Source organism: Zingiber officinale, chromosome 2B, assembly GCF_018446385.1.
Source record: "Zingiber officinale cultivar Zhangliang chromosome 2B, Zo_v1.1, whole genome shotgun sequence".
NCBI lineage: Eukaryota > Viridiplantae > Streptophyta > Magnoliopsida > Zingiberales > Zingiberaceae > Zingiber > Zingiber officinale.
Genome location: NC_055989.1, coordinates 12934354 through 13006442, shown reverse-complemented (window position 1 = coordinate 13006442; position 72089 = coordinate 12934354).

The following is a 72089-nucleotide window of genomic DNA, read 5'->3' as shown; positions in this document are numbered from 1 at the left end:
GCCGCCAACCACCACGGTCGACACCGACCATCTTGAGCTCTGACCGCGAGACACTGGTGTCTGGTGTTGTTGGTTGTCGCCTGATGCCTCGATTCAGCCGGCCATTGTTGCCCCCTTCATCTCGATCCATCATCGCTGACGGTCGAGTGTTGCCCTCTGTACCCCTCGACACATTGCCGCTATCCTCTCTTCGTGGCTGATCGACCTACCTTCGCCGATCCATTCTCATAGCCACCACATCACGAGATGCCAGAGCTAGACCACCCCTTTTCTGATGTCATCGCTACTGATCTCCGATCGCAAAGCCTTGGTCTCTACTAGCATCACAAGGGTTGAGCCGTCGACATTCCTGTAGTACGCCACCAGTGCCACCTTCTTCAGATCCCCCGCTGAGCAACCACTAGTAAGCGTCGATTCTTAAAGCTATGGTAAACCCTAGCTAAACTCGATTGCCTTGTTTCAATGAAATGCATGTTTAACAGTTAATTTTGATTATGGATGATGGCTAAATCTAATCTAATAATTGAGATGGATTAGATTAGGGTTAATGGTGGATTGAGCAATTTGATCAAGGAATTGGGATCTTGTCGTAGATTATTAATTAAGGTTAATTAAATAATCATTTCGATTAGAGTATTTCCTAATTAGTTTGGCTTGAGTTTAGCTAGTTGATTGTCCATGTAATTAACTAAACTGTACACCTTATTACAAGACTCTGATTAGAGATGAGTGTCTCAATATGGGAGTTAGTTGATACGAGCTACGATAAAGGCGGGTATTTCTTTCTTGGCCTCTTTAGTTCTTTGAACTTAGTGTATGGTTGTTTTGATTGATGAATTAGGTTGCTTTACCTTAAATCTGTACGTTTGCTGCTATCTTGCTTGATACTTATGCTTGACCTTTGAGTTGATCTATTTATATCACATACAATCTTGACTTTTGAATATCTAGACTCTGTTGTGTGTACACATGTAGAGTGTGTATTGTAGGAGATATCTTATTAACTGAGTTAACATACTGATTATACATTTGATATTGAGTTACACATGATTGGTATGTATTGTAGGAGTTACCTGATTGATTGCCCACTTACAAGTTGTATGTGTACACATGTTCGGTGTTTGTTATTGGTGGAACTATGTTGATTATGTCTATGTTGTGTGTACACGTGTCTGATATGTATTATTAGAGGAATCATGTCGATAATATTTATGTTGATGATCTTATGTGTCTAGTGTGATATTGGAGGTTTGTGATGATGATACCTACGTTGTAGGGTGCGTACTTTTATGATGTGTACGTATTTAGTGTTGTTACTCATTGTATTTGTTGCTTGGTAGACACCAATTGGATCTACCCATACCTAAAGATATAGGTGAGATTGATCATTGTACTGGAGGTATTTATGATGGATTGAGGTATTACATTGATGATGACTGTTCGGTATTACGATTATTTACATCATGTTTATCATTCATTGCATACTAACGACCATTGTCTCCCTTGTAGTGTGAGAGAGTTGTCAGCCATTTATAGCTGGCCATTCGGCCACTGTATGAGAGTGACAGCTATGAGTGGAGCTAGTCTTGTCGTGCTTACTTGTCCGCTCAGTGTTATACTCTATCAGCCTCGGCCACTCATAAGTAGTGGTATCTGAAGGGTACAGTAGTCAGGGGCTAGAGATATGAGTAGTCAGGGACCTGATGCTATGTACTTAGATAACTACTTAGCAAATTGTCCGTCTCGCCCGCTCTATAGTGGTTGTATTGGAAGCTAGTACAGTTGTCACGGACCCAAGCCTCTCGGCCATACAGGGGTCGTGGTATTTGGAGGGGTGGCGAGGGTGACCATGTGGCATGCATGCACATTTTTGCATATGATGTGTGATGCATATGTTGAGATATATTTGCATATATGTCTAGTAGATACTAGCTACATGTGATTGTGATATGTTGTACTTGTTTGAGCTATGATTGTTGCATATGGTTGTCATGCTGCATATATGTCATTTATTATATATGTATATGTTGTTGGTTATATTGCTCAGGTGTTACGAGCAGATCTGTTGTTGATCCCCGGTGAGTTTACTGATCATTATACCATATGTGTCGATTTCAGATTGGGTATGCATATTTATTATGTCATTTACGATGTTGACCTTATATGTTAATACTCGAGTGGGTAGATTCATTTACTATGACATTATGATCATGATATTATGTGTTGGATCCAGATTGGGTATGTACATTCATTATGCTAGTTTATGATCATGTTCTTATTTCCTTGATGAGACTGTATACTTTAATCTTCATATTTTTATATAGATCATGCACTATCTTATCTATTATCCACTGAGTGACCCGCACTCACCACCACATTTTATGTATTGTCTTTTTCCTCAAGTAGCAGGTAGATGTTGTGGAGTCGCTTGAAGTATGTCTGTCTGCTAGTCCCACGTCATATCAGAAGATGATTTTTTACTTCGCACTTACTTTGTTTTATGCTTTTATAGTTTTTCTTAAATTTATATATTTGGAATTGTAATAATTTTGTCGTAGATTTAGTGTTTGGCCTTGTGACTACTTTGGATGTTTTTTTATGGTTATTGTGTAAAGCCTAGCCGGCTAGCAGTGTGTTGTTATGGTTTATGAGTTTTCTTTTTATTTTTTGCTATATTTTTAGTACATCCGTGTGGGATGAATGTTATATAACTGCGTGGTTGTGAGTATTTTGTTCCAGCCGAGTGGACTGTGTATATAACTGTGTGGTTGTGTATGTTTCAGCCGTGTGAGTTGATGATTATAGCCTGTGAGTAGTCTTGTGATTGTATTCATGATTCATATTGTCACAATTACAGGGGAGATGCTGTTTGTTTGCCGGACAGGGACTCCTCTGGACGTGACAGACACACCCACCACTTATGGCCTTCGACTGCCTGCTTCGACCCAAACTATAACCTAGGTGAGAAGGTTAACCCAAGGGAGATCACAACTAATTTTAACCAAATTTTGTCCATGACCCAAGGTGCAAATTGAGGAAGGCAGCAAGGATTGTGGACTAGAGGATCTGATCTCTATATAGTGTTACTTTTCCTCTCTATACGAATATCGATGCATTACTAAAAAATGACCGATCATTATAACACTTTAACATCTTTCTTGGAATAGATCCGCAATTCCTGTATTTTACAGGGTAGAAGCTTTTGGTATACAGCTTGCACGGGGAATATTCCCCTGATTATCTAGCAACGGTTACACATAACGTCAAAAAGGAATATTGAGCTGGTGAGCCATTAATATGCTGTGATGATAGATAGGCGAAGCCCCCTCCATTATCCGATCGGACCTTACTCTCGAAGGGGGTTACCTCGGCTAAAGGATGTAAACCACCTTGAAAACTCGACCTCTTTGAGAACTCAACTCAACTTCTTTGAGGACTCTGCTCAGCCTCTTTGGGGACTCGTAGTCCATTCAAGTTGGGAAGACTCGGGATCCAATCGGTCGAAAGGTCCGATCAGCTAGATCGCTTGGTTGAGCCATGTGATCGTGTGCTTCTGAATCAAATTAAAATGGTTTGGCTTGGATTTCCCCGAGTCATGAGGACTAGGGCTCGATTAGATAGACTACTTGGCCAAATCATGTAACCATGTCGGTCTCGAGTGTTGTCTCTTCCTTGACTTTGATCGTCACATCATCCAACTTTCTTAACTCCGACTCCAACTTCAGTAGCCCTACCTTATTCACTGCATTAATGGTATAAAAGAATGTTTTTAGAAATGATTAAATAATGGGATAATCAGATATGCGTATTCATGTATGGAGGCGAGTCCAGTATAATCATACTCATACCTGGCCACCAATGTTAAGCACTAGCGCTGTGTGCCCCTATGCGCGTCCAACGTAATAGATTTTTTTTTTGTTTATTTTTTTAATCTCTTGGTTATCCCAATCAGATTTTGCCATTAGAGATTGGATCATAGTATTAAGCGTAAAAAAACTCAAGATGAAATTAATTTTTAGATGCTTACGGGATGTGCGACATAAGAGATGCAGTATATCAAAACTCTCTATATAGAGAGAGATGATATGCTCCCCGATTTGTTTTCGTGCTTCATCTTCCCGAATGAGATGACTCGGGGCGCTTGGAATCACTCGGGGCGCTTGGAATCACCCGAAGCGCCCTAAGTGATTCTAGGCGCCCCAAGTCATCTCAATAGTGGAAATCAGGCGTGGAAACGAGTCAGACATCATATTACTTGCTTATTAGTGCAGATGGCCAAGACATAGGGAAAGACATGCTCGGACGTACTAAAGTAATTAATTAAGAATATGATTAACTTAGGAGTATGCTATGGATGTTTAATCTGTAAAATTATATATATATTTTTGATATAATGTTAATTCTAATATTTTTTTGTTAAATGATAATAGTTAAACAGAATGAAGAAAAATATTAGTATAGAGGATACCCGATTCTCTGATAGGTATGAGTATGAGATTGGATATCCAAACCTCCAATAGGTATAGGAATGAAGATGAGAATGAAAATTGAAAACCTGATTAGGATGTAGGCGGAGACGGAGGATATGTAATTCAATCTAAATCCAATCCATTATCATCCCTATCTCCATGCCTCATCCATGATCCATTTATAATTATTGCCACCCAACAACTCTAGGATTAGGTATTAGTCACCTAAGCCTTAGCTTGATGTGATGGTAAAAGGCAATGTATATTTTTCAATTAATTATGTAGAGCACACCTGCGAAACTACTGATATAGCTGTGGCATCATGTTAAGAGTTACTGTACTTTCTAAATTTAGTTGATGGATAGAATATGAGATAGTATCATCTATACTAGGATTAATTGGGTTGGAAAATATAAGTGATACATAAAAAAGTATTAGTTGCATAATCCTCCCACTGCCCCTAGTCAAAGGACAAAAGGTTTTTCTTTTCCTTTCTCGATATCGTTTAGATCATTTCAATGCCTCCATTTCGCATGCACCGACTTCCAACGCTCATGTATATTCGTTATCATAGTTTATATCTTATGTTATAGATTCGTAAGGTCACTGATCCTTTCCGACAGTGAAAAGGTGGAAAGCTAAGGATATGGTGGCTTCACTGACTGACTGTAGACTTCGCCCCGCTCTATAAAATAAGTAACGTAAGTGTCGAGCTAGGAAAAGGGTCCCCGTCGTTGATTCTCCAACACTCAAGTCAGTCACCGGAATAGTGGAAGAAAGTGGAGCAATAGTAACCTTAGCGCAAACAGTGAATAACGCGTACCTCTGCCGGTGATGGACCCCCCTTTATATAGAGTCTCGATAGGTGACGTACATGCTCCTCAAGGCGTGGACACGTTTTCCAATATGTCCTCTGAATAGACTTGTCAAGAAAGTACCTCTGACACCATACCTTAACAGGGTATGAATATCCTTGACAAGACAGTAGAAGCTTCAGCCGTACGATCCGTCTGTCAACCATGCCTCGTGTTAATGATACTATCTCCTAGAAGGATATCGAGAGATACGACAATGGTGCCGCTGCTTGGTCGAGCGAGGTAGCCACTCGACCGAGATTCCTTCACTCTATCGACCTCAACTGCTCTTTCCTGCGGTGACTGAGTGTAGTAGCGTGCCCTCCCGTTCGGACAAGCTCTCCGATCTCCTTAGCATCCTGCCGATACACACTGAACGTCTGACTATCTTATCATATTATTCGAGCTAGACGATTAGGCTGCTTGGACATGTCTCCCGCTAGTCGGGCACTGATTGTCCCGACCGGCCATTGCAATCGTCTTCTATTCGGCCCTTTGACACTTTGGCGTTGACAACATTGACTTTAACATTCATTTTAATAGTTAATCTCGTGCCAAATGGACCTCCTTATATCATCACATCAGTCACTAATGACCAATGTATAAGGCAGCTATTGGCCGATAGAAAGGCACACTTTTGAGGTAGCACCACTGCCAATCAAAATTGATGCAATACATGATAATGATAACAAAATTATATAGACATAAATTAGTTGTCAGCATCTATGTGATTATGTGCTTGAACATCTTACTAGATATTGACGTGAATAGATGATGCCCCTTGTTTGTATATCTCATACACAATAAAGAAAATTCAACCATTTAGCCGTATATATTTAACGCAGCAAAGTCATCAAATCCTACGAATGCAGAAATAATAAAAGCTATTTGAGCCACTGTTCATTGATCGATCAGCGGTCAAATCTCATGCTTGCTTGAGTTTGCTATCCCCAGAAAAACTGGCATAAAGCAAGCAGTGAAGAAGTGTCAAGTGGATGGTGGCCCATCTCTCATATCTTTTTAATTAAAGCTTCAACAGAACTTGACAACCGGCCAGGAAGAGTTATAAATGAGTATTTCTTCTTTTTTGTTCCTTTGTATGAGCAATTTACGGGATAGAAGTAGGTGAGAGACCTCTGCTCCATTCATCTCAGATATGGTGAAGAACTTAATCAATGTATAGCCTGAACCTTCTTCGCCTTAGATTTGCTGCATTGCATAAGAATATTATCATCCTTTCCTGTTAAGTTTAGCAAATAATTAACATGTCAGTTAATTATTATGCATTTTAGCATCTAAACCATCTGAAACAATGATATGTAATTGGGATGTAATGTATCCTGTAAAATAGGGGGAAAAAAAGAGAAGGAAGGTGGCGATCCAGTAGCTATATTGAATTTGGAGAAAGTAGAGCTTTTCATTTTTGAAAGTTGCAGAAGATATCGTTATTCTATGTTGTGAAAGAACTGGCGTGGTACACCATTCTTGGAGTTATGTAGGTGTTAAATTTCGAGCTTCACTGGGCACATGCTTGTTTGTTTCTGTCCCTTTTTTAATGATCAGGTATCAATGTTCTGCTAACTCCAGTCTGTACACTACAATCAATGAGTTCCCTTAGGTGGTAGTTGCTGGCTATGCAATGCGATTGTCTCACATACATTGACTAATATTCACTTGTTATTCCCTTGAAAACAAGCTAACACCACTGTTATTGCTCAATATTGTTTCCTCATAACAAAATTAAATAAAACAAACAAAAGCAGACGAGTATAACAGACGAGAACACATTTATTAACCCCAACAACAACAAAAATAATTAAAAACCCAGCTCTGCTGGAGTCTAAATTTATATGTAAATAAGATCCACGAGTGCAACATGAACACTGCAAATAAATTTATTATTAGTATTTTTTTTATGTTTTGATTTACTGTTCTTGTCTTCTTAAAAATCAACTCCTCCTGGTAGGATCAAACTCGGTGTCTTATTGGTTGTCTTTTCTCGATTCCATGCAAGAGAAGAGGACCAAATGGTGATGTGTGTGGTAAAAGAAGAATGTAAAAGCTAATTAAAGACAGTTTCACCTTTTGCCGGCCATCTGTCAATCATTGCTGCGATAACAACATGAATGCCATATTTTACTGAAAGGTTGATGAAAGAAAGATTTGAGGGGTTTAGCTCCATTAAAATTATGTGAGAAGAAATATTACTTTGTCGTGCATGAACTGTGACTAAAATGATTTGATCCTTATCTAAGTGTTCAGCTGTCTACATCCACTGTATTACATGGCTTTGAAGTCTTATTTGATCCACTGTAAAAACTTAGTGTGTCCTCTAAAATAATCTTCTTGTTTTTTTAGCAGACCACACAAATCTTTATTTCGATTATGATAGCGAGATGAGAAGAAAAGAAGAATGGAAAAGAAAAAGAAAAAAAGGAAATAGAAAGAGAAAGAAGATAAAGTTATAAGAAAACAAAGGTGATTAAGATATGGAATAGAAAAGTCAGTTGTAAGGAATAGAATATAAAATAAATAAATAAATTTGTTTTTTTTACTTTAATTGACATTAGGATAATTATTCATATTTTTAGTTATAATACATTTTATAAAAAATATATATAAGGAATAATTTTTATAATGAAAAAAATGTCTACTTCACAAATAAACAGTTTGTCTGATTCATTTTAGTTACATGATCTACCAATAGATCTACTTGGCTGGACTATCTAGATTTGCATGTGTAGCTCAACATATCCACTCAGCATAATTAGTATTGATAATATCTTATTAGGTTTGACAAACCTGCTCAACTTAACTAACTAAGTGGATCATGTGGCTCGCTTGACTTACCCTACTTGATCGACTAGCTGTCTAACTCATTTGGTCCTCTCAATCATTCAACCTAATTGGACCATTTTATTCAACATGCCAAACCAATCCAATTGGTCTATCAAACCACTTGACACAATCGATCCAATTGAACTAGCCTACTAGGTTCATCATCTACCCTACTTTGACCACTTGACCGATTTGCCACATCATAGAATAGAGTAAGAAATAACCAATCCAAAAGAAATGATTTCATATTTTGTCTTCACTATCTTCTTCCCTCAAAAGCAATCAGAAATACAAAATTTCAATTCTCTTCTACCCTAAAAAACAACATTTCTTCTCAGTATCTATTTTTTTACTATTTGGAACATAAGCTCCCTTGTGTGGACAAAGACCAATCACTAATGGATGTATAAAAGAGAAGATGAATTATTATTAAGTTATCCATAGTTTTGTTTACTTAAATGAATGGACAACATAATGGAAGAAGAAAAAGTTAACTACCTATGTTTGTTAACTGAACACATATTGGCTGTTTGGCCTCCACAAATTGAGGAACCTTCTTCAGTGCCTTTTGCTCTCTGAGTTGGAACCAGAGTTTTAAAACCTGACTATGCGTTGTATCAAGAGCCATTTGCTCTACAATGTTTTCCCAATAAGAGAAGATAGTTTGTAGTACAGTAGAACTAGCTATCAGTGACCTTATTCATATTTATCCTCTTTTCAACTAAAGTCATTTTAAACCAAACTTGGGTTCTATGTCATAAAATATGCTTGTCCAATTATTTGTCATTAAGCTACATATAAAAGAGAAACACTGGTAATAGATAAATTGATTAAATCATTTCTTAGTGCATTAAGAATTGATCTTCCCAAAAGTTAAGAGGCAAGTTTTATGAATAAAAAACACAGGAAAATGGCACACTTTCTTGTATTACAACAACAAATATTATCGTACAAGTCAAGAACTGACAAAGTGAAAAGAACAAATACCATTATTGTGCATCGTCTAGATGAAGGCGACATTGTGACTTTAGACTTTGGCAGCATGCATATTTTACAATCTGATTTGAGGACGCCTCCACGTCTTCTATCTTGTTAAACAATTGGTGTAGTCATCCGTGATTTACCTCCTCCGTATTGACCTTGGGATAGGTTGACGGGAGCGTTGGGGGCGAGCGTATTCGTCTTTTTTTGCCAACTGCCACCTTGTCAAAGATCTAAGGCTGATGCTCAGATAAAATGCTCACGTCTGCATAGACATCTTTGTACTTTTGGAGAATGTATGCGGCACAAGTCACTGGAGGGAACCTGATCGATAAGGTCATGCAACCGTTAAAACATTAGTGCAGTGAATAAATCTCGATCATTGAAAAAAAGAAAGATTATACATTGCTTCCACATTTCATCATCAAATTGTGGGATCCTAAGAGGACCAAGTTAGAACCTAAGCTCTTGAAAGTGTTTTTGTGGGATATGTTAAAAATTCAAAAGCATATAGATTGTGAGATTCTAATACTATTATAGAATCTAGAGACATTAAATTTTTAAAAACAAGCATTCTAAAAGATTCAAAAGTTAATCCACAATCAAACGAAAAAGTCCCTAAAAATGTAACACAAAGCACTTAAATGAATTTTAGTTCTTCAACTAAAAAATAAAAATCAATAGAACCTCCTACTGAACCAAAGAGGAGTAAACGAGCTAAAAAAAGGGAAAAAAATTGGTATTGATTTTATATATTCCTAGTCATTGATGTTTCTAGTTGAAGGAAGTAGAGATAAAGTGTTGAGTAAAATACAAATTGTTTTGCATTTAGAATATGATCCAAAATCATATAATGAAGTAATGATTTCAAGAGATTCTAGTTTATAGAAGGAAACAATAAATGATGAATCCTGGGTTAACCTCTGGCAAATGGACCATGCATGCTAGTTGATCCACCTTCTAAATCAAAATCTTTTGGTTATAAATGGATGTTTTGGAGAAAATATAACACTGATGGTTCTCTTCAAACCTTCAAAGAAAGGCTTACAACTAAGGGCTTTAGGTAAAAGGAAGGTATTGATTACTTTGACACATGCTCCTGTAGCAAGAGTTGCTTCAAAAAGAGTATTGTTTGCTTTATCATCAATCTATAATTTACATATTCATAAAATGGATGTAAATATACCATTTTAAATGGTGAACTTGATGAAGAAATTTATATGGAACAACTAAAAGATTTTGTGCTTCTTGGTCATAAAAAGAAAGTTTGCAAATAAGTTAAATTCTGGTATGGACTAAAGTAAGCCCCTAAAAGTGGCATGAAAAGTTCGATAGTGTGATCTTATCATATGACTTTTAGACATAATGGAGTAGACAAATGTATCTACTCTAAATTTACCAAAGTTGCTAGTGTCATTTGATGTCTTTATGTTGATGACATGTTGATTATAGGAACGAATATGCAAGGAGTAAATGAAACTAAATATTATTTATCTTATCAGTTTAAGATGAAAGATTTAGGAAAAGTTGATACTATTTTAAGAATAAAAGTGATGAAACATAGTGGGGGTTTTGGTTTGAGTCAATCTTACTATATAGATAAAGTTCTTTCCAAGTTTAGTCATCTAGGAATAAAAGAAGCTAATAACCCATTTAACGTTTTAAACAAATTGGTAGAAAATGTGGGTAGATCAATTAGTCAACTAGACTGTGTTATTGACAATTTAATGCATGATATGCATTGTATAAGACCCAACATTGTTTTTCCTATTTGTAAGCTTGCAATGTGATATAGGAGGGAATCAGAGGGGGCCATGTGGCACTGGATGTCAATAGTTATGTTTGTTGGAACCCCAAGGTTATTTTGGTGTGATCAACAAGTTAAGTTAGGTCCTGCGTTATTTCTAACCTTGTGTCTAAGTGTGCAGGAGCTTAGGAGCACAAGTACTCGAGCGGAAGACGCAGCTAGCGAGAAGGACGGCACGCGGTGCATCCGAGGGACGAGGCGCTGCGGAAGAGTACCCCGGTGGACGAGAAGGAAGAGTGCGGTGGTTCCGAGGGACGAAAGTCGGAGCGGAAGATTGCTTGGGGAGCAAGAGACACAGCAAGCGAGAAGGTCGGCACGAGGTGCGACCGAGGGACGAAGACTGCGGATGAGTACGCTGGTGGACAAGAAGGAAACACGCGGTGATTCCGAGGGACGAGAAGCCGGAGCGGAAGACTGCTCGAGAAGACCGGAAGTTGGGTTCGGGTGAACCCTATTCCGGATGGCAGAGATCACCCAAGTGAGCAGAATCGGAGTTGAAGACCCAGATCGAGGCGAAAGAAGTCAACCGGAGTTGACTTAGGGTCCGGGGCACCCGGAACTGTCCGAGGCGCCCGGAGCAGTCCGGGGTGCCCTGAGCAGCCTGGGGCGCTCGGAATCCTTCCGGGCGCCCGGAACTTGAATTTTGACCAGAATGCGTCTAATGCGTTCTGAACGTTGGGGGATAAAGTTTTATCCTCCCAGGGCGCTCGGAACCCTTCTAGGCGCCCCGACCAAGGCTATAAATATAGCCTTAGTCCAGAAGCTTTCAAATGAACTCATTACTTGTATTCCAACGCTTGTACGCTTTAGTTTAGAGTTAAGCTTCTGATTTCTACGCTTCATTGCTGTACGAGGCTTCTTCGCCTGAAGGAGATTTTTAGTGAGCTTGATCTTCCTTGGATTAACAACCACATTGGTTGTAACCAAGTAAATAGTTTACGCCTCATTTTTTTTATGCTTTTAATTTAACGGCTTACCTTATATATACAAGTGTTAGCTTAAAGAGTTCGAGGAGGGCTTGTTTTTATTTTGCAGGATATCCAACAACCCCCTCCTAGCCGGCCGCAACGGTCCTACAAGTGGTATCAGAGCCGAGACGCCTCAGAAGGACTAACCACCGTCTGAAGCAACAAAACGATGGCCGGAGCTAGCGACTACCCACCTGCATTCGAGGGGGAGTTTTCTGTCTGGAAACAAAAAATGGAGGTATACCTTAACTCATATTTGTTGATGCGGGAAGCATCCGACGATCGAACTCGTGTTTTGATAATGGCAAAGGATTCAAAGTTAAGGTGTTTTATGATCTAACAAGTCTGCTTGAGTATTTCAGGAAAGTCCTAGCTGCGGTTAAGCAAAGGGAAAACCCTAGGGGGTGGTAACCCTAGGTCATAGTGGGTGGTAACCCTATGCGGAAAGTCTTGGCAGGTCGATGACTTCAGGCAAAAGTCCTAGGGGGTGGTAACCCTAGGTGGAAAATCCTGGTGTCGCGAACCAGGTGAAAGACTGGACTAGCCGGGAAGCGGATGTCCAGCAGAAAGTCCGGAAGCGTCGAGTGCTGAGAAAAAGTCCAATCGATCTGGAGGATCGCACTGGCAGCAGGTAAATCTCCTGAGTGGAGTAGGTGAGGACGCGTTCCCCGTAGAGGGAACAGTAGGCGTCGGGTCGACCTAGGGTTTCCGGACGGAAATCCGAAGTCAGACCCGGACAGTTTGGAGACTGTCATAATATTCTTTATCATATTCATGCTATTGTTTATGCTAACTTTGTGTTGCAGGATATTGTTTGGGACTAACATGTCTTGCAGGTACAAAATAATGAAGTTTTTCCTCGGATGAACAGTGTCCGAGGCGCCTCCATGGTGCTTGGAGGCGCCTCGGGTGCAAAGCTGGAGTAGGCTGCGAAGCACCCATGGAGGCGCCTTGAAGGAGGTATAAGGCGCCTTGGAAGGCGCCTTGGATAGGGCATAAGGCGCCTTATGCAGATGAACTTCGACCAGTTCAAGCTTGATCCACGCGGAGGACTCGACAGCATGGAGGCGCCTTGAACAACCCTCAAGGCGCCTTGAACACCCTTTATAAGGGGGTTTCGAGCAGCACCTTAATCAATCAACTTCCAAGCGATTTCTTTGCATCTAGCTGCTAACGACACGATCCAGAAGTACTGCAACAACCTCCCGACGACCCGGAGCTCTGTTTTCCTCTTCTTTAGTTGTCAGTATAAAGTTGTTATAATACTTTTATTGTAATTAGTTTGTAATTCTTATCGAGCTTATAGTTGTTGCCCATGGAAAGCGATCAAGGATCGCGGGCCTTCGAGTAGGAGTCGCCTTAGGCTCCGAACGAAGTAATTCCTTGTGTCTCTGTGTTTCTTTATTTTATTTCCGCTTATTATTCCGCTGCACGTTTTAAACTCCGATAGTTTTCCGATAATTGAAAAACGAAATAGCCGCGAGCGCTATTCACCCCCCCTCTAGTGCGTCTCGATCCAACAATTGGTATCAGAGCGAGGTCATTTTGAATTGGTGCAACCACCATTCAAAACATTTTTTTCGCGATATTTTTTTTTGGTTTTTCGGAGTCAATTAGAAATTAGCTCAGTAGCTAAAATTCTAATTCTTTTCAAAATCGGTGTTGCTCAAAGTTGGTCAATACCACTTGAGCTCATTTTTTTTTATTCTTCCAGCACTACTAATCCAAGACTCAGTCTTGGAACAAATCTTCTTGATTTTGTTTTTTGCCAGATCTAAATGGCCCAACAAGAAGGATATAGCACCGTTCGTCCCCCACTATTCTCCGGAGAAGACTTCGGGTATTGGAAGGGGCGAATGGAGACATATCTAAAGATCCAGTTCGACACCTGGATGATAGTCAAGATGGGACTGCGACTATCAACTGATGCAGATGGCAAACCTACATCCTGCGAGAACTGGGAGCCAACCCTTATCAAAAAGGTGGAAGCCGACGCCAAAGCCACTTGCACCCTCCAGTGCGGTCTTACCAAGGAGGAGCTCAACAGAGTCGGTCCGTTCTCTTTCGCAAAGGAGCTGTGGGAGAAACTGATCGAACTCCACGAGGGCACTTCCGACACTAAGGTGAGTAAAAGGGATCTTTTACTTAATAAATTATATAATCTGAAAATGCAGGAAGGCGAGACGGCGAGTTCACTACATGCGCGAATTCAAGATATCCTTAACTCCCTCCACGGAATTGGGCAGAAGGTCGAGAATAGAGACATCATAAGGTATGCACTCAACTCCTTTCCTAGGAGCACATTGTGGGCATTAATGGTAGATGCCTACAAAGTCTCTAAGGATCTATCTTGTATTAAATTAGATGAACTATTTTCGAAATTCGAACTTCACAAGCAGACTAATGCACAGCCATCCGAGAGAGGTGTAGCTTTGCTTGCAGGTACCAGTAGAACGCGCGAACCGAGATTCCGATGAAAAATTGAACGAGAATCAGAAGACGAACCCGACTCAGAAGATGAAGAAGATGAACTGATCAGCGAACTCGTGAACCTCGTGAAGAAGCTCTACAAGAAAAAGAAGGGCTTCAACAAGAAAGACCTGAAGAAGGCAGTACAATCCAAGGAGACCCAACCGAGTTCGAAAGTAAAGTTTGAAGTTACCTGCTACGGGTGCAACCAGAAGGGGCACATCAAAGCCAACTGCCCCAACCAAAAAGAAGCCAAAAAGCAAAGAAGAAAGAAGGCCCTGAAGGCAACCTGGGACGAATCTTCTTCGGAAGACGACGACGACGAACTCGATCAGACGAGTTTACTCGCATTGATGGCCCGGGACCAGATCATCGAATCTGAGAGCGAGTCAGAGGTCGAGTCCGAGCAAAGTCACGGATCTGCATCCGTTTCAGAAGGGCCAGACTCCACTGTAAGTATTCCTAGACTTAATAATTTAGTCAATTATTTATTACGCAAGTTAGCTAAGTCAAATCTTAAGATTAAGTCACTTCTAAAGGAAGTAGCTGTCCTTAAAGAAGTGACTGACACTAAATCCTTACCTGATCAAGTTCAGACTGGAAATTCAACTCAAGTTCAAAAACTTGAGGAAGAAATTCTAGTTTGAAAAATCAAGTCAAAGATTTAAAAAATACCTTAAACGGTTTTCTTTGGGCTCCAAGAATCTTGACCTAATTCTTGGAACACAAAGAGCCGTTTACAATAGAACTGGGCTAGGATATAAATCGAAAAAGAAATATAAATCTTACCTATCTTTAATAAACAAACCAAATAGCAAATCAGTCTAAGCATGGGTCCCCAAGTCCAAATTGGTCAATCAAGTTGGACTTGGTCAATATTGGGTCTCGAAGGATCAAATACACTATCTCGATAGACCATATCGAGGCTATGATCCAGGGGGAGCAAAAAGAAAAACGATCTTAATAATTCAAAATCAAAAATCAAAATCAAATTAAAAATTAAATTATAAATTCAAAATTCAAAAATCAAAATCAAATTCAAAATTCAAAATTAAATTATAAATTCAAAATTCAAAAATCAAAATCAAATTAAAAATTCAAAATTAAATTATAAATTCAAAATTCAAAAATCAAATTAAATAAAATATAGATGGAGGATCCAGAATAGCTGGCACCCCCAACTAATCTGCCCGAAATGGTTAAAACAAGAGTAGATTACCCGACAGGGTAATTAAGGTTAGATTAAAATGGACTAGGTTTAACTTGACCAACAGTACTGGTGAAATTTTTAGATGATAGTACGTTAGGGAAACTTGGGCATCGCATGTCTAGGAAGATATGGTTTTGACCTGGTGCATTTGGCTAAGTGGAACTGATCGAAGCTACCCTTAAATGGATCCTAACTAGTTAGACCAAGGTTTAGTATTAAGTTCAATGGGTAGGACTATTTGGGAAACCTCGAAGGCATGGTTACTTTAATGAGTTCCTTGTGACTCACCATAAACCAGAAGTTTATCCAAAGAATGCTTACTTGTTGAACCCAAAGCTAAACTTGAATCTAACACAAAGTTAAACCTTACCTTAAAATTCAACCATAATTCATCTCACAACAATTGTAGGGTTCCCTGATTGAAAATTTAGATCGGGTGAGATAACTAAGAAATTAAAATTAAAATTGACTTGAACTTAAGTCAAAATTAATTAACTTGAATTATTTTCAAATTTAATTAACTTGAATTATTTTTAAAATTAATTAACTTGAATTATTTTCAAAATTTAATTAACTTTAAAATCTTTTCAAAATTAATTAACTTAAATTATTTTAAAAACTTAATTTCAAAATTATTTTAAAAACTTAATTTCAAAATTATTTTAAAAACTTAATTTCAAAATTATCTTAAAAAAAAAAACTTAATTTTAAAAGTATTTTAAAAATTTAATTTCAAAATTATTTTAAAAACTTAATTTTAAAATTATTTTAAAAACTTAATTTCAAAATTATTTTAAAAACTTAATTTCAAAATTATTTTAAAACTTAATTTCAAAATTATTTTAAAACTTAATTTCAAAATTATTTTAAAAACTGAATTTCAAAATTATTTTAAAACTGAATTTCAAAATTATTTTAAAACTGCATTTCAAAATTGAATTGCAAAATTATTTTAAAACTGAATTTCAAAATTGAATTTCAAAATTGTTTTAAAACTGAATTTCAAAATTATTTTAAAAACTTAATTTCAAAATAATTTCAAAATAATTTAAAACTCTTTTCAAAATTAATTAGCTTATTTTATAAAATAATTTAATTAAATTAACTTAAAAATATTTTTGTCAAAATTTAATTAACCTAAAATATGTGAAATATGTTGACTTAAAACTAATTCAACCTAATTTTTTTTAAAAAAAAAAGCTAGGAAGGGTCGTATTGTCAAAAGTACTTCTCTATGTATAATTTTACTGTCAAAAGGTTCCACCTTCTAGTAGTTTTATAATTTTAACTAAGTTTCCAAAGAGCTAAAAATAGGAAATGAAAATTATAAACTGTTAAGTATTTTCAAATTCTTGTTATCTATCTTTAAAAATCAAATGACTATTTTTGCTTATTTTTGATATATGGCAAAGGGGGAGAGTAGCAAATTCAAATACTCAATAGAATTCAAATTTAAAATAATGAACATTAAAGGGAGAGTAACAGGTAAGGGGGAGCATTTACTTGGTACTATACGTTAAATTTAGAGAGTTTACTTTATCAAATTTGCTAAGCTTGCTTTAAATGTTTTTCATTTATTCGTTATTTGATATCTGTTTACTTAACTTTGAATTTGAGTTGCCATAATAAAAAAGGGGGAGATTGTTGATGCGGGAGGCATCCGACGATCGAACTCGTATTTTGATAATGACAAAGGATTCAAAGTTAAGGTGTTTTGTGATCTAACAAGTCTGCTTGAGTATTTCAGGAAAGTCCTAGCTGCGGTTAGGCAAAGGAAAAACCCTAGGGGGTGGTAACCCTAGGTCATAGGGGGTGGTAACCCTATGCGGAAAGTCTTGGCAGGTCGATGGCTTCAGGCAAAAGTCCTAGGGGGTGGTAACCCTAGGTGGAAAGTCCTGGTGTCGCGAACCAGGTGAAAGACTGGACTAGCCGGGAAGCGGATGTCCAGCAGAAAGTCCGGAAGCGTCGAGTGCTGAGCAAAAGTCCAGTCGATCTGGAGGATCGCACTGGCAGCAGGTAAATCTCCTGAGTGGAGTAGGTGAGGACACGTTCCCTTAGAGGGAACAGTAGGCGTCGGGTCGACCTAGGGTTTCCGGACGGAAATCCGAAGTCAAACCCGGACAGTCCGGAGACTGTCATAATATTCTTTATCATATTCATGCTGTTGTTTATGCTAACTTTGTGTTGCAGGATATTGTTTGGGACTAACATGTCTTGCAGGTACAAAATAATGAAGTTTTTCCTCGGATGAACAGTGTCCGAGGCGCCTCCATGGAGCTTGGAGGCGCCTCGGGTGCAAAGCTGGAGCTGGCTGCGAAGCACCCATTAAGGCGCCTTGAAGGAGGTATAAGGCGCCTTGGAAGGCGCCTTAGATAGGGTATAAGGTGCCTTACGCAGATGAACTTCGACCAGTTCAAGCTTGATCCACGCGGAGGACTCGACAGCATGGAGGTGCCTTGAACAACCCTCAAGGCGCCTTGAACACCCTTTATAAGGGGGTTTCGAGCAGCACCTTAATCAATCAACTTCCAAGCGATTTCTTTGCATCTAGCTGCTAACGACATGATCCAGAAGTGCTGCAACAACCTCCCGACGACCCGGAGCTCTGTTTTCCTCTTCTTTAGTTGTCGGTATAAAGTTGTTATAATACTTTCATTGTAATTAGTTTGTAATTCTTATCGAGCTTATAGTTGTTGCCCACAGAAAGCGATCAAGGATCGCGGGCCTTCGAGTAGGAGTCGCCTTAGGCTCCGAACGAAGTAATTCCTTATGTCTCTGTGTTTCTTTATTTTATTTTCGCTTATTATTCCGCTGCACGTTTTAAACTCCGATAGTTTTCCGATAATTGAAAAATGAAATAGCCGCGAGCGCTATTCACCCTCCCTCTAGCGCGTCTCAATCCAACAATATTTTTGTATTTCTTTAATAATTAAATTTGGTTATGAAGAACCGAAGAACGCGTACGGAGAAGAAATCGAAAAACGTCTCTGGACACACAAGCAACGTGAGGAGTTTATGGCAAACGCGCGAGCTAAATTTCACATTCTAACCATAATACCAAAAGAAGATCTCGACAGAATCGGAGAATACAAGAATACAAAAGAACTTTGGGAAAAGTTCTTGAAGATCTACGAAGAACCAGCTGAAACCAAATCTGACTCCTTGATGGACACCTAGTCACTGACAGAACAGTCCGAGAATGAGGAAACTGCCGAGATAGTCGATCTCCATCCCGAGGACACAGAAAGCTCATCCCAGGTGAGCATCAATGAAGGGGGAGAGATATTGGAAGAAAGCAACTCAACAGGGGGAGAATCAACTGCTGACAAGGTAAGTCAGGTATGGTCTTCACCTTCTGAGAAATTGGATAAATTTATTGAAAAATTGCTTGAAAAATGAAAAGTTGATTGGAAATTTTTGCGAGTTAAAAATCGAATCATTGAAAGAGTTTTTTGGTTTACCAATAACGTTGAAAGAATTCTGCAAATTAAAAATATTATCAAAAGAATTCTTTGAACTGCAAAATGTTTCGATGAAAGATTCTTACAAATTACAAAATATTTTGATAAAAGAGTTTTGCAAGTTAGAAATTTTGTCGAAAGACTTTTGTAAATTGTAAAATATTTTTTCGAAAGAATTATGCAAATTAGAAATGTTGTCAAAAACTTTCTTCGAATATTTTTTCGAATTACAAATTACTTTCTCGAAAAAGTTTTGCGAATTAGAAATTGAGTCATCGAAAAAGTTTTTCGGATTAAGAAATCTGTTATTAATAAATTCCTGCAAATTAAAATTTTTGTTAAAAAAATTCTTGCAAATTACAAAATATTTCTTCAAATGAATTTTGCACAAAATATTTCTTCAAGTTAGAATTTAAGTTATTGAAATATTTTTGTGAAGTAGAAAATCAAAAAATAACAGAAAATGACATGTTAAAAGATCGAATAAAATTTTTAGCATGTTTAATGTTTGTTGCCTTAAATCTGAAAAATTGTGATTTAAGAAGTTATGATAAATTAAAATAGAAATTTAAAACTTTCTGATAAAATTATGAGAATTAAAAATTAAATAAATGCATAGAATTTTTTTTATTTTTCTAAATATTCTCAAAAATTGCTTTAAATTTTTCTTGCATAAAATTTTCAGCTTAGAAAGTTTTTTCTTGATAACGAATGCTTAGAAATTTTTCAAAAGTTAATTTTGAATTAGAAAATTTTCTTGACTTAGATATTTTTCAGAAAATTATTAAAATAGATTCTTATAAAATTTCTAAGTGTCAACCCTTAGATTTCTCTTACAACCCCATTTTTTTGTGATTAAAGGGGGAGAAGGAAAGTATAAGTGTTTAGGGGGATGTAGAAATTGAAAATTGAAAATTTTCGAAATTTAATTTTTTTTCTATCTTGTTGCACACTAGCAATAACTTGTTTTAATTTTATGTCTAGTTTTGACCCTAGCTTAACTTGGGTTGATCACACCAAAAAGAGGGAGATTGTTGGAACCCCAAGGTTATTTTGGTGTGATCAACAAGTTAAGTTAGGTCCTGCGTTGTTTCTAACCTTGTGTCTAAGTGTGCAGGAGCTTAGGAGCACAGGTATTCGAGCGGAAGACGCAGCTAGCGAGAAGGACGGCACGCGGTGCGTCCGAGGGATGAGGCGGTGCGGAAGAGTACCCCGGTGGACGAGAAGGAAGCGTGCGGTGGTTCCGAGGGACGAAAGTCGGAGCGAAAGATTGCTCGGGGAGCAAGAGACGCAGCTAGCGAGAAGGTCAGCACGAGGTGCGACCGAGGGACGAAGACTGCGGATGAGTACGCTGGTGGACGAGAAGGAAACACGCAGCGATTCCGAGGGACGAGAAGCCGGAGCGGAAGGCTGCTCGAGAAGACCGGAAGTTGGGTTCGGGTGAGCCCTATTCCGGATGGCAGAGATCACCCAAGCGAGCGGAACCGGAGTTGAAGACCCGGATCGAGGCGAAAGAAGTCAACCTGAGTTGACTTAGGGTCCGGGTCGCCCGGACCAGCCCAGGGCGACCGGAGCTGTCCGGGGCACCCTGAGCAGCCCGGGACGCCCGGAACTCTTCCGGGCGCCCGAAACTTGAATTTTGACAAGAACGCGTCTAATGCGTTCTGAACGTTGGGGGATAATGTAAAATACCGGAAATAGGCGAATATGATTAAGGGAATTTTTCGGAATTTTTGGAAATTTTTCGGGAATTTTTCGGAGCTCGTACGGATAAGTTCACGGGGATAAAAACGGGGCCCGGAAAAGCCTGTTTAGACTATCCTATTTAAATGAGGAAAAGTTTTATTTTTTCTTTTCCTTTTCTTTTTCTTTTTCCTTATTTTTATTCCTCCGTTTCTTTTCCTCTTCCGCGAGCCCGAGCCCTTCTCCCCGACGCCGCCGATTTTCCTCCTCTCTGCCCTAACCGCCGGCCGGCGGATTCCTCCTCTCCGAGAGCACAAAAACGCCGGCCACTTCTTCCCCCTTTCCTCCTCCCCTCTGCCGGAGCCCTAGCACCGCCGCGCCACCCGAGCCAAACTCCTCTCCCTGGTGCCCCTGCCGCCGGCGCCGCACAGAGCAGCGCCGGTCATCTTCCTCCTTTCTCCCAAGTCCGACTTCTCTGTGCCCTTCTTCCTCTCTGCCGTGTCTTGGCACAGCGCCGATCGCCTCTCCCTCCGCCCGGAGCAGCGCTGCCGCCGGCCTTCCTCAGCCCTAGAGCTTTCCCTCCGATCGTCGAGCAGAGCTGTGCCCTAGCCTCAGCCGCGACACCCATCTCCTCGGCGCTACCAATCTGATTTGTTGTTCATTGTGCCCTGGTTTTCATTGCTGATCCGAGATTGGGGTTTCCTCAATTCCAGTCATCTCATTACTGATTGGTTCTGTTGCCATTAGAGAACGGCTGAAGAAGAATTGAGGTAAGAAGTAGAGAGTTGGATTCATGTGTAGGTTTTAATGAAATCGAATAGTAGAATGGTTAGGGTTAATGGAACTAATCCTAATTGATTAGTTAGTTAAATTCAATTGGGGTTCCTGAAGAAAATAGTTTGGTTTAGCTATTTTAGTTATAATTAAACTTAGCCAAACTGTACGATTTATTACAGGATATTGATTCGAGACGGTGTCTTGACGGGGGATCTGTTTTGGATACGATCCTTTTCGATTGGAGGCGGGTACTTTTGACTATTTGTCTTTGATATGCTTAGTAATGAAGATAATATGTTGCATTAATTGTGTTTCATACTTGTTTCGGTTAATCACTGCCCAATACATGCTACTCGTTGATTGATTGTTTGTTTACATCTTGTATGGATATGTACCTGATTCCATATGCTCATGGGTAGTGATATAACCATATTTTACCATGTCAGGACCTAGGTTTGATACCTTATATGATCAGTATATCTTGATATGATTCATTCGCTTTTGTGCACATTATGATATGTCCAGAGGTTGGATTAGTATATTACCATGCTTAGTGACATGCACCATTTGCATGATCGCATGCTGTGTGATAGATTGCTCCATTATTGTCGAGCACATTGCCAGTTTCATCACTGTTCGGTGCTCCGTTGTGACGCTCATGGGTAGTGAGATACAGCGTGGTAGCACGTCAGTTTGACTCTTCCGGTGCTCCGTTGATCCGCTCAGGGGTAGTGTGACGCAGCGTGTAGCACGTTAGAGATTCCTCCCCGTCATAGCGTACCGGGAGTTGAGAGCATTGCGCTCCCCCATTTATGATTTGGGGTAGGAGTACGTATGTACTCCGACAGCATCCCGTCCACTCGATCACTCATCAGGAGTAGTGTTGCTGAGTGCACGGTTGTCACAGCCCTACCCACTTGGTCCCACTTTTGTTGTGAGTTGGCTGACTGGCGTCAGGGGTGACCATGACATTGGCATCATATGCATGATGCATTTATTGTTTGTGTTTGTGTTTGTTGCACTTATATGCTGCACATTGCTTGGATACCTTGATTGACATGCATACAGGTCTTCTATACCTTTCGGACTGTTTGTCCTTTTACCGGGTCCTGGTTAGTACAGATTCTCTCCTGTCTTCTTTGGTTTGTAGTTACCTTTATCTTTATCAGGAGACTGTACGCATGATTAGTGCTAGGTGTTATTTCTTTATTTTGCATATCAATTGTACCTGCTGAGTGTTGGACTCACCCCGCCTCCATTGTTGATATTTTCAGGTTGATGCTGTCAGGAGAGAGTTCCAGTTGCTGGTCCCTGCAGACCTCGAGGATGTGATTGGTTTTTCGTTTGGTTTCCTTTTCTGTTCTAGACTGTTTGCACTTGTTATGTTCTGGATTTATTTGCTTATGGACATGATATAGATTTTATTATATCGATGGATTTGGATTTGGTTTTTATTCTACTACATGCCTGCCTGGACGGCAGAAGAGGTGAGTTCGTCGGATTTGAGTTTTACGAGTGTAGTTGAGTAGGGTTGATTTCGAGTCAGAGTATTATTACTGCGTGGTTGTGTCAGCCAGAGGCTGAATATATATATATAAACTGCGTGGTGATTGATTTTCATTACTGTTATTATTCCAGCCGCCTGTGGCTGAGTATTTAGTGCTTGTAGAAAATTTTGATTGTCCGCCGTACAGGGGAGATGTTGCCGAAATTTTCTCGGACAGGGACTCTTCTGGGGGCGTGACAGATAAAGTTTTATCCCTCCTAGGGCACCCGGAACCCTTCCAGGCGCCCCGACCAAGGCTATAAATATAGCCTTGGTCCAGAAGCTTTCAAATGAACTCATTACTTGTATTCCAACGCTTGTACGCTTTAGTTTAGAGTTATGCTTCTGTTTTCTGTGCTTCATTGCTGTACGAGGCTTCTCCGCCTGAAGGAGATTTTTAGTGAGCTTGATCTTCCTTGGATTAACAACCACATCGGTTGTAACCAAGTAAATAGTTTGCGCCTCATTTTTTTATACTTTTAATTTATCGGCTTACCTTATATATACAAGTATTAGCTTAAAGAGTTCGAGGAGGGCTTGTTTTTATTTTGCAGGATATCCAACAACCCCCTCCTAGCCGGCCGCAACGGTCCTACAATGTTGACGTAGCGGTCAAAGACAATGGAGAGTCGTTTCTTGATTCAACAGTGCCCTGACTCCAGAAAGGCCCAACTCCATGTAGCCCAGACTCCCTGCAAGGTTCCTCAACTTCGAAGGGACCCCCCGACTCCGAATGGGTCTTAGACTCCTAGACTCCCTGAAAGGTTCTCGACTTTGAAGGGACCTCCTGACTCCAAATGGGTCCCTAAATCCTCAACTCCCTGAAAGATTACTTGACTCTAATGGGAACCCACTCGGAGGTGAATGTTAGCCATCATTCGTGAAAGATGCAAGTAACGCCGTTGTTGAGCCTTAAAGTCATGGGTAACACCTTCATTTATTTTAGGAGAAGTGGGTAACATTAGCAGGAATCTTAGAACACGTGGAGTATATGGGAACGCAGATGCCAATCTGTAAAAGGTAGTCCGATCCTACGGGCATAAATACACGTACATATGCATTAAAAACACTAAACTACTCTTCTTCATTCTCCTTCCTCTACCATAAACTAATTTGAGCGCTGGAGTGGCTGCGCAGGGGACCCTCTTGGTCATCATTCTAACCCTCTGTCTCATCGTTTTTTGTCCATGTTCTGGTAGATCTCTCCACTAATTCTCGCTGTTGCTAGGTGACCGATGACCCAATCAATATTCGTGCCTACTCACTAATGGCTCATTCGTCAATGTTCTTAGGCAGGATCAAATTTGTGTCATCTATGGAAACACTGAATTAAGACTTGAATCAGGATGTTAAGATGGATAACAATAGAAGACCTAATGCCAACGCCATGGCAGTGGACGATTTCAATAAATTTGTTACTACCACAGTGTAGGCAATGTTGCAAGGACAACTCCAACAGCCAGCATTATCCGTGCCCAATCCCCCAATGGAGATATTACCCTCATCAGTGGAAGTGCCACAAGACCTCACCAATGGTCGACTCGGAAAATCAGAATGCCTTAAGGGGCAACCCCCTCTCTAATTGGTACCTCAGCTGTACAAGAATCTTCCTTAGAATCCTCGAGAGAGGCCCCACATCAGGACCTTCTGAAAGGAAAAACTCCTATATCTTGTGGAGCGAATGTCTCCAAGGTCCTCCATTCTCCCGAAGCATCCTCCTAGATGAGCTGCCATGACATTTCTGAGCGTTGTAGATCATGGAATATAATGACATGATTAACCCTAAGGACCACATCTATAAGTTTGAAAATAGCTCCCTTTTACATCAATGCATAGATGACATCAAATGTCGAGTCTTCTTGATGACTCTATCATGCCTAGCGTAAAGGTAGTTCAATCGTCTCTCCTCTCCTCCATTTGGACCTTCGAGGACTTCAAGGTCATGTTCATTCGACACTTCGCCACCAGTCATAGGTACCAGAAGACTCCACATGACTTATTTTCTCTTAAGCAGAAGCCCAAAGAACCCTTAAAGGAAAATCTACAACACTTCAATCGGGTGGTCATGGATGCTCCCCTAGTCACCCCTAAAGTGTAAGTCAGTTCTTTCTCACAAACCTAATCGATGGAGACTTCTTTAGATCTCTGATGAAGAAGCATCCGGTCAATTTCAATGGGCTCAGGTTTGGGCACTAAAATACATTCAAGTGGAAGAAGCCCAGTCTATAAAAGAAAGGAAGTGTCGATCCCAATCTCCTCCCCTCCCTAGCTAGACTGCAAAGCTCCCCCTCCTCCATTTCAGAATTGAGAATTTGTGAACTGAAGATGAGAAAAGGTGGTGCAAACTGTGGAAGTGGCCCCAACTCCTATTCCAGAGTCCACTCAAGGGTTCCCCGAGGGGGTTCACTATTGTGCCTACCATTAATTGGACACTCACTCCACTCGGGATTGCCAGTAGTATGTGAGGGAGATACGGAGAGTGGAAAACCAACAGATAACTAGTCGGAGAAGATATCTCGAACCTTACTGACGCCCCTATCGGCCAACACCTAATGCCACCACAGACTGTCATTCAGGTCGACGATCTTGTTCCACCTCCAAGGAGTCAAGGGTGTCAGGGAGCATGATGGATGTGTGCATCGACACATTTCACAAACGCACAGTGGAAGACAAATAATAATTAAACTAATTATTACAATACACACATCATACGTATACAAGATACACCCATGCTAGACATAACTGCATAATAAAATTTTATGAAACATAAATATATTTGCTGGATGACGTGGAGTAGAAATGGCATTAACCAGCGACGCTATGAAGCCTCAACTCTATCCATATCCATGCTAAGCAATCGTCAAGATGGATTCATAAAGCCATAAGTCTTGATTCCATCTTCGGTGCTAGCCGACAAATGGGGACAACTTCTCCGAGAGAGATTCTTCTAATGGTTTGGTATCCGGCGACATAAGCAACTTGACAATACTAAATTCGGAGGAAAAACCAAAATGCTTAATACCTGGCAGTGAATGCAACTCAACAACACTAAGTGAGGGAGGAGAACCAATAGAGGAGGGATGGAGAAGTCACCTGAGGTTGGCTGCTCGCAGCTCATGAACAGCGGCCGGCGTGCGACGGCTCACAGATGGTGGGTGCCTTGTGGCTATTCAAGGATGATGACGGGTGTCGTGTGACTACTCATGGATGGCGGTGGCCCGCGAGACAACAACACCTTGCTGCTATTCGACGCTTGGTTGGTGGATGTCAGGGTGGCGACCTTAGCTAGTCGACAACAAAGGAAGAGCGCTGCCCCCTCTTTGATGGGCCGCAGTGGCACCCTTTGGTTGGTGGCCAAGAGAAGGAGAGGGAGGAGGCTAGGGTTTTTGAGAGAGAACAATTCTCTTCCAAATTATGGATTAATTAAAACCTAGCCCTTCTATCTCTTTATATAGAGATGCCCATCTGGATTTGGAAAATAAGTCCAGACCCACATCCAATAATCCAATCTAATAGCCTCAAGTTTGGTTCAATTCTAAATCAAACCAACTTTGGTTTAAATTAAACCAAGCCGACTCTGTTTTACACTAAACTAAAATGAATCGAATTGGACCAAACCAATATGTGAATATTGTCCTTCTATCTAGTTCTACTAGACTTAATCTCTCTCTCTGAGAATCCAATTTCCAAACTCATTTTATGTCTTTCTGATTTACTTATAGTGCGTGTGACTTAATAGGTTTCCGGTTAAGTTGGCCATTCATAATTAGCCATTAATTATAAATAGATTATGAATGTCATCTAATAATACATCATGATCTTCAATTGACTAAAAAATTAATGGATGATCTCAGAACCACTTCTGAACCTTTCAGAAGCTATAGTCAGTCATGCCTTATTTCTTTCACTCATCTTATACCCATTTGATTTAGGACATAAAGTAGCATCCAAAACTAGTTCATGTAAAACCCCAATGCATAATTAAAATAAGTTAAAAATATTTAATTAAAATCTTAATTAAATGTAAAATTATTTAATTTCTTAATTTAATTAATAACTTAAACTTAATTTTTAACGTAAATAAATAATATTAATTCAAACTAAATCTGAATTAATAATTTGATCTTAACTAATAATTTTAATCCAAATATAATTGATAATTTATAAACAAACTTGGTAATAAATTATTTAATTATTGGACCTATCTTTATTAATAGGTATTTAGTAACTCTTTATTAATTGCATGTATAGAATTTTATATATTTGATATTTAATCGTTAGACCTAGTTTGGAGCCATAAATAAATAAACTTGTGTAATAACTTTTTTTAATTATTGGACGAAGTCTTTGGGCAGTCAATAAATAAGACCTAGGGGTTCTCTTCGGGAGGAAGAAGTTGTGCCCGATCGGACCCCTTGTTTCCACCGTGCCCACGTTAATTTAACTTTGCCGAATATTGATGTATCAACCTCCCCATACGACTATTTAAACTACCCTACAAAACCTTGCGTATCATGATATAACTCCTTGAAGATTAATATGTCTATGATGAAAATATCATGCAAATTTAGAAGGGGATCAAATATGAACTATAACACATGAGGTTAAGCCATACATTAATTCCTTTCTATGCAGCATGTGATACCATCAACCCACCCATATGACTATTTAATTTACCCTACAGAACCTAGTGTATCATGACATAACTCCTTAAAATTAAATGCATCTACTATGATAATACCATGCAAATTGGGAATGTGATCAATGCTAAGTTATATCATGTTGATTCGAGCCATGTTTTGTGTTAGTAAATATGTAGGTTAGAGATTTATGAGAATTATGTATGCATGTACGTATGATGTTATTAAAAAACCATGTTTTTCTGATGAGGAATGTGATATTTTTTGACCAATCTATGTTTGTATATGTAGAGTTCTGAACTGAGGACCTATACCTAGGGATCCTATCTAATGATGAATGAGTTAAGTTATAAACCAGGGACCTATGCCCAGAGAGCTTATCCAATTATGTATGAGTTGAGTTACGATCCGGGAACCTACATCCGGGGAGCTTGTCAAATTATGCGTAGTGAATTTATTCCGAGGTTCAAATCCCTATCAACCTAGCGCTAGGGTAAATGTTTAATCAAACGGTTATGTTATAGGGCCGTTTTCATTGAATTGAACTCTATTAAAAATGTTTATATTTACGTCACGTACACATTTATGATAACCCGTTAATAATATGACCTACCTTATGTTTATGTCATACAAGCATTTAATTTAGATCTATTTTTAGTATGGTTTACTTTGACGCATGTGATTTTATCTCTACTTTTTTTACATCATAGTTTGAACATATTGAGTCTTTAGACTCATTAGATTTGATTAATATAAGAGGTGAGACAGATGAGATGGGAGGTCATGATAATTGAACAAACTCAGAACACTGACAGTGCAATCCAAAGGCCCTTCGGTTTATGTTTCCACATGTATTTAGTTGGTTCTTTTTTTCCTAAAAAATTAATTCTAGAATTTATGAAAAGTAATTGAGAACTACTAGCTGTTTTATGATTTGAGAATTAATTAGTTTACACAATCGAATACAAATTATAACATCGGCAAATTGGTATGAGAATCATGGTTGGTCTATTGCATTCAATTCTAAGTTATTATTTTCAAAATTAGTGTATTCACTTTTATGGGTTTCGAGTTATGCATTTTTATCATTTTTAGACTAATTATATATTTTTTTTGTTGGAGGTGTTATTTAATGAGATTTTGAAATTTATGATTGGATTTTCATAATTTTAAGGTTTTGAAATGTCCATTGTTGTATGGTAATTGATGGGAAATTAATAAATAAATTAATAATAATAAATAAAAAAAATGTTACTTTTATTTTTTAAGGGGTGATTCAGAGATGATTCAGTTGGTATTAAAGCTAAGTTCTTGAAAGGATTGTGCCTACTGCCAGTTTTGAGAAGCTTGAGAACTCAAGCCTCAAGTCTTTGAGTTTAATACTTTGTATTTTATATATTGGTAGTTAAATGCTCTTCTTATGAATGCTAAATTTGAAAACAAATATGGTATTTCTTAAGTAGGATGGATTTAAATGCAACATATTGGTTACGTGCTGTATTGGATTGTATACATATATGCCTCCTAGACGTTACACCAATAGGACCCAGAGAACCGAGAGGAGGAGAGGCGTGGGGAGATATTGTTAGAATTTGAGGGATGTCCTAAGACAATCACCTTATATTTTTTTCTCTATTTATTTGATAAGTATAGATTTACTATTTAAGTGTATATTATATGTTTGATTATCTTAAACTCATTTACTAAATGTCCATAATATAATTCATGGCATGAGAGAATTTGTGATTGGATCACAACTAGTGATTATCTTTACACGTGCAATTATGAATATATTGAAATTTCCCTAGTCGTTGAATTGATGTAGCGGCCACCATCAATTCTGTAAGACTAGCACGGGTTATACTCCTTGGTTTGGCCAAGTAGTTGTTTTCTCACTGGCTGGAGACATTGGAATGTCGAGAATTAAACGTGGATGCTAGTTATGGTAACTAGTTCATTAGAGTGACTCACTGTAAAACTTCATATGTTTCTATATATATATAAATATGTTTGTGAAGTTCTTACTACAGCATGAGTGCAAGTTTCCTTCGACTTGAGATATACAAGTTATCTTGTTCATGAAGACTTATACTTTGACATCTTAAACAAACATCTCATTGAGGTATGGACCTGGGATGATTGGGTATAAGTTGAAGTGCCCGAAAGTGTTTGGATAGCCCACAGAGGATTCATCACTCCTTGAGAGGAGACTTATATCCTATGACCACTCGTTAGGATTATTACTCAAAGTCTTTGGCCAAAGCATCGCATGTTAAGAGTGTGAGACTCTTGTACACATGTATGAGTAATTTGAATCCGTAGAACGAGGAAGTATTACTTGAGCTAGGTGTGACGTAGTCAGCCTAGTGGGGACAAAACACATAGACCATGTCTTGAACCAAGTAGGTATAAAACGAGTGAAAGGAACTAGACACCACTCACTGTAACTGCTGAAGGGTTTAGAATTAATTCTAAGATCAACTATGATTTTTCGACTAATTGGGGATCATGATGTACTACTAGGTGCCACTCATGATCGTTCTATAATTAAGTAGTTAATTATGGACGACCGATATAAACTAGGAACCTATTGGGTCACACACACTAACGAGTCTCTAAAAGACATAAAACAAGTTAAAGAATAGAATTCTTAGATCAAGAGATAATTGTTTGGTTAGACCATACATAAGATAAATATGGAAATATTTATCGCAATGGAAGCACGGATGGGCCGCATTTCTTATAGAAGAGTTGGACCATATTTGGTTTAATCATGAATTAGTCATGAACCAACTTGGTTTAGTTGTGAACCAAACCAAGGGGTTAATGGACTAATTTTTGGTTGGGATAATGGGTTGGATTTGGGCTTTCTAATTCAACTCATTAATGAGGGCTATATATTGATATGGTTGAGAGAAAATTATACACATGAGATCATTAATTGGCTTGTAAGGTTTTTGGAAAACCTTAATCCAATTTCTCTTCTCCTCTCCCTCTCCCCTCTCTCTTTGCCGCCGCTAACAAGGGGAAGCCTTTCCCCTTGTTGCCATGTTCACCACAAGGGAGAAAACTCTCCTTTGTGTGCTTCTCTTCCTCTTCTTCTTGATCCCTCTTCTTCGCTCGTGGCTAGTAACTTCTGAAGGAGAGACTTGTACTTAAGGAGCTCGGCATGGATATGAATAGAGGTAAGGTTTGACAACGTCGCGATGGTTGATACCCTTCTCGTTATAGGTCATCCGTAAGGTACACCTAGTGTAAATTTACTTTCCATAAAAATTTAATTATGCGATCATGTTCGATATATTGTATCCTTGTATGCGTGTTGTGCGTGTGATGTAATAATTTAGGAATTATTATTGTTTTATTTTCTGTTGCACATGTTTTCGAAACGTGTTTTAGCACACATTGCATCGGGCAATCCTAACAGTGGTATCAGAGCCTGATCGTGCTTCGATATGATCATAAAATTATTTTATGGTTCGTGATTTCTGTTGTAATTAATTTTAGATTTTTTTTGGAATTATTAAGTTTGTTATATTTTTAGAAAGTTTCCTAAATTGTTAGGAATTCCATTTTTGAAAAGTTTATGATATAATTTCAGAAAATTAAATTTAGAAATATTATGTTAATTTAGAAATTATCATTTTTAAAATTTTCTAAAATTTTTTAAAAAATTTTATTTTTGAAAAAATTCCTATTTTGTTGAGTAATACCAAATATGGAAAGATTTTGATTTTTTTTTAAAATAGATATTCTAAATTAAATTATAGAATTAATCTTTTCTAAAATTTTTTGATTTATTAAAATATTCTATTTTTGGAAAGTTTCCTAAATTGTAAGGAAATATCAAATTTGGAAAGATTTAAAAATCATTAAAAATTCAGATTTGAGATATTCTAAATTAAATTATAGAATTAATATTTTCTTGAATTTTTGGGTTTCTTAAAATATTCTTATTTTTGAAAAGTTTCCTAAATTACGAGGAAATACCAAATTTAGAAATATTTGAAAAATTACAAAACAAAATTTAGATTTGAATTATTCTATAATAAATTAAGAAATATTAATTATTTATTCCTTTAATGGTTAATAAATTAATTTATAAATTTGTTTCCAAAATAATTAAAGATTTTTTATTGATAGAAAAAATTGTAGATGAGATATGTTAATTAAATTTAGAAATTAGTTTCTTAATTTGATTAGATAAATCTTGATTTATTAAAATTAAATTTATAACATATTTTTATTTCCAAAAAAGAATTATAATATTTGTAAATTTATGCCATGAACATACTAGATTGTATGCCATGTAGATGCATTAATTATAACATGATTAGATTTTGCTATGCGTGTGATGTGATTAGATCTTACCATATGTATGATATGTCATGCTATGCCATGTGTGTGATGTGTCATGCCATCATTTATGTCATGCGTGTGACATGCCATATCATCATTTATGCCATGTGTGCAATGTCATGTAGATAGAATTTTGCATGATGTAGATGAGACCTAAATCCCTTACTCAATATTAAAACCTACACCTTCCCTTAATATGGTAAGAACTAGAGTTTAAATTCTTATTTGAGTTGTTGGCCAAAGCTCAACTTGAAATTAAACATGTTCAAACCATAGAGATGCAATCTCATGATCAATGGGTTGGTTTTAAACTTGAAACATTGATTTGTTGTGACAAAACCATAATCAATGTGGATAGAGGTGAAGTTGGGTGATGTGTATTTGATGTATACTTGTTAATGTGTTAACAACCCGATGTTTATGCGAAGATCAATTAGTTGCTAGTATAATGTGATAGTTGCATATAAGTGATATGCAATCGATAAATATGATATCTACCGCTATAGCTAAGAATGTCTTGTTGGCCAAAGTCAATGTTATTCGTATCTATGGTGGATATCAACCCACTTGGAGAAAACCTACCATCTCCTGAATTCAAAATAAGGGTATTTGAATTTGATAAATAAGCGAGCTTTTATGTAAATTGTTTGCATAAATAAAATTATATCTTTTATGTAGGGGATCAGTGGTCGGCTTGAAGTGGGGTTGGATAGACGACAACCCCAAATGATTGCTTCTTCCTACACTTGTTAGCTTGCGCCAGAATATAAACAAAACAAACAAGCTAAACACTAAAGGAAATACAAAGACTAAGAAAGAATAAGCAAACGCTAACACGTCGATATAACGTGGTTCAGAGATAGCTTGCTCCTACTCCACGGCTATTCGTAAGGTGGACGATCCCTCAATATGTTGGTGGATTAGTCCCCGGCAAACTCCTGCTAGCTCAAACCTCCTTGTGGGTGGAGAAACCTCACCACAAACTCACCAAGACCTCTTGGACACAAGGGAAACTCTTGAGCACTTGTAGACTACTAATTAGACTTTAACTAAGCCCAATTTCGTCAGAGATAACCAAGCTTCCAAGCCTTGGTTATATAGGACGCGAGTTGAAAACCTCGCCTACCAGTCGACTGCTAAAATCATCAGTCGACTGCCCTCTATGGTAATTCGACCGTTACATCCCAACGACTCGATACTAGTCGACTGCTAAAACTAGCAGTCGACTGCTCCACATTGGTTGAGCGAACAGAAGCATTCTGTTCGCTCCCATTTGATTGCTCCAGTTGACTGCACCAGTCGACTGGTGAAACTAGCAGTCGACTGGTACTTGAGTACAATTTCTCAGCACTCAAACCCTCACCCTTACGACTCATTTGACGCTTCCTTCGTAGCCTCGACCTCTTGCCTTCAAGCCTACTTCCTTTGGCTCTCGTCCCTCGGATGCATTCAAGCCCGTGGCTCATCCCCAATGCCATCCTTCACGTATACCTCGAAGTCATCTTCCTCGGCCCTTGCCCTTGCTATCTTGTCCACGACCCCTCGGATGCTCCATCCTTCACCGGACCCGAAGCCGTCAACCTGAGTTACATGTGTATCCTGCAAACCTGCACACTCACATACGCATATCAAATACAAGGGTGAACCTAACTTAAACCCTTTGCAAAAACACCAAAACATATGGTCGCACGGACCATTGGGATTGCTCCAACAATCTCCCTTTTTTTTATGTTTGGCAATACATTTAAGTTAGGGAAAACAAATAGCAAATAAACATGCTAAACAATAAATGGACTTACGTAGCCAAGGCTACACACTTGGACTTACACCACCGAATGGACTTATGTTGCCAAGGTTACACACTTGGACTTACACCGTCGAAATAAAATGCAACATGCATTGGAACCTATCCCAAAGCTCCCCCTACACCTAAGCTCCCCATTGAGCTAGAAATTTCCAACAGGGATATTTAAGAACCTATCACAAGGCTCCCCCTACACAAAGACACTAAGGTTTTTCCAACTAAACCTTACTTCTCCCCCTTTGCCTAACATCCAAAAACTTTCGAATAATATCCCAATTGTTGAAAACTTTTCATCCAACTGAGCCTAAACTCATGTATTTATCCCCTATGGATTCCATACATCTAAACGAGTTGACACGGTCAAGAATAACGCTGAAAAATAGTTTCAGGCTGGTATCAGTTGACTCCAAGAAGTACCAGTCGACTGCCCTTATCAAAATGAGCTTACAGAGACATTTTGTGCTAAAAAATACTGTTACCAGCCGACTGATAACTGTACCAATCGACTGGTACACTCTTTTGGCAAAAATTAACCTTTTCTGACTAACTTCAGAAATGCACCAGAAATTCCATAGACCTCCAAAAATTCTCAAATTTTGTGGAGAGGCCTATTTTGTCAGTGTCTACTTGGAAAAAATATATATAAAAATATATTTATCACAAATCCCAAGATTGACGCAAAATTCAAAACTAGCTAAATGGTTCAATTAAATCTTGACCTAAAGTCCTAGTTTCGGCTTCCTTTTGATGTATTTGCCCATACTAACCCATAATGTTGTAGGATCGAAAAGAATTTAGATATCTCCATAATGGTATGATATTGCCCACTTTGGGCCTAAGCCCTCATGGTTTTGCTCTTGGGCTCTCCCCAAAAGGCCTCATGCCAATGAAGATATCTTTTCTCTTACAAACCCATGATCTTTCCCATGTGTTTTCAACATGGGACTATGTTTGCAACCTTGCAATACCAACAATCCCCCCCCTCTCAAACAAAGGACCACAAGCTTCCCACGTCCGTGTTGGGGTTCAATCAAAGTCCCACATTGGAAAGATTTGGTAAAGATCATGGGGTTAAAAGGATGCAAGTTATCTTCATTGGAATGAGGCCTTTTAGGGAGAGCCCAAGAGCAAAGCCATGAGGGCCTTGACCCAAAGTGGACAATATCATGCCATTGTGGAGATATGTGGACATCCTTTAGCACAACAATTGGTATCAGAGCTAGGGTTTGCCTCTGTGTGTTTTAGAATTCAAATAGGTTATGCACATGTCATACATAATTTAGGCAGGATAATAGTAGGATGTGCTAACTCTTTGGTTGCAAGCTCCAACTATTATGACTTATAGATGTTGTGTGTGATTGGACCCTTGGACATGTCAAGGGTAATATTTTGTGTGTGCATAATTGTATGTAACTAATACGGCAGGAGCTGTATTAGCCCTAGGATTTTAGAATTTTATTTTCGATCTAGATTACATGTACATTCCCTCGTGGAATATAGGATCGATATATGTAAAATTCGATTTTTGTCGCGGATCTGATTCTTGCGAGGCGTGGTACTTTTGGAGCACCAGAGGCGCAGCGGAATAAGAAGCAAGATGGATGCGATGACTCGATCCGATGGCGGTGGCTAAAGATGGCAGCAGCTAGGGTTAGAGCACATGGAGGACAGTAACAGAAAAAGGCCATAATAGTTAGAAAATAATTTCCATATTTATTGCTTTTATTTACTGTGATCCGCGTATGCATGTGATGTATGCTAGGATAGTTTAAAATTCCTCATTTTAAATAACTAAGTGGGAGAAGGATTTATTTTAATAAATTCCACGGTCTCCATTACTGGTTTGTAAGTGATGCAAATAAACTTGCGCGTTGGCTCTGAGTGCCTTCCTCCATATCGGATGAGTTTGTTTGCGGATCACTAGATCAAACTTCTATTTTGGATGACTATAGGAAATTAATTAAGAGCGTGTGATCTTCCCCATTGGAAGGGGTACAATCTTATTAATGGACTTAGTGTCAAGTAATGGTATACACTTAGGCACGTCTAATAGTATCCTCCCCATCGGAGTCACTGCTATTATTTGTGTGACCGAAGAATACCAACTATTAATTTTATTTGTCAAAAAGTTAGGTTGACAAGATAATAAAATTAATGGGTTACACCCTCCTTTTACAAATGTTGAATTTGTATACGTCCACACTATTGTGACATACAAAATTCACGGTGTTTTGAGGTGTTGGTTAATTTAAAATAGTATTGTTTGAGGAATCAATATTATTCTAAATTTAGAGTCCTGACCAAAGTTATTTTTGTGATTCTTAGGATGACTTTCAACCCACTGGCCATTATACTGAAAGAGAACAAACTTACTGGACCTAACTACATAGATTGGAAAAGGAACCTGGACATTATTCTTACTGTTGAAAGCTATAAATTTGTACTGACTGAGGCTTGCCCTGATGCACCTGACGGTGACTCTACCCCAGAGGAGATTGAGTATCATAAGAAATGGGTAAAAGCTGATGAGATGGCGTGGTGTTACATTTTGGCATCAATGTCAAATGTATTGCAACATCAGCATCAAGATTTACCAACAGCTTATGATATAATGAACAATCTCAAAGAACTCTTTGGGCACTAGAGTCGGACTGCAAGGCAAGAGGCAATGAGAAAGTTAATGACGACCACCATATCTAAGGGAACACCCGTAAGGGATCATATCCTCAAAATGATGGCTTATCTAAACGAAATACAAGTTCTTGGAGGAGAAATCGATGGGGAAACCCAGGTCGATATAATTCTCCAAACGCTACCCAGAAGTTTTGAGCAGTTCCACCTGAACTATAACATGAACAAAAGAGAGTATACGTTGGCGGAACTTCTGACAGAACTATAGGCAGCAGAAGGTATATTTCGTCAAAGTTCTTAGATTCACTATGCTGAAAATGGTTTTACTTCTAAGTTGAAAGGCAAGAAGAAGAAGAAACAGGTCTTTTCAGCAAAGAGAGTGAATAAACCTCAAGGATAAAAAGCTGGAATGAAGAAGCCGAAAGGTAAGTGCTTCATCTGCAAGCAGACAGGACATTGGTCGGCGGACTGTCCTCGTAGGAATCAAAACAATAAAGGTATATCTCATGCTCTAGTTATTGAAATATGTTTAGCGGTGTTATCTACCAGCACCTGGTGTGTAGATACGGGAGCCACTGATCATGTCTGCAATTCCTTGTAGGGGTTCCAGGAAACCCGACGACTATCTGAAGGAGAGATTACCGTCTACATGGGCACTGCTATAAAAGTAGTAGCTGTTGCAGTGGGAGATGTTTATCCTCTGATAGGAATAAAATATGGATTTTTAGAAATTATCTTTACGTACTAAGTTTAGAAAGAACCTTATTTCAGTTTCTAAACTACTAAAGAATAGATATTGTGTCTATTTTGATAATAAAGTTGTTATCGAGAAAATAGAAAAGATATCTGTTCTGGTACGTTGATTGGCAATTTATAAATCCAATAACTCCCATGATGCAATAAATGGAAATTAATAATACATCTTCTAACTTTAATAAGAGAAAGTAACCTTCAGAAATGAACCAATCACATCTTTGGCAGTCTAAGGCTATGTTATATTAACTTGAGTAGGATTCAAAGGATAATAACCAATGAACTCTTGGGTTCATTGGTAGTGGAAATCTATCCAACCTGCGGGTCTTACTTGGAAGGAAAAATAACTAAGAAACTTTTAAATCTAAGGGGTATAGAGCCGAAGATATGTTGGAATTGGTTCATTCTGATTTGTATGATCCTTTGACTATCTAGACAAGAGGTAGTTTCAAATATTTCATCTATTTTATAGATAACTATTCGAGATACAGATACATTTACTTGATGCACCACAAGTCTAAGTGCTTTAATTAGTTCAAATAGTACGAGGCTGATACGGAGAAACGTCAAAGTAAAAGTATCAAGACACTACGGTGAGATCGTAGTGACGAGCACCTCTTAGGAGAGTTTAGGAGTCGCTTATCAGAAGTTGGGATTCAATCCTAACTGACTACACCTGGTACACCCAAACAGAATGGTGTAGTAGAATGAAGGAATATGACTCTTATGAAAATAGTTAGATCAATGATAAGTTATTCAAAATTAACAAAATTTGTTTTGAGGATATACATTGGAAACGGAAGTGAACATAGTACCTCCAAAGTCAGAACTCTCTATTCCCATAGAATTGCAGAATAGGCGTAAGCCTGATCTGAAGCATATTTGGATTTGGGGTAATCCAACATATGTGCTGAAGGGAGACACTGATATGTTGGACAGGAGTTCACTTGTTTGTGGGTTATCCTAGAGAAACGAAAGAAGATTTATAGTCCTAAAAATTAGAAGGTCATGGTTAGCACCAATGTCCGATTTTTAGAAGAGAACTATGTAATGAACCACTAGCCCATAAGTAAATTTGTTCTTAAGGAAATAAAAAGGGACACGTCTAATCTAGTACCAACTGTACAAGATGAAATATCACAAGAAAACTGCAACACGTATCACAAATTATACATAATTGTAGACAGTGCCTTGTCGTAGTGGGAGTCTTGTTAAGCAACCTAAAAGATTCATGTTTTGGGAAAGTCTTTGGACTTGATACCTGGTGAACATGAACTTGATTCCCAGAAATATGATAAAGCGCTCCAAGATAAAGATGCAGCATCTTGGCAAAGAGCGATGAATATAGAAATAGAATTTATGTATTCTAATAAATTCTGGGAGCTTGTAGAACCACCAAATGGTGTAAAAACCATTGGGTGTAAATAGGTCTACAATAGGAAAAGAGGGATAAACAGGAAGGTGAAAACTTTCAAAGCAAGGCTTGTTGAAAAAGAAAACTTTTTCACCGGTAGCCATGCTTAAGTCTATTCAGATTCTTTTATCTATATGGACTATGAGATTTGGTAAGTGGATGTCAAGACAACTTTCCTTAATGGAAGTCTTGAAGAAAATATCCATATAAAGCAACAGAAGGGTTCATCGCAAAGGGCAAAGAGCATCTTGTGTGTAAGCTCAAATTAGTCTATGGATTGAAGAAAAGCTTCAAGGTCTTGGTTCATCTGGTTTAATGAAGTAATCTAGACCTGTGGATTTATTCAGTATCCAGATGAGTCTTGTGTATACAAGTAGTGTGATGAAAATATGGTGGTATTTCTTGTACTATACGTAGATGACATTTTTGGTAGTTGGAAACAATATCAAAATGTTATCAGAAGTAAGGGTATGATTGTCCAAACAATTTGATATGAAGAACTTAAGAGAATGAGCACACATTCTTGGGATTAAAGTCACAAGGGATCGCAAGAAAAGAATGTTGTGCTTATCCCGAGCTTCATACAATCCTTGCTCGTTTAGCATGCAGAACTCCAAGAAAGGTTTCTTACCTTTTAGGCATGGAGTAGCTTTATCTAAAGAGATGTCTCCGAAGACATCAAAGGAGATAGAGGACATGAAGGCAGTTCCTTATGCTTCGGCTGTGGGAAGCCTAATGTATACAATGCTGTGTTCAAGACTAGATATTTGCTTTGCCGTGGGCATGGTTAGCAGATATAAAAGTAACCCTGGACAAGGACATTGGACTGCGGTAAAGCATATATAAAAGTACCTTAGAGGCACTAGAGATTATATGCTAGCTTACAATGCAGATAATTTGCTCCCTGCGGGTTGTATGGATTTTGACTTCCAATCGGATAGGGATAATAGTAAGTCAACCTCGGGGTTTTGTGTTTACTTTAGGAGGTAAAGCCATAACTATGGAAGAGTGATAAGCAAAAGTGCTTTTTCGGACTCCACCATAGAAGCTGAGTAAGTGGCAGCCTCTGAGGCAGCCTCTGAGGCAGCCAAAGAAGCTGTGTGGTTCATGAACTTTCTAATGGACTTAGATGTGATTCCTGGTTTGCCCAAGATCATCACAATTTATTGTGATAATAGCGGTGCAGTTGCAAACTCGAAGGAACCACGAGCCCATAAGGCAAGTCAACATATAGAGCGCAAGTACCACCTGATACGAGATATTGTCAAGCGAGGAGAAGTTGTCGTCGCCAAGATTGCATCAGCAAATAACCTGGCAGATCCTTTCACAAAGGCCCTTCCGGCAAAAGCTGTTGATCGACATGTGGAGAGGATGAGAATCAGATGTATGACAACAGATATGGCAGCTTAGTCTTTTAGTATAAGTGGGAGATTGTTAGAGTGTATACTAAAAGCCTAGCTTTTGTAAACATTTATTTTTGAAATAAAAGAATCACATTGGTCAATATCTGTATTTATTTGTTAAATGTAATTGTTCAATTAGTTTATATAGTAGATAACATGGAGTGTGGTGTCATACTTAGAAGATCATGTTTTCGGTTCTCTATAAATTATAAAAAGTTGCTCACGACTAAGATAGAAAGGAACAAACTATCAGAATAGTCGTAGTGTAAATAAGTATTAGTTTATCTTGACTAATAAATTACACTGATACACTTTAAGTGTATTGAGTAGGACCATTTAGGTAAGTTCTTTTTGTACTGACTTAGTAAAAGAACTAGACCTGAGTTATTATGGAAGTGTGTGCTCTTAATCCTAATATAATAATAAGCACATATATTTAATATTTATTTCTTTGACTTATCAAAGGGTGAGGTTTAGCTCGATAAATCAATATGGCCGATAAGTTGGGAAATGATATTACTTATAGTGTGTGTTGTTGATTATAGAAGGAATCTGTGTCCTAGTTATCTAGGTTGAGAATTTCCCCAAGAGGAGCTCATAAGGATTGCCATGTTAAACCCTGCAGGTGGACTTAGTCTGACATGACAATGAAGTTGAGTGGTACTACTCTTGGAGCTAGATATTAATTAAATGAGTTGTCAGTAACTTACTTAATTAGTGGACATTTATTATCTTAAACACAGGGAGACTAACACACTTATGATAAGAAGGAGCCCATAATGTAATTTGGGATTGGTGCAGTAGTGCGATAATAACTCTCTAGTGGAATGAGTTATTATCGATGAACTTGAGTTGTGTGTTCGGGGCGAGCACGGGATACTCAAGCTCATCGGAAGGCCAGAACCAATTTCTCCTCTATGTCCCTGTCGTAGCCTCATTATAGCCTCAAGTCCATCCAAATGAAAGGCTCTTCTTGGTGTCCAAGAAGTGGGCCGGTCCAATGCTTGGTGACCAAGCAAGGGCCGGCCACATCCTCTTCTATAGGGGTCGACCCTTTGCTTGGTGACCAAGCATGAAGGGGCCGGCCACAATAAATCAAAAGGGGAGGGTTGTTTTAAATTTTTAAAATCTTCTCTTTAAAGAAAACTATAAGTTTTAAAAGAGAGATTTTAATTTTTTAAAACTTTCCTTATTTGAATTAGGCCACATGTTTTAATAGAGAATTTTAAAAGTTTTAAAACTTTCCTTTTTTAACCATTCTCATGGTTTAAGAAAAAAAGGAAGATAAGTTTTAAAATTAAAATTTTCTATCATCATGTTAAAAAAGAAAATTTATAAGAGAAGTTTTAAATTTTAAAACATGGTTTTAATTTTTATAACTTTCCTTTTTTAACTCCTACTTTAAGAAAGAGATCTTGTAAATTTTATAAGAGGATTTCTTCTTGTAAAATTTTAAAAAAAATATATTTCCTTTTTCCCTTGATGAGGTGGCCGGCCACCTTGCTTGGTGCCTAAGCAAGGGGCCGACCATAATTAAAAATAAAAAAATCATCACAAAAATTAATGTTGGTGATTGATTCAATCAAGAGGAAAGAAAAGGAAAAATAAAAAGGAAAAAGGAAAAATTAGAGGATGATTTTATTTTTTGTAAAAAGTTTTTCCTTATTTGCCTTAGGCAAGTAATATAAAAGAAGGGGTGAGGGGGCTTCATGAAACACAATTCTTATTCTCTTGCTTGGAGACCCTCTTGGTGTGGCCGACCCTCTCCCTTCTCTTTTCCCTTTTGCTCTCTTCTCCTTGGTGGTGGTGGTGACCGGATTTTAGAAGAAGAGGAAGAAGCTTTTGGGTGGTGTTCATCTTGGAGGATCGTCGCCCACACGACGTCCAAGGCGAGGCGAGGAATACAGCAGAAGATCTCGAGGTCATTAGCTTACAAAGAGAATATATAACTAGTAATTTTCTTCCGCATCATACTAGTTATTTTCTTTGTAAGAATTCTAAATACAAGAGGCAATTAGATCTAGTTTTTCGAATTTATTTTTCAAGTTTGTGTTTTCTTCTTTTTCGAATTTGTGATTCGATTATTTTTTTTGGTTAACCTAGAGTTATTTAAGGAAATTAAATATTAGCTTTCCTTAAAAGGCTTTACCTAGGCGGTGGTGGTTGCTCCCATATCCAAGAAGGTCATGTGCCTCGCCATGCAGTCCTGGAAGCCAATTTTAGAAATTAATATTTAATGGAATTAATAACTTAGGTAGATTTGAATCAATAGTATTAAGTTCCGCTTGCGATTCAAATCTAAACCATTAAGAATAGATAAGTTAAATTTGGAATCAATGATGTTAATTTCCATCTGCGATTCCTAATTTAACTTCTAAAGAACACAATAGGTTATTTAAGGAAAGGTTCGACACTTGTACAAAAAATTTTGTACAGTGGAACCAGTACGTTTTCCTAGGATTAACCAACAGTCTAATCCTCGACCCACCAGGTCTTCCTGCCCCTCAGTCCACCCGACCTACTAGGACTTCCTTGCCTAGCCGCAACTAGGACTTCCTGCCCGGTGTCTGGTCTTCTTGATTTGAACATAGAAGCCTCCACTTTCTTTGTTCGAGGTCAATATTATACCCACATGGTTCAGTCGGCGGTACTAAAGATTATACCCACATAGGCCAAGACTTATACTAAACGCCATACAATACTTAGTTTATTTCATGCTACTAAAGATAGAGAAAGGAGATACACAAAACATATTAATACTATCTTGACAACACATGAACTAAAAAAATGCTAGTCATTTTGCTATCGGACAAGTTAGCAGAAAAAGTAGAAGGTTTGATGTTCTCAAATATGCCTCAAAATCATTTTTTTTAATATTAAAAAAAAACAAAAATGATGAAGAATCATAAGTAGGAAAAGAAAGTGCAAATGAGATATAAGTAGAAATATGGAACTAATAAAATGCGAATAAGCAAAGCAAATTAAATAAACAAAGTAGACTAATAAAATATGCAGAAAGAAAATAAAAACTTGACTCGACTCAGGTGTGCAGACACAACACCCCCCCAGACTTAGAGTTTTCATCGTCCCAATGAAATCAATAAGGTGGCGGGGGTGGGGGACAAGGGGGGTCCCCGATGTGTGCTGGAGGGAAACCTAGACATACCAGGAAGATGACCAATGTGTTGATGATATTGATAAAGGACATCTACTTGTTGTCTAGTAATATCCATATCATCCATAAAATTCCTCATTCTTTCCTGGTCAACCTCATAGTCCTGAATGAATCTTGACACCTGACTATGGAAATCCCTAATAAACTAAAAATGATCTCGTACCTCCCTAAACTGGTCGTCAGATAATTTGAAATGACCCTCCAACAATTGTTGTTGGGTATTTTGCTTCTCATGGAGGGAGTCTAAGGAGGCACGAAAATCAGAAAAATCAAATCTAGAGGGTCTCGTACCATAGGCAAAAGAGTGCCTAGGAGGTTCAAGATATCCAGAGGGTTGCAGGAATCCTGATGACGAGGGCTCTTGGTGGTATTTGGTTTCTTCGATAATGGAGGGAACAATTTCGGGGATTAAGTCAGAAATCACCCAGTTTGCGGGGTTGCAAACTGAAGTGCACTCGAGGTAAGGAAGGGGTAATGGAAAACCATTGTTCCTAGGGAAGGTAAACTCATTCTCATCCCGACAAATCATCTTCATTGCAAGACAAGAATCGATGTCGATCTTGTCATTACCATGAATGACCTCTAATCCATCAAGATCACAACCCAGATTGAATGCTATTTGCGTGATCAATCCACCAAACACTATCATCCCTGAAGATGCTTTAGCTGCCCTCAACAAATTTTGCAAGAAATGAAATCCAGAATCAAAATCCACTCTATTCAACATTGCCCAAAAAGAATAAAGCTCTACTTTTTGACCACCCCATCACTCTCTCCTCGACCAAAGATCGTTTTGCTCATCACTCGGTGAAGGTATCTAAAGGTCAGGTTTTGCATACAGGATGCCTTAGCTCTAGAGGGTTCGTAAGGGTCCTTTGATCCGGTTATTGATGTCCAAAATTCATTCCATCTAATCTCATCATCAAATCTGCGAGCACCACCAATAGTTAAACCAAAATAATTATTAAAATCACTAAACGTCCACTGAACTGCTTTATTCATCAACCTAAAAGTTATGACCCCTACGTAGTCATCCTTAGATGAAAATTTAACATCAATTGAGCTCAAAAATTCAAGGACCAGGCGGGGGTAAGTCGATAAATGAGCGTACATAATATCATTCCAGTCTAAGAAACTACTCATCCAATCTACATCATCCCTAATCCCTAGCATATCCAAAGTAGTGGGATCCATATATTTAGTGCATATAATTTTTATAGCGACAAGGATATCATATCTAACTTTATGTTCATGATTTTTAAAAATAATATTAAACTCGTTTTCATTACCTTCGTCGCGTGCCACCCTTTTTCCTTTGCCTTTTGAAGAAGAAGCCTTCCCCTTGCCTTTGTCGCCACCCGGCGCATTTCGTTCGCCAGATCCACCGCTTCCTCGACGAAGTCTCTTCAAGATTTGTGACATAATGTGCAAGGTGAACTTTGAGGATCTTGAGGATGGAAGAGGAGGAGAAGGACGAAAAATAGGGGAGTTGCTTCTCTCTTTCCAGATTTGTGACTTGAATAAGTGTTAGATCTAGATGTAGATCTAAGTAAAGATGAACTTTAGAGGTAGGGATTGGGGTTTGATGAGGTTTAGTGGGGAGGAGAAAACTTTTGGGAGAGAAGGAGATGAGAATTAGGGCTTTTAGAGGGGTAGGCGGCACACACAGGTAGGGGCACGGTCGTGTCTTATAGACACAACCAGGTTAGGTAGGGTTTCTGCACGGCCGTGCTAATTGGCACGACCCCCTCTTTTCTCCCCTCGGCCAAAGTCGCACGCCCGTGCTGGTTGGCATAGCCCGTGCCTCCTTCTTCTCTGCCTTGATCGTGTTAGTTAGAGCCCTAGAGTCAATCATTTGATGATTGTATGGACTCATGTATATCATATTCTTGTATATTAATAAAGGCATTTGTTTGGTTATTATACTTATTTATATTAGTGCCAAATAGACTAAGTATAATAGCGTCCTTGAGTAGAAGGTTCATACCTATATCAATCGATTAGTTGAATCGATAGTGAGATGATATAGGGAACACTACTCTAAATCATTCATAGTCGAGTATTAGCATTCAGGGACAATGTTAATACAATAAGACTAGCATGTAGGTCAGCTCGATGACTTGATCTCACAAGTCATGGATATAGAGATATCAAGCTGACACATGGGTATGCATTAGAGAATGTATACTGAATGACCCGTCATGAGAAAGTATCATGGATCGTTATATGAGTGTCATATACTTTCTCATGTGGCTATTAGTATGACTATTAGTCCTTAGACCTGAAGTCACCATGGATCCCTACATAAGGAGTTATGTACTTTAGTTTCGTCAAACGTCACCCGTAACTGGGTGGACTATAAAGGCGATTATATAACGAATTATGTAGAGGGATGTGAGTGATGTAGATGGAATCTATCCTCCCATATGACGGGAGCGACATCGGTATTCTTGATAGAGTGAGACCACTAAGTGCATGGCCATGCCCAAATGAGTCAACATTAGATGTTGAGCTCATTTGATCGAGTGAGTCTACTTGGAGTTCAAGATTTAGATTGATTAGAGGATGACACGGTCTATGCCTCATATTGATCAATCTAGATGTCTAGGATAGAAGGACACTTGTCATTATTTTGTGAGTAGTCACAATTGGTAGTCACAAGGTGATGTCGGATCTCGACATTCTTGTAACTTGGGTAGTAATGATGTGTTGCTAGATACCGCTCATTACTTATGCTCCTAAATGGGTTTAGGGCATTGCCAACGCGTTACAAGAACCTATAGGGTCACACACTTAGGACAATTAGGTGGAGATTAGGTTCATATGATGAACCAAGAGGATTAGATTCATTTGATGAATCAAATTGGATTAAGAGTAATCCTAATTGGGCTAACTTGAGTTCGACTCAAGTTGATTCATGTGTTAAATGAGTCTAATTTAGATTTTGACTCATTGAATCAATTTAATTTAATGAATTAGATTCATTATATTAAGTTGGCTCGAATCAAATGGTTGGATTAGATCCACCATGGTAGAGATTGAGTCAAGTTTGACTTGACTTGAGAAGGAAGACCAAAGGTCAATTTTGACTTGACCTTTTGCCACCTCATTGGTGAGTTGGCATTAGGTGGACCAATAATGATGTTCCACATCATCATGGGTGCCACCTCATGGAAGTTACAAAGCCACTCTCTTAATGGTTTCATATTAATTACAATTAATGCAATTAATGTGATTTTTGAAAGTGGCCGACCACTTGGTTTTTGGGTGAAAAAATTCATTTTTCATTCACTTGTGTGCATCTTCTTCCTTCTCCCTCTCAAGCTCTCCCTCTCCCTCTCCTCCCTTGGCCGAACCACATAGGTGCTAGCACACCTTGGTTTTTGGTCATCTCCATCTAGTGTGTCCGTGTGGATACTTCTAGAGGACCGGCGCTTGACGGTCTTGAGATCCGGCATCATTTGGACGAGCGGGAACGCGAAGGGCATCGCATCAAAGGTATAAAGTGTTTTCCTTTGTAGATCTACTGTAGATCGTAAAGTTTTTCAAACTCGTACTCGTATTTTCGTTCGGTTTTACCTTGCACAAGATCCGTGGCTTGGGCGATTCGGGGTTTCCGCGACGCGAAAAGCGGTTTTCGCGGCCCGAAGAACCCAACAGTGGTATCAGAGCCACGTGCAAGGCTTGTACGAGTTTGATTTTTTGGTTTTATGAAAACTAAAGTTTCTGTAATTTTCTATAAAATTATGATTTTATAGTTTTTATGGGTAATTTTTCCGTAGAAGCGAAGCACAAGTGTCTCGGCACTTGTAGGCTTCGGCTACCGGAAAGATTTTCCCAAAACGGGTTCGTTTGCCCCAAATCCGTTTGGGACAGCGGGCTCGAGTGCCATTAGATCGCAAAGGAGCAACTCACGATGGTTAGATCATGGGTAGGGGTACTGCCCCTAACCCCGCAAGGGGATTTGCTCCGCGATTGCACCCGAAATCGCTAAAAACGAACCCGCCGGGAAGATTTTTCCGAAACGGCAATATCTCGGCCCAAATCGTTTTGGGACAGCGGGTTTGGGCGCTGTTGGATCGCAATGGGACCCTCGCGATGGTTAGATCGCGGGTAGGGGCGCTGCCCCTGGCCCCGCAAGGGGATCCGTTCCGCGACCGGGACCACCGGGAAATTTTACTTGTAAAATTGTAAAAAATTATTTTAAAATTACAGAAAATAAGAAAATATATAATTTTGAATTATATATTAATTTTGTGATAGTCATGGCCCAAAACCCAATATGATTGGTTGTGTTGTAATTCATAATACGGCCTGCGTGCCGTGATGTGTTTTCGCGTGTTGTATTTATTTTATTATTCGCGACCTGCGCGTCGTGCCTCGTCTTTTATTCTTGTTGTAAATTAGATTTAGACTCGAATGTAACTCGAGTTTCAAATTGTAATGTACAAATTGGAGCGGTGGAGGGTCCACACGAGACGGAGTTCCGAGGCGGGCACGAGCAACACAAGGTGGTCAAAGGGAGGAGCTTGGAGAAGCTGTTGACCCTAGGTTGACCATTCGATCTTCTCATTGGCTTGAGAAGATCGTAGTAGGGACATGACTAAATCACAAATAGATTAATTAATTAATTATTATGTATCTGATGCATGTTTAATAGTTAATTAATTAATTAGTGCCTTAACGATTAGATTAGATCTAAGTCGTGCACATGATGCACCCTTGCGATTAGATTAGATCTAAGTCGTGCACAAGATGCATCCTTCTCGATTAGATTAGATCTAGATCGAACCAACTCTAAATGCCTAACCGTGCCGTGATACCTATCACTACCTCGATCACATGTATTGTTGAATCTGCCAAAGCAGAGCAATACATATTATCTTGGTAGGGTACGGAGGGACAATCTTGGTCCCGCCTATCAACGCATGGGTGAATACGAACTCAATTAGATTGAGTATTCCTAGTTACTCGGTTGGATCGAGTCAACTATAGGCATTATTCCAACGGTTGGAAAAGATAGGTCAAAATCACATCTATATTATCTCTCGGGCGTATTAGCCAAAGCTAACTCGAGTTTTAATATAAATGCGAATATTGATTCTATAAACAAGAGTTGCATAGAGATGTAATTGGTAATCGTTACCTACCGATCATACTAAGCCTTGGGCGTATTAGCCAAAGCTAACTCAAGGGTTAGTATGATGTGGATCTTGTCCCACAAGAATTATAGAATTCAGTGGGAGCATCATTTAATTAAAAGGCCTAATTAAATGATTTTTAAAGAATATGATATTTATTTCTGCAAATTTTTCTGTTGTAGATAACCATGACGTCAAACACGAATTCCTTCTCCCTGCGATCTGTCCTTGAGAAGGACAAGCTCAACGGAGCAAATTTCCTGGACTGGTACAGGAATTTGAGAATAGTTCTCACCCAGGAACGTAAACTGTACGTTCTGGAGCAGCCCATTCCGGAGGCTCCTCCTGCCAATGCCCCGCGAGCCGACAAAGATGCTTACAAGAAGCATCAAGACGACGCATTAGATGTGTCCTGTCTAATGCTCGCGACCATGAACTCAGAGCTTCAGAAGCAACATGAGTTGATGGGCGCTTTTGATATGGTTGAGCATCTTCGCCAACTATATCAGGGACAAGCGAGGCATGAGAGATTTGAGATCTCGAAGGCACTGTTTCAGTGCAAGATGTCAAACGGGGCTCCTGTAGGTCCTTATGTACTCAAGATGATTGGGTACATAGAGAACCTACAAAGACTGGGGTTCCCACTTGGCCAAGAGCTGGCCACTGACTTGATCTTGCAGTCCTTGCCGGATAGCTATAGTCAATTCGTTCTCAACTATAACATGAACGAGATTGACAAGCCATTGCCCGAGCTACTTAGTATGTTACGAACTACTGAGATTAACCTTAAGAAGGTTAAGCCCATTCTGATGGTCCAGAAGCATAAGGGCAAAGGCAAGCTCAAAGGCAAAGGAAAGTCCCAATCCAAGGGCAAAGGCAAGGCACTGAAGCCTAAAGGAGGGGTCGCCAAGGATGCTACCTGCTTCCACTGCGGTCAAACCGGGCACTGGAAGAGGAACTGCAAGGTATACTTGGAAGATCTTAAGAAGAAGCGAAGTGAGACTTCCACTTCAGGTATATATGTCATAGAAGTCAATCTATCTATTTCTACATCATGGGTATTAGATACTGGATGTGCTTCTCACATTTGTACTGATGTGCAGGCGTTGAGAAATAGCAGAGCATTGGCAAAGGGCGAGGTGGACCTACGAGTAAGCAATGGAGCACGGGTTGCTGCTGTTGCTGTAGGAACTTATCAGCTATCTATGCCCTCTGGGCTTGTACTAGATTTAGATGATTGTTGTTATGTGCCTGCTCTTACTAAGAACATAGTTTCAATTTCTTGTTTAGACAAGAAAGGATACTCTTTTAAATAAAAGACAAATGTTGTTCTGTTTATTTGAAAGATATGTTCTATTGTAGTGCACCACTAATAAACGGACTCTATATTCTAGATCTTGAGAGCCCTATCTATAACATTAGTACCAAGAGGTTCAAGTCAAATGACATGAACCAAACATACCTCTGGCACTGTCGCTTAGGTCATATAAATGACAAGCGCTTATCCCAGCTCCATAAGGATGGTTTGCTGGACTCATTTGATTTAGAATCATATGAGATATGCGAGTCATGCCTACGAGGCAAGATGACCAAGACCCCCTTTAGTGGGCATAGCGAGAGAGCAACTGATTTGTTAGGACTCATACATAGTGATGTATGTGGCCCTTTCAATGTTCCTTGCTAGAGGTGGTTATAGGTACTTCATCACATTTCTGATGATTTCAGGAGATACGGTTATGTGTACTTGATGACACATAAGTCAGATCCTTTGAAAGTTCAAAGAATTCAAGAATGAAGTACAAAACCGACTTGGCAAGAGTATTAAGGTACTTGATCAGATCGAGGTGGTGAATACTTAAGCCATGAGTTTCGTGACTACTTAGCTGAGTGTGGGATTTTATCTCAACTCACTCCTCCTGGAACACCACAGTGGAATGGTGTATCCGAAAGGAGGAATCGTACCTTATTAGATATGGTGCGATCTATGATGAGTCACACAGATCTTCCGACATATCTATGGGGATATGCTCTAGACACGGCAGCTTTCATACTCAATCGAGTTCCATCAAAGGCCGTGATAAAGACACCATATAGGATATGGACTGGGAGAGATGCCCAGGTGTCTTTCATGAGGATTTGGGGTTGTGAGGCTTACGTTCGACGTCAAGTCTCGGACAAGTTAGGACCCAAATCCGACAAGTGCTATTTCATCGGATATCCCAAGGAAACTAAGGGATATTACTTCTACATTCCCAGTCAGCACAAGGTAGTTGTGGCAAAGACTGGGGTCTTTCTAGAAAGGGACTTTGTTTCTAGAAAGACTAGTGGGAGCGCGTTCGATCTTGAAGAAGTTCAAGATGCGAACAATAGCACTGATGCCTCGATGGAAATTGAACTGGAACCACAAAGTGTTGTGGATGATGTTGTTCCACAAGGAGTTGAGGAACAACAACCAGTTCAAGTAGACATACCTCTTATAGGGTACGTCGTCAGCCTGAGAGATACTCATTTCTCTTGTCTGACCATGATGACATTGTGCTCATAGAGGATGAGCCTACCACCTATCAAGAAGCTGTGATGAGACCAGATTCTGAGAAATGACTAGAAGCCATGAGATCCGAGATAGAATCCATGTACACCAACCAAGTATGGACTTTGGTTGATCCACCTGAAGGGGTAAAACCCATTGGGTGCAAGTGGGTCTTTAAGAGAAAGACTGACATGGATGGACTTATCTATAAGGGTCGCTTGGTAGCTAAAGGTTTCAAGCAGATTCATGGTATTGACTATGATGAAACCTTTTCTCCAGTGGCGATGTTTAAGTCCATTCGGATCATGCTTGCTATTGCAGCCTACCATGACTATGAGATATGGCAGATGGATGTCAAAACCGCGTTTCTGAATGGAAACCTACTCGAGGATGTGTACATGACACAACCTGAGGGTTTTGTAGATCCACAGCATACTAGTAGAGTATGCAAGCTGCATAGGTCCATTTATGGACTAAAGCAAGCTTCTCAGAGCTGGAATCTTCGATTCGATGATGCGATCAAACAGTTTGGTTTCATCAAGAACGAAGATGAGCCTTGTGTCTACAAGAAGGTTGTAGGGGACATAGTTGTCTTCCTCATACTGTATGTGGATGACATACTACTCATTGGGAAGGACATCCCTATGCTTCAGTCTGTCAAGACATGGCTAGGGAGTTGCTTCTTAATGAAGGACTTAGGTGAGGCATCTCGCATTCTTGGGATACAGATCTATAGAGATAGATTTAAGAGATTGCTTGGCCTAAGTCAGAGTACATATATTGACAAGGTACTCCTTCGGTTTGCCATGCAGAACTCCAAGAAGGGATTTCTGTCGATGTCACATGGCGTGAGTCTTTCGAAGACTCAAGGTCCCTCTTCTAGAGAGGAGAGAGACCGCATGGATCAGATCCCTTATGCCTCAGCCATAGGATCGATCATGTACGCCATGCTGTGTACTCGACCGATGTCTCGTATGCTTTGAGCATGACGGAGCAGATACCAGATCTAGGTGAAAGTCATTGGATAGCGGTCAAGAATATTCTTAAGTACTACGAAGGACTAAAGAATATTTCTTGATATATGGAGGTAATGATGAGCTAACTGTAAAGGGTTATGATGCCAGCTTTCAGACCGATCGGGATGATTACCGATCGCGATCGGGTTCGTATTTTGCATTAATGGTGGTCTTGTCGGTGGAAGAGTTGAGCGGGATATAGTAGGCTGATTCTACAGAAGTATATTCTTGCATCGAGGCAAAGGAGGCGATTTGGATCCGCAAGTTCATCATGAACTTGGGGTGGTTCTAGCATCGCTGACCAGTTGAGCTCTATTGTGACAACAATGGAGCTATAAGCGACGAAGGAACCTCGCTCACACCAGGACCAAGCACATACTACGGCACTTACATCTCATTCGAGATTATCGATAGAGGAGATGTGAAGATTTCTGAGTACCTACAGAGACTAACATCGCAGATCCCTTGACCAAGGCTTTGGCACGGAGGAAGCATGATGGTCACACTAGGTCTTTAGGCCTTAGAGCCTATCTTGATTGGCACTAGTGCTAGTGGGAGATTGTTAGTTAGAGCCCTAGAGCCAATCATTTGATGATTGTATGGACTCATGTATATCATATTCTTGTATATTAATAAAGGCATTTGTTTGGTTATTATACTTATTTATATTAGTGCCAAATAGACTAAGTATAATAGCGTCCTTGAGTAGAAGGTTCATACCTATATCAATCGATTAGTTGAATCGATGGTGAGATGATATAGGAACACTACTCTAAATCATTCATAGTCGGTATTAGCATTCGGGGACAATGTTAATACAATAAGACTAACATGTAGGTCACTCGATGACTTGATCTCACAAGTCATGGATATAGAGATATCAGTGACACATGGGTATGCATTAGAGAATGTATATTGAATGACCCGTCATGAGAAAGTATCATGGATCGTTATATGAGTGTCATATACTTTCTCATGTGGCTATTAGTATGACTATTAGTCCTTAGACCTGAAGTCACCATGGATCCCTACATAAGGAGTTATGTACTTTAGTTTCGTCAAACGTCACCCGTAACTGGGTGGACTATAAAGGCGATTACTGGGTATATAACGAATTATGTAGAGGGATGTGAGTGATGTAGATGGGATCTATCCCTCCCATATGACGGGAGCGACATCGGTATTCTTGATAGAGTGAGACCACTAAGTGCATGGCCATGCCCAAATGAGTCAACATTAGATGTTGAGCTCATTTGATCGAGTGAGTCTACTTGGAGTTCAAGATTTAGATTGATTAGAGGATGACACGGTCTATGCCTCATATTGATCAATCTAGATGTCTAGGATAGAAGGACACTTGTCATTATTTTGTGAGTAGTCACAATTGGTAGTCACAAGGTGATGTCGGATCTCGACATTCTTGTAACTTGGGTAGTAATGATGTGTTGCTAGATACCGCTCATTACTTATGCTCCTAAATGGGTTTAGGGCATTGCCAACGTTACAAGAACCTATAGGGTCACACACTTAGGACAATTAGGTGGAGATTAGGTTCATATGATGAACCAAGAGGATTAGATTCATTTGATGAATCAAATTGGATTAAGAGTAATCCTAATTGGGCTAACTTGAGTTCGACTCAAGTTGATTCATGTGTTAAATGAGTCTAATTTAGATTTTGACTCATTGAATCAATTTAATTTAATGAATTAGATTCATTATATTAAGTTGGCTCGAATCAAATGGTTGGATTAGATCCACCATGGTAGAGATTGAGTCAAGTTTGACTTGACTTGAGAAGGAAGACCAAAGGTCAATTTTGACTTGACCTTTTGCCACCTCATTGGTGAGTTGGCATTAGGTGGACCAATAATGATGTTCCACATCATCATGGGTGCCACCTCATGGAAGTTACAAAGCCACTCTCTTAATGGTTTCATATTAATTGCAATTAATGCAATTAATGTGATTTTAGTGGTTTGGTTTTAATTGAAATTAATTCATTTCATGTGTGCATCTTCTTCCTTCTCCCTCTCAAGCTCTCCCTCTCCCTCTCCTCCCTTGGCCGAACCACATAGGTGCTAGCACACCTTGGTTTTTGGTCATCTCCATCTAGTGTGTCCGTGTGGATACTTCTAGAGGACCGGCGCTTGACGGTCTTGAGATCCAACATCATTTGGACGAGCGGGAACGCGAAGGGCATCACATCAAAGGTATAAAGTGTTTTCCTTTGTAGATCTACTGTAGATCGTAAAGTTTTTCAAACTCGTACTCGTATTTTCGTTCGGCTTTACCTTGCACGAGATCCGTGGCTTGGGCGATTCGGGGTTTCCGCGACGCGAAAAGCGGTTTTCGCGGCCCGAAGAACCCAACAGATCGCACGACCGTGCCGATTGGCACGACCTGTGTCTCCTCCTTCACTGGTGGTCTTGCATGGCCGTGCTAATTAGCACGACCCATTGTTGGTTGCTACTCGGAAAACCTATAGGTTCCACTGTACAAAAATTTTGTACAAAGGTCTGAACCTTTTCCTAGCTACCATGTGTTCTTTTAAATTAAATTTTGGATCGCCTGCGGAACTTAACACGTTTGATCCAAAACTTAATCTATTTGTTCTTTTAGGTTTTGACTTCGATCTCCTACGGAACTTAACACGTTCGACCCAAGTCTCCTTAAGTTATTAATTCCATTAAATATTAATTTCCATAATTGGTTCCCAGTACTGACGTGGCGAGGCACATGGCCTTCTTGGATATGGGAGCAACCACCACCGACTAGACAAAACCTTTTATAGAAAGCTAATATTTAATTTCCTAAAATAACTTTAGGTTAACCAAAGAGAGCAATCAAATCACAAGGAAAAGAAAAAACAAAAGAACACAACATCGAAAAACATATTCGAAATTCTAGAATGTAAGCCTCTTGTATTTGGTATTATTTCCATAAATAACTAGCATGATGCGGAAAGAAAAATAACTAGTTATACCTTGTAGAAAAACCTCTTGATCTTCTACCGTATTCCTCTTCTAACCTCGGACGTTGTGTGGGCAACGATCTTCCGAGATGAGAAACCACCAAGCACCTTCTTCTCCTCCTAGCTAGGTTCGGCCAAAACAAGAAAGCTTCACCAAGGAAGAAGAAAAACACCAACCAAGCTCTAAGAGATGCAAGCTTCCTCTCCTTCTTCTTCTTCTTCTCCAAGTAGTATCCGGCCTCCACAAGAGCTCCAAGCAATAGAGAGTTTCGGCCACCACAAAGAGGAAGAAGAGAAGAGATGATGGCCGGCCACAACACCAAGGAAAAGAGGGAGAGAAAATAATAGAGGTTGTGTCTCATGAAGGCACCCTCACCCCTTCTTTTATATTCCTTGGCCTAGGCAAATTAGGAAATTTAATTACAATAAAATTTCCTTAATTTCCTTGACATGATTTAATTGATAAAAATAAAATAAAATTTCCCCAATTAAATTCAAGTGGTCGGCCACATCATGAAGAACAAATTGGACAAGTTTTAATCAACAATTAAAACTTCCTAATTTGTTTCCGAAAATTTTAAAAATAAAATTTCTCTTTAAAAATCTCTTCATGGTTGATAAAAGGAAATTTCTATAATTTTAATTTTATCAACATGTGAATAATTTTAAAGAGAAAATAAAATATCTCACCAATCTACAAATAAGGAAAGAGATCTAATCTCTTTCTTTAATCTTTTGTAGATCTTTTATAAGAGAGATATTTTAATTTAAATTCTCTTTAATAAATTATTTCTTCCACATAATAAAAATTAAAATTACAATTCCTTTTTAATTTAATTTGGCCGGCCCCCACTAGCTTGGGTTCAAGCTAGGGCCGGCCACCCAAATTCATACCTAGGCCGGCCCTAGCTTATTTCCCAAGCTAGCTTGGCCGACCCCTATTGGGTGGGTATAGAAGGTGAGTATAGGTGGGTATAGAACTCTACAAATAAGAGGCTACGATAGGGACCGAGAGGAGGAATTGGTTTTGGTCTCCCGATAAAATTAAGCATCCCGTGTTCGCCTCGAACACACAACTTAATTTTATCAATGATAATTCATTCCACTAGAGAACTATCATTGAACTACCGCACCAATCCCAAATTACATTTTTGGGCTCCTTCTTATTATGAGTGTGTTAGTCTCCCTGTGTTTAAGATATCGAATGTCCACTAATTAAGTGAGTTACTGACAACTCATTTAATTAATATCTAAGTCCAAGAGTAGTACCACTCAACCTTATTATCATGTCGGACTAAGTCCACCTGCAGGGTTTAACATGCCAATCTTTATGAGCTCCTCTTGAGGACATTATCAACCTAGTATCTCTAGGACACAGTTTCCTTCTATAATCAACAACACACACTATAAGTGATACCATTTCCCAACTTATCGGGTTTATTGATTCAACGAACTAAATCTCACCCATTGATAAATTAAAGAAATAAATATCAAATATATGTGCTTGTTATTACATTAGGATTAAGAGCACACACTTCCATAATAACTGAGGTCTTTGTTCCTTTATAAAGTCAGTATAAAAGAAACGACCTCAAATGGTCCTACTCAATACACTCTGAGTGTACTAGTGTAATTATATAGTCAAGATAAACTAATACCTAATTACACTACGACCTTCTAATGGTTTGTTCCTTTCCATTTTGGTCGTGAGCTACTGTTTATAATTTATAAGGTACTGATAACATTATCTTCTGCATGTGACACCACATGCTATGTTATCTACAATATAAATTAATTGAACAACTACAAACAAATGTAGATAATTTGACTAAATGTGATTCTTTATTCAAAACAAATATTTACAAAAGCTTAGGCTTTCAGTATACACTCCAACACCCATGTCCTTCTCTTTTTTACATAGGCCATACGGTCGTGCAAGGTTGCACGGCTGATGGCCTTTGTCCCCCTGTTGGCTTCACACGGCCGTGTGGGGTCACACGACCGTGTGGGGTCACACGACCGTGTGGGGTCACACGGTCAACTCCCTTAAGCGCACGGTGACTCGGCTTTCGACATCTTGGCTCCTCTGACGCCTCCACGCCCATAAACGCTCATAGCCAGCTCGTGGAGGTTATGCACATCTTGAAAATGAATACCCAAAAATAAAATAAAAAATATAATAACAATACTCGACTAAACTTACTAGAAAAATAAAACGATGAACTAAAATGAAAAACTCTTGGGTTGTCTCCCAAGAAGCACTTGTTTAAGCTCTTTAGATCGACCCCGTTCCAGTTAGTGTGGACTAAACCCATGGAAGCATGACTCTCCTCCTAGGGTTAATGCTCCAGTTTGCACCTTTAGTTTCGCTCGTGCAGGATAAATGTACTTCTTATTGCTCATTGGAGGGGGCCTCTCTTGGAAACTGCATTCCTCAACTTTGTGTATGTTCATCTTGCTAGAATTTCCCTAAGAAGAGGAAACACTGTTAGAAGAATCAGATAAATCAAATTCTAACCGTTCTTTGCCAATCTCCAAGGATAACTTGTGACTTTTCACATCAATGAGAGCTCTAGTGGTGGCAAGGAATGGTCTCCTAAGGATGATTGGTATCTTGGGATCCTCCTCCATATTCAGGACAATGAAATCTATGGGAATGATGCATTCGCCTACTTCTACTGGCACGTCTTCCACTATTTCCATTGGGTATCTACATGAATGGTCAGCTAGTTGCAATGCCATAGTAGTCAGTTTAATATTTTGGAGTCCTACCTTCTTACATAACGAGTACAGAAGTAGGCTGACGTTGGCTCCCAAGTCGTAGAAAGCTTTCAGTATGAGTTCAGAACCAATTTTACAAGGTATGGTAAAATTCCTTGGATCTTGAAGTTTCGGTGAAATATTTTCCATAAGTAGAGCGTTTCAATTTTCCGTTAATGTTATGGTCTCGAAGTCACCCTTCTGCCTCCTATTAGATAAAATACCGATTAAAAATTTTACGAACTTCGACATTTGGTGCAGTGCATATATCATGTTGGACCCCGTGGTAGTTTTGATGTGATCAACCAAGTTGGTTAGGTCCTGCTTTGTGTTTGATCTCTGTGTCTAAGTGTGCAGGAGCTTAGGAGCACAGGAAGTTGAGCGGAAGACGCAACTAGTGAGAAGGACGGCATGGGAAGGGAGCCGACGGGCTTGGTGCGTCCGAAGGACGAGAGAGCTGCGGAAGAGTACTCCGGTGGAGTGAGAAGAACGTGCACGATGTTCGAGGGACGAGAAGCCGGACGAAAGCCTGCTCGAGGAGAAGGCCGGGAATTGGGTTCGGGTGAGCCCTATTCCGGTTGGCCGCAATTACCCAAAAGAACGGAGCTTTGGAAGCTAAAGCGAAGAAGAAAAGGAGTCAAAAGAGGCTGGAAATTACTGTAGCAGGAAGTTACTGTAGCAGGAACTTGAAGGCGCCTTAAACATGCATTGAAGTCGCCTTAAACATTGAAGGTGCCTTCATTGCTTGTTGAAGGCGCCTTGAGCCAGGTCAAAATGACCGTTCGAGCACCGGATAGAATTCTATCCACTCACCGAGCTGGAGGCGCCTTGGACCTTGTTGGAGGCGCCTTGGACCCTCGGGATAGAATTTCCAGAGGCTATTTAAAGGCCCCTAGAGCTAGTAATTAAACAACAACTCAAGAAATCAATTGTATAGTCTTTCCTAGCAATAGTTCTAAGCCTCAAAGTGTAAAAGGCTTCTCCGCCTTCAGCAAAAGGAGATCTTCTACTATGCTTTTGTCACTGCCCTGGGTTAACAACCCTCTTGGTTGTAACCAGGTTAAATTCCTGTCTTCTATTTAATTTCTATTTCTTTATTTGTTATTATTTTACTATTGCTTTTATGAGTTGAAATCCGAGGAGGGTATAGTTTATTTTTGTTTTCAGCAATTCACCCCCTCTTGCCGGCCTCCGCTGCACCTACAATTGGTATCAGACCCAGATTGCCTCAGAAGGACTAACCGCCAACTGAAGCACTACGATCAAGACGATGGCCGGAGCGAACATCCATCCCCCGAAGTTCGACGGAGACTTTGCCACATGAAAGCGCAAAATGGAGGTATTTTTTAAAACCGAATTTGACATTCTTTTAATAATGAAATATGGCTATGCAGTTCCGAAAGATAAGGAGGAAAACACCTGGACGGAAAAGGAGCAAGCAGATTTCGTTGCCAACGGAAAGGCTGAGTTCCACCTACTCAGCGTTCTGTCGCCTCAGGAGGTAAATCGGATCGGAAGCTACGACTCCGCGAAAAATCTCTGGAAAAAATTCCTAGAGCTTCACAAAGGTACCTCCGAAGTAAAGCTAGCGAGGCGCGACATCCTCCGAACCCAGTTGACGAACCTCCGGATGAACCAAGGCGAGAAGGTAGCGCAACTCCAAGCGAGGATCAAAGACCTGATAACTCAACTAAACAACCTTAGAGAAGAAGTAATGAACCGGGACTCGATCCGGTATGCGCTCAACGCTTTCCCGAGAACTCCAGAGTGGGCCTCCTTAGTAGATGCTTACTACATCTCTAAGGACTTCGAGGTAAGTACTTTAGAACAATTGTTTTCCACTTTTGAACTTCACGAATCTCGAGTTTCAGAGCCCAAAGGAGTAGAGAAGACCAGTCAGAACATTGCCTTAAAGGCGAAAATGAACAGTTCTGACTTTGAAGCCTCGGTCGACGAATCAGAAGCGACACTACTGGTAAGACGCTTCAATAAATTTTTTAAATCTAACAAATTTAGATCGCAAACAAAGAGGCATCAAAAGAAAAGGATGATTCATTGCTACAACTGCAACGAAGAAGGGCACATCAAGGAGGACTGCCCAAAATTGAAGAGCAAACAGAAGGATAAGAAAGGAGCAAGAATCCAGCTCGACCCAAACATAACCTAAAGGCCATGTGGGATGATTCATCGTCCTCCGAATCAGAAGTCAAAGAATTCTCGGGAATAGCACTGATGGCCAACCATCAGCTAGAAGAAACGTCTAGCTCAGAGATGAGCATCGATAAAGGGGGAGGAACATCAGAAGAAGAAAGCAGTAGTAAAGGGGGAGCGTCACTAGATCAGGTAAGTAAGGTACGCAATCTAACACCGACTCAGTCTTTTAAATTTATCAAGTCTCTGTCCAAAGAATTAGATTAATTAGAAAAAGAAAATGCTGAATTAAATAATATCCTAGATAAATTTAAATCATAAAATGAAAGTTTAAAATCAGAAATTGAAAAATTGAAATCTGCTGCATGCTTAAATCATTTTCCAAAATCAAAACTAAGGATTTATGGTAGATTAAATTGGTACATTAGAAACTATCAGGGTTAACTTAGAAAAGTGCCCAAGTATTATGTACCCCCTAAATTTTTGACTAATCCTATAGGAAGGAACCTTTATTGGGTTCCAAAATCTTTGCTGGTTTAAATTTTTTTTTTAGTTAAAAGCTTACAGTGAGAGAATTAAACATTGAAACTCTTTATGGAAGCTTTGTCTAAGGAAGTGGTTGTTGCTCCAATAAACAAGAAGGCCTAGTGCCTCACCACGACCTGGAAGCTAAAATATTGAAAGAAAATGTTTAATTAACTTTTTGAAAAAGCATTAAACAAGAATTAAATAATGCTTTGAAAGTTTTTTTTCAAACACGTTTGAAAATTTCTAAAAAATTGATTTTGACTTAGAAATTATTGTAAAAAATTCATCTGACTTGAAATCTCTTGAAAAATTCAAATATTTATTTGACTTATAAATTTTTTTTTTCAAAAACCTGATTCTTATCTAGAATTTTTTTTTGGAAAAATTTAATTTTCTGAGAAATCATTTTTATTAAATAAAAATTCTTTAAAATATTTTTTGAGTTATCACCCCATTTTTGCTGTGATCAAAGGGGATGAGAAATGTTACAAGTTAAGGAGAAAGGTACAAGTTAAGGGGGAGTTAGAAAGTTTAAAATTTTAATATTTTTTTTTTAAAAATGTGTTGCAATTTTATTTATTGCAAAACTTATGCTTAACATGCTAGTTTAGTAATTTTTATTTAAAATTACTTTTTGTGCCTGTTTTTACCCTAACTTGAACTTGGGTTGATGCACATCAAAAAGAGGGAGATTGTTGGACCCCGTGGTAGTTTTGATGTGATCAACCAAGTTGGTTAGGTCCTGCTTTGTGTTTGATCCCTGTGTCTGAGTGTGTAGGAGCTTAGGAGCATAGGAAGTCGAGTGGAAGACGCAGCTAGTGGGAAGGACGGCACGGGAAGGGAGCCGACGGGCTCGGTGCGTCCGAAGGACAAGAGAGCTGCGGAAGAGTACTCCGGTGGAGCGAGAAGAACGTGCGCGGCATTCGAGGGATGAGAAGCCGGACGGAAGCCTGCTCGAGGAGAAGGCCGGTAATTGGGTTCGGGTGAGCCCTATTCCGATTGGCCGCAATCACCCAAAAGAACAGAACTTCGGAAGCCAAAGCGAAGAAGAAAAGGAGTCAAAAGAGGCTGGAAATTACTGTAGCAGGAAGTTACTATAGCAGGAACTTAAAGGCGCCTTAAACATGCATTGAAGGCGCCTTAAACATGCATTGAAGGCGCCTTAAACATTGAAGGTGCCTTCATTGCTTGTTGAAGGCGCCTTGAGCCAGGTCAGAATGACCGTTCGAGCACCGGATAGAATTCTATCCACTCACAGAGCTAGAGGCGCCTTGGACCTTGTTGGAGGCGCCTTGGACCCTCGGGATAGAATTTCCAGAAGCTATTTAAAGGCCCCTGGAGCTAGGAATTAAACAACAACTCAAGCAATCAATTGTATAGTCTTTCCTAGCAATAGTTCTAAGCCTCAAAGTGTAAAAGACTTCTCCCCCTTCAACAAAAGGAGATCTTCTACTGCGCTTTTGTCACTGCCCTGGATTAACAACCCTCTTGGTTGTAACCAGGTTAAATTCCTGTCTTCTTTTTAATTTCTATTTCTTTATTTGTTATTATTTTACTATTGCTTTTCTGAGTTGAAATCCGAGGAGGGTATAGTTTATTTTTGTTTTAAGCAATTCATCCCCCTCTTGCCGGCCTCCACTGCACCTACATATCAATGGTACTTCTATGCAAATTTCCTTAATCTTCTTTAGGAATCAGTTGAACTCTTCATCCTTTTGGGAAGTTATCAGTTTCTGAGGGAAAGGAATTGTCCGACTTTGTGGGGGAATTTGAAGAGTTCCTTCAACTTTCTTGGTGATCTCCTCTCTATCCTTACTCTGGATCTGATTGAGAATTAGGGGAGAGGGCTCTTCCTCTGAGTCAAATCCTTTCTAAGTAGTTATTTGGTGGTCTCCCAAAATTTGTCCGCTCCTCCGCTCGATGTAGTTGCAGTGTTCCACTGGGTTTATATCGGGCTTTCCTGGAAATGTTCCCTGTGCTCTTGAAAAGGACTGGGCTATCTGGTTGTCTTGCATCTTGTGATGTTTTTCAGAATTTTTCAGTCTTTGAGTCAATTGCTTGATCTCATTCTTCATCTCTTTTTGCTCTGAGAGGGCTTCTTCGAGCATCTTTTTTATTCTGGACAGTTGTGAAGGTTGCTGTTGTTGATAAGTCTGTTATCCAGATGAGTAGCTCTGTTGCCCAAGTTGATAGCTTTGTTTTGCTGGTCCTTGGTCCTGATTATTCCGGTATGAAAAATTTGGGTGGTTCCTCCATCCAGGGTTGTATGTGTTGGAGTACGGATTGTTTTGCTTTTGGCTGCAATTGACTATCGCATTACATTGCTCAAGTTGGTTTATCTGTGCTTGTATTGGCCCTAGGGGCAAGTATCTTGAGCGTGATCCATACTTCCACAAGTTTCGCAAACAAAATTAAAACGGAATTCATTTCTGTTTAAAAATATATAAACAGATTTATTGACAAATAAAATTTTGTATCCAAATTCTGTTTTAAATCTGTATTTATTTTTGTTTCTAGATAGTTTTTTTATAAATTCATTTTTGGTTTGTTTTAAATTACGTCTCAAATATTTTTTTATATATTATATTTTATTTAAATATAATTAATTAATAATTCTGTATTAAATTCATTTTTGATTTACTAAAATTTAAAATAGATTTTAAGTCTATTTTAAAAATCTGTTTCTGAAGCCATGTTTTCTTGTAGTGCATGCCTTCGAGGTTTTCTAAATAGTCCTATCCACTGAACTTAGTACAAAACCTTGGTCTAATTAGTTAGGATCCATAAAGGGTAGCTTTGGTCAGTTCCACTTAGCCAAATGCACCAGGTCGAAGCTATATCTTCTTAGACATGCATAGACTAAGCTTCCCTGACGTACTATCATCCAATACTTCACCAGTACCGTGAGTCAAGTTAAACTTAGCCCTTTTATTCTAGCCCTAATTACCCTGCCGGGTAGGTTGCGTTTGGTTACCCAGTCGGGTAGATTCCTTTTGGAGGTGCCAGCTATTCTGGAGCCTCCATTATTGATTTTCCTTTTAACTTGTTTGTTAAGATAATTTTTAGTTATTTATTTGTTAAGATGAAATTAATTATTTATTTGTTAAGATAAATTTTATTTATTTATTTATTAATTAAAATAATTTTTCTTTTTTGCTCCCCCTGGATCATAGCCTCGATAAGATTTATCGAGGTAATGTACTTGATCTTTAGGGACCCAATATTGACTAAGTCCAACTTGATTGACCAAGTTGGACTTGGGTACCCATGCTTGGACTAGTTTACTATTTGGTTTGTTGACTAAGGATAGATAAGACCGATATTTCCTTCTGGATTTAAAACCTAGTCCAGTTCTATTGTAAACGGCTCTTTGAGTCCCAAGAATTAGGTCAAGGTTCTTGGACCCCAAAGAAAACCATTCTAGGGTCTTCTCCAAATCCTTGACCTGAGTTTTTAGATTATAATTTTCTTCCTCAAGCTTTTGGACTTGAGTTGAATTTCCAGTCTGAGTTGAGTCAGGCAAGGTTTTGGAGTTAGTCACTTCTTTAAGGACTGCTACTTCCTTTAGAAGTGACTTAACCCGAATGTTTGATTTTGCTAATTTGCGTAATAAGTAATTCACTAAATTATTTAATCGAGGAATACTTACAGAGGGATTGGGTCCTTCGGAAATGGATACGGATCCGTGGCTTCTTTCCGAGTCTGCTTCAGATTCGCTCTCGCTCTCGGGCATGTTGATTTGGTCCTGGGCCATTAGTGTTAGGAGGCTCGTTTGTTCAAGCTCGTCGTCGATATCTTCTTCTGAGGATTCTTCAAAGGTCGCTTTCAGCACCTTCTTCTTCTTCTGCTTCTTTGCATTCTTCTAATTTGGGCAGTTGGCCTTAATGTGCCCCTTCTGGTTGCACCCATAGCAGATCACCTTGAACTTGACTTTTGAACTAGGTTGAACCTCCTTGGATTGTACTGCCTTCTTTAGGTCTCTCTTGTTGAAGCCCTTCTTTTTCTTGTAGAGCTTCTTCACAAGGTTCATTAGTTTGGTTGTCAGTTCGTCATCTTCTTCATCTGAGTTGAGTTCTTCTTCTGGCTCTGGTTCGGTTCTTCGCCGTGTTCTTGGTTCACGTGTTCTACTTGTACCTGCAATCAAAGCAATGCCTTTCTCGGTTGGCTGTGCATTAGTCTGCTCATGTAGTTTGAATTCAGAAAACAATTCATCTAGTCTAATGAAAGATAAGTCCTTTGAGACTTTGTAAGCATCTACCATTGATGCCCACAATGTACTCCTCGAAAATGCGTTGAGAGCGTACCTTATGATGTCTATGTTCTCGACCTTTTGCTCGATCGCGTGGAGGGAGTTGAGAATGTCTTGAATCCGTGCGTGGAGTTGACTTGCTGTCTCTTCTTCCTGCATTTTTAGATTATATAATTTATTAAATAACAGATCTCTTTTGCTTACCTTGGTGTCGGAGGTGCCCTCGTGGAGTTCGATCAGCTTCTCCCATAGCTCTTTTGGTTGGAGAACAGTCCAACTCTGTTGAGCTCCTCCTTGGTCAGACCACAGTGGAGTATGCAGGTTGCCTTTGCGTTCGCCTCCACTTTCTTTATTAGGGATGCGTCATAGTTCTGGTATGATACTAATTTGCCTGAGCCGTCAAGTGGGAGATCAAGGCCTGTCTTAGTGATCATCCAGACTTCGAACTAGGTTTGCAAGTACGCCTCCATCCGACCCTTCCAGTACCCGAAATCGTCTCTAGTGAAGAGTGGTGGTCGAGCGGTGCTATTACCTTCTTGATGTGCCATTTTAAAACCTGCACACACAAATAAATATGTTCCAAGACTGGGTCTTGGATTAGTAGTGCGGGATGTATAAAGAAAAAAAATGAACTCGAGTAGTGTTGCACCAACTTCGAGCAAAACCGTTTCGAACGAGGAAAACTTGATCATAAAATAGCAATTATGCTAATTCCGATCGACTCCGAGAAAACTGAAAATACCACGAAAGAAATGCGTGATTGGTGGTTGCACCAGATCAACGCTACCCCGCTCTGATACCAATTGTTGGATCGAGAAGTGCTAGAGGGGGGTGAATAGCGCTCGTGGCTATTTCGTTTCAGAATCATAAAACTCGAGTAATAAACGCAGTGGAAATTAAAAGAAAATAATCACACACAACGACACGATGAGTTACTTGGTTCGGAGCCTGTGACGACTCCTACTCCAAGGCCCACAATCGTTGATCGCTTCCGGTGGGCAACAACTATAAGATCAAAAATTATTACAATCTAAGTATAGAGAGAAACAGTAATTAAATTAATACCGACAATAGAATACTGAAAACTGAAGATCCGGGTTGTCGGGATGATGTTGTAGCACTTCGTGGTCGTCTCGTTAGCAGCTTGTAGCGTAAGGATTGCTCAGAAGATATTGTACTGGGTTGCTGGTCGAGACTCCCTAATAAAGGGTGCCCAAGGCGCCTCCATCAAGCTCCAAGGCGCCTTATGACCTAATTTTTATCCCGCTTCGATTGCTATTGATCAAGCTTTGACCGCTGCTCATTATCCACCTGAAGGCACCTTCAATGCCGATCCAAGGCGCCTTCGAGCAGTGATCCAAGGCGCCTTCAGTCCCCATGAAGGCACCTCCAGCTCCTCTGGACAGCTGGCTTCGGCTTGCACCCGAGGCGCCTCCAAGATCCATGGAGGCGCCTCGGACACTGTTCATCCGAGGTGTGAGTTGCTTTGTTCCTGCAAAATGTGTTAGTCCCAAACACATACCCTTCAAAACAAAGTTAGCACAGAATAGGTATACTAAGTGAAATATCGACAGTCAACGGACCGTCTGGGTTTGACTTCGGATATCCAACCGGAAACCCTAGGTCAACTCGACGCCTACTGTTCCCTCTGCGGGGAACGCGTCCTCACCTACTCATCTCAGCAGAGTTACCTGTTGCCAGTGTGATCTTCCAGATCGACTGGACTTTTGCTCAGTGCTTGATACTTCCGGACTTTTTGCTGGGCGCCCGCTCCCGACCCGTCCAGTCTTCCACCTGGTTCGCGACACCAGGACATTTCACCTAGGGTTACCACCCCCTAGGAGTTTTGCCTGAAGCCCTCGATCCACCAAGACTTTTCGCATAGGGTTACCACCCCCTATGGCCTAGGGTTACCACCCCCGAGGGGTTTCCACCTGCCTAACCTCAGTTAGGACTTTTGCCTAAGTACACTTAGGACTTTCCTACAAGCTCACTCAACCTTGTTAGATCACAACATAACCTTAACTTTGAATCCTTTGTCATTATCAAAACACTGGTTCGATCGTCGGATGCTTCCCGCACCAACACACACATGAGGAGTTTGATGCGGCTAAGCTTGGGAAGCTCATCCTAGGGCTCATGTCCTTGAGACGGTGAAGGATGATGTGGAAGGCATCCAAGGGACCATCGGACAAGGAGCAATGGAGTGAAGCCAAAGGAAGCATACTTCAAGGCAATGTGAAGGATGGCACGGAGAGGAGCCGCGGGCTCGAGTACATCTAAGGGAGGAAGGTCGAGGAAGAGGGCTTCAAGGGATGACTCCAAAAAGGATGAGTGTGAGTGTGTAACCAGAATCAGTCAACTAATGGAAGTTGCAGTCGACTGGGAGCGAACAGAAGTATTTTGTTCGCTCAGCCAACTATGACCAGTCGATTGGTACTTTCACCAGTTGACTGGTAAGTGACCATTGGTGACCGTTGGTAGAAATACTAATTCTACCAAGTAGCCGTTGGCTGTGTCCAACGGTTGCACCAGTTGACTGATGGAAGTGTTAGTCGACTGGTGTGCAGGGAATGAGTTATCTTGTGATCAACTCTTTCCTCTCTATATATTGAAAGCTCGGGGTATTAAAGTAGGTTACTAATCTTGTTGATACACTTCTAGTCTTGGCCTCCAAGCTTACAAAGCCTAACACTCTTCTTCCAATTCTTATTCTCAATCTTGTAAAGAAGAAGAGTTCCTTATGAGAGGTTTTCTCCACCCAGAAGGAGAAAGGTTTACCCGGAGATTGCTGAGGACTAATCCACTGATGGATTGAGGGATCATCCACATCAAGGACAAGCCGTGGAGTATGAGAAAGCAATCTCCGAACCACGTTACATCGATCATGTTAGAATTTGTGTTCTATTCTTATTATTTTCTTTAGTTAGTAGTATTTCCGCTTGCGCACTAACCTTATAGAGAAGAAACCAAGTTGGGGGTAACCTAGTCTATTCAACCCTCCCTTCTAGCCGATCACAAGATCACCAACAAGTGGTATCAGAGCCAGGACGCCCTTCAACAGACTAATCGCCAAGAAGAGCAACATCATGAAATGACCGGCTCACACATCCAACCATCAAAAATTGAAGGAGATTTCTCTTGGTGGAAAAAGAGAATGGAGGTATTCTTTGATACCGACTTCAATATTATGCTAATCATGAGAAGTGATTTTGAAGCGCCAAAGGATGAACGCAATAAGACAATCGACATAACAAGATGGACCAAGAAGCAAAAGGAAGTGCATTTAGCAAATTCAAAGGAAATGCATCACCTACTAAATGTTCTTCCCCAACAAGTGGTGGCTAGGATTGGAAATTACACAAACACCAAGGACTTGTGGGAGAAACTAGTGGAGCTTCATGAAGGGACTTCAGAAGCAAAATTGGTAAAGAGAGGCCTTCTTCGGTCTCAACTCAACAACATCAAGCTTGAGAAAGGAGAAAATGTATCAATGTTACATTCTAGAATTAAGGAAATTATTAATGGACTAATAAGTGTAGGTGTGACACTCTCAAATCGAGACATGATGAAGAAAGCCCTAAATGCCTTCCCAAGAACCACAATATGGATGTCCATTATGATAGATCGAATGGGTGCGATAGAGGGAGGGGAGGGGGTGAATATCGTGTCTTTTTAAAACTTATCTTTTTCTTTGAAAGCAGAGTCATGCATAGCGGAAAGTAAAAAGAAAGACAAGCTTATTTACTTCGTTCGGAGTCTAGGTCGACTCCTACTCGAAGACCCGCGATCCTTGATCGCACCGATGGGCAATCCACTATAACCCTTCTTTCCGAAATCCTCGGAAAGAAGCAGAATGTACAAAATGAGCAAGATAGTAACAACCTACTATCTTGCTTAAGTTAATTACAATACAAGCTAATAAAATATACCGACAAGTAATGGAGTTGAAGCTTTGGTTGGCACTATCGGACGGAGTGACTTGCAGAGCTGATGAAGACTTGTAGCATGAGCAGCTTGCAAAAGAGAACTTCAGTCGATCAGAAAGTGTTGTCAAAGCCTCAAACCTCGAGCCTCTTTTTATAGGTGTAATGAACATTCGATCGATCGATTCCTCTGTTCGCTCGACCGAACCAGCTCCATTCCTTTCTGGCTGGAGTCTGATGTTGGCTCAATCTTCTGGAATTAATTGCTCATTAAGGGTTTGGTCGTCCGATCCCATTTTTCAATCGACAGAACAAGCTCCTTCCCTGTTCGTCGAGATTTTCCATGATATGCATTTACTGTGCCTTACATATTAATTGGTTCGGTTGACTAATCCATGGGTTTGGTTGACCGATCAGCTCTTTTTCCTTTTGCTTCTGATCGATGCTGATGAACTGGACTGTGCTGAGTCATCTTGGTTCGGTCAACTGATCCGGTCAAACCTGTAACACAGAGTTAAACAAAGTTTCCCTGCAACACAAAGGTTAACACACTAATATATAATGCATGAGTAATATTACACAGTAGAACTGTCTTGATCTCAACTTGGAAACCTTCCCGGTTTCTTCAGTTGGATCAGCGACCTTAGGTTGTTCCCTTCAGAAATCCGACCTCACTGTCGCTCCTCCAGTTGTTTACCTCAACTTACCTGCCAAACATGGTCCTCTAGACATGTTTGGACGTTGCATGCTCAGTGTCTAATCGCCTGATCCACTAAGACTTTTCCTGCAATACTATATTAGCCAACAATAATAATATTAATACAGAATATAATAGTAAACCTAAACCTAGATTTACCGAGATCCGCTAGTCCGGTCGATCGCGCGCGGTCGACCGAAAACCATTCGATCAACCTTGCTTGGAGTTCACTCCTCCAAGACTTCTCGTTACCTAAGGTTATCTCCCCCTAGGTTTTTCACCACTTGATTTCACTCACCAAGACTCAATATTCGACTACCCAAGGATCAGGTCTTCCAGACCTATCCACCTGGCTTCCACTGTAACACCCGAAAATTCTCAAAATTATTTTAGAAATATTCTATGATTTTTCTGGAATTTTAGAATATTTTTATGGAATTTTTAGAGAAGCAGAAGTAGCAAAAATAAATAGAAAACGAAAATAGCCTACGCGGGAATTGAACCCGAGACCAATGGGTCCTACGACTTATAGATGGCTTTAGTAACCAAGTGAACCCAGCAGGGCCGTGCTGAAGGAAAAGGGGATCAATTAAATTTATATTAGAGTTGGGTGAAATTACCCACTTAATATAAATAGGGAATTAATAAGTGAAGAGTTATTTTGGAACGTGACTTTTCCTTCTTCTCACCCTAGCCACGCCGCCCCCTTTCCCCTCTCCTTCTCTCAGCGCCAACCACAAGAACCAACCTAGGAGTCCTTTCCTAGGGCTTCAAGGACACCTTCCGGCGACGACTCCGGCACGAGGACGTTCTCTCCGCGAGAAGAACGCGTGGACGCAAGAGAATCGTCGAGAAGATCGTCTCCACCGGAAATCTAGCGATTAGAATCGTAAGAAAATCCGAACAGGATGTAAGAAACCCCTCACCTGCAGTATAAGTAGCTCTCGTGTGAATTTCATGTATTAGTTTAGTAATATGTAGACTATCGACACAAAGGATGCGAATTAGCGCATACCAAGTGTTCGATTTAAATTGTTTAGCACAGAAAAATGCAACTTAGGCATTCTAGTGGCTTAGATAAATGCAATAGAAGCATTTCATAGCTTATTGAGTCTTGCTCCAGCTTTTACAGGACCAGATGTCCAATGGGTGGGCTCCCACAGTCGCCTCTAGGTTTAGATAACCTAGTTATGGGTTTAGACAACCTAGTAAAAGCAAGACAAGAATTTATTAGCTTATGTTCAGTATTTTACTTTCTCAGTGGCACTGTACTGGATTAGATATCCATTAGGTTCAGCTAACCTAGTAACCCTACTAAATTCGGGACTTGCAAACCCGGGTCTAGTTAGGGATGCGCGCACAGCAAAGTACAGTTGCCGGGCCCAAACAGCAGCTTGATTATTATTTTAATCTATTATGAATATAGTTTTCAAACATCACAAATAATTATGTGAATTCAGTACAGCTTTAGCATCAGATTAGTGTTAGCTTAGCTCAGCTTTGGTATCAGTATAGCTTTCAGTTGATACAACATGATAGTTTATGATTAACTCTATTGCTATGATCAATTTTGCTTTCTATGTGTTGTATGCCATGCCATGTTTAGCATATTCATTATGTTCTTTTCAAATAGCATGTTTTCAAAGCATAAATAGCATCGTATGCATGTTTTGTGAGATAGATGGTTTCTTACTAAGCTCTCAAGCTTACAGATACTATTTTCCTTATACTGCAGATAAAAGTAAAGGGAAGATGGACTAGCGGAGGCTGGAGCACAATGCTGCAAAGATGTGTGTGGATGGAACTTGGAATAAAGATCTTAGGGATCTAGCAAGTTTTGTTTAAATCATTGAAACTTTTTAGCATTTTACCATGTTTCGCACTTTAGTATGTTTAAATGCCATGAACTAGTAAATTATGCACTCTAACATGCTTAGAACCTTAGTTATGTGATGTTTGAATGTTTTTCAGTCATTTTAGAACTTGTATGTGTGATTGAGGCACGAAACAGTGCTGAAATCAGACTTCTGGTACGAAATCAGAAACCCCAATCGATCGGCTGATCGATTGGAGGCTTCTCAATCGATTAGCCGATCGATTGAGAAGTTCGTACCGCGAACAATAGGCCTCTGGATCGATCAGCCGATCGATCCAGCAAATTCTGTCGCAAACAGAAGGCTCTGGGATCGATCACTGGATCGATTGGCCAGTCTGGATCGATTAGCCGATCGATCCAAAATATTGGCCGAGCACAGTAGCGTGCTGGATCGATCACTGGATCGATCCAACCTAATCCTCACATACAGTAGCCACCTGGATCGATCAATGGATCGATCCGGCCATTCCAATCGATCCGTGGATCGATTGGGAGGCCTGATATCAGCAAGAAACTCTTAGTTAAGTTCCTTGACCATTGGGGGATGTAATATATGTCATGAATAGTTTAGATTACACCCCTTAGCACATGTAGAACCAAGAAATGATGATAGTTTAGCAAAATTTTAATTAGTACAGCTTCCGCACTTAGATTTAATGATGGTCATGGAATAGTTAGCACAGATTAATGTAACGATCGGCCTCACAGCCTAGTCAGTAGGAGGCGGGTCGTTACAGAGTGGTATCAGAGCAGTTTCCATACTTCCTACACACACATCAGCATTGAACCTGCAGCTTCCAAGTAAGAACGTCTCTCACTCTCTCTATGTTTCTGGTTTTCATGTTTAGATATAACTAAAGCATGCTTGTTCATGATAGTAGTTGACATGATAACAATAGTTACTCCCTTATGATTGTGTTAGTCATGTATGTCCTCCATGTCTCTAGAGATGGCACGAGGACGCCCAGCTAGGAGGGCACCAGCCACTGAGCCCCAACA